This window comes from Carica papaya, chromosome 3 (genome assembly GCF_054855325.1).
Source record: "Carica papaya isolate Zhongbai chromosome 3, ASM5485532v1, whole genome shotgun sequence".
Classification (NCBI taxonomy): Eukaryota; Viridiplantae; Streptophyta; class Magnoliopsida; order Brassicales; family Caricaceae; genus Carica; species Carica papaya.
In genome coordinates, this window is record NC_142311.1 from 11,574,054 (window position 1) to 11,646,142 (window position 72,089).

Genomic DNA, 72,089 nt, shown 5'->3' on the forward strand with positions numbered 1-72,089 from the left:
ATCACACTTGCTGCTTTGAATCCCTCTTTACAACCCTTAAGCATGTTGAACCCCTCCATATTAATTTACCTAATGGTAGCTTCGTGATAGTCAATCAAGTCGGTAGTGTGGTCTTGACAGAATCCATAACCTTATCCGATGTCCTGTATATTCCTGAATTTACTTTCAATCTCATAAGTGTTAGTAGTTTGATCACAACTCATTCCTGCACTGTTAATTTTTTTCCTTAATTCATGTGTCATTCATGATCTCACTCGGGGATTGTCGATTGAGAAGGGTAACCGTGTTGAAAATCTCTACTACTTAATTACTGAGAATTTTGCTTGTAATTCAGTTAATTTTGATCATGTTAATGTTAAAAGACGCATTTGGCACTTTAGAATGGGTCATCCATCTCTTGTTAAACTTCAATATTTATGTAACGACCCTGGAAATCCAGAAGGAAGTATATAATAATTTAAGTGCGGAAACAAAATAAAATATTAAGGTTTACATCCCTTACACAATAACTTAAAAGTACTAAACAAGCATTATAGAATGAATTCTCTAAGAGAAACACGAGAAATAAGAAAAGTAATGAAAAATAGAAAGTATCTAGCATCTACTTGCAATCTTCCTGTGGATCGGGCTCTAGAACCAGGTTCTCTTGATCTAAAATGGTTAAATAAAGGATGAGCTACACTAACCCAGTAAGGATATCACATTATATCACTCGCACAGAAGTAAAGGTTGGTATAAAATCAAAACAACTAATGGAGCACTAAATTTAGCAAATTCATTCATCAATCATAAAATCATTTACCATTCACTTACCATAGTGAAATTTATGAAAACAACCTATAAAGACAATAATACCATACAAATCATAACTTTTTATGAACAATCAATAACATAGAACATATCATAGATTCATATCCATTAACAATAAACCAAATCATAACCGTTTCTCATTTCACCAGCCTACTAGTATCCATGGGGGTTCATAGGGATGTTCCCGATACACGTGAACTCTTTCCTTAACAATTTCAATTACAGGGTCGTCCCCATACCCCATTCGGTATGAACGCTAAGACATTAAATCTCAATACCCTGTCCAGTATAAGGGAGAAGTGGGCCGTCCCCATACCCTATCCAGTATGAGCGCCAAATTATCAAGTCTCCATACCCCATCCGGTATGAGACAACGTTCACGGTGGGGTTCTCTATGTACCCGATCTGTCCACCATCTCCCAGGATATCTAGTAAGGCTGCCATTCCATCTGTTTATTTGATCACACTCATTTCCTATTTTCTTTTAGTCTCCATTACCAAATCAAGCATAATCACATAAACAAATAAACATGCACTCGGTAATGCATTCATGTCTCAAATTTCAAGTCAAACAGAAATCAAGTAAATTAGTAATACATGCATTTAAACCATAAAATAGGTAAATCAGGTACTATCGTGCTTTTAGATTATAAAATAAATCAACAGAGAACAATGTCCAGTTCGGGCTCCATTAGTAATCCGTAATTAATTATACACATCTATTTAATTTGTACAAAATACCGTATTATTATTTATTTAAACTTCAATTCTATGATAGAAAATAGGGTGAGGGGTCCTTACTTGATTTGAAGTCGAAAAGCTAAACGGTTTACTGCACCTACGGGCGGTCCATGAGTTCCCTGAATTTTTCTCCGGGAACTGAAACGCGCTTATAGTACCTACAAATATTCCAAATAAATCCAAAATCATTCCCATTGCTCGCTCGGCCAATTTCAGAAATCCGGCACGGCGGCTCCGCCATGTTCCGGTGACGGGCAGCGGCGGTCTGCCTTAGGTCAACTATTTTCAGCCATTTTGGCCAAATTCAGCCGATTTTGCATCGATTCCTATGAGCACACATGCTAAAGGGCCTCGGTTGGCCAAAAAAATACAAAAAATTGAAACTCACCAGCGGCAGGGCTCTCCGGTGCGGCGGCTCCTCCAACTCACATTGCGGTTGGATGTTTCACTTCGATCTCCCTGTAAAGAACAAAACAATGATCACAACGGTGAAAAAATTACACGAAACAGGAATCGGGAAGGGCCTCATCAGAGACAGTTTGTGAAATTTCCTGTGGCGGCGTCGCCGAGCTTCGTCGGTGTTTTTCGGTCAATTGGCCAATTCTTTCACTCTTATTTAGCCATGGGTGGGTTTAATTTCATGTAAAAAAAATTTTTTTTAACCTTTTTTGGTGGTCAGAAAAGGTCCCGGTACGACGGTGGGTGGTGGTAGTCAGCTCCCCGACGGCTGGGTTGTCTTCTTTGGCAAAAGGTTCTGGCGGCTAGGGTTAGGGTTAGGGTGCGGATGAGGTTATTTATACCCATTCGTTTTTTATCTGGGTTGTCCATCGCGTTTGATCTGGACTGTCCGATCGCGATTAAATAGGAGTGAATCTGAGCCGTTTATCGCGATCCAATCTGAGCCTTCCATGTGCGATTCACTCTTGGCCATCCGTGTGCGTGGGAACGGACCTCAGCCGTTCGATCACGTGCATGCAGATCGCCCACGTGGCTCCCCCCGTGGCCTCTCGCGTCATTGCCTCTGCCACTTGGCGCATCCTGATTGGTTGGGGCTGTTGACCAAGCGTTTAACGTGGCAAATTTTTTTTAAATTACGTTTTGTCTCCCGATTTCTGATTTTTCTTTCCAAAATACCTCCCGAACCCAATTTTTCACCCCTTTTCCCCAAAATTATTTTCAATTTAATATTTAATAAATTTTACTCCCTTTTTTTCATTAAAATATAATAAAATATAATAAAATAAAATAAATAAATTAATTAATAATTTTTTTATTAATAAAAAATGAAAAAAAAAAGGTTTTGGTGGGTGTTAAAATTTAAATAAAAAATTACAAGTTTATGATGTTTCAAGGAATGTTCCTTATCATTGTAAAGTTTGTCATCTTGCAAAAGAAAAATGTTTACCTTTCATTTCCACAAATAAATTGTCTGATAATCCTTTCGATTTAATTCACATTGATATCTGGGGTCTTTTTTTCGTTTCCACTACGGAAGGACATAAGTATTTTCTCACCATTGTTGATGACTGCACTCGGGCTATATGGGTATACCTTCTTCGAAATAAATCTGATGTTCACACCACATTTTCTGATTTTTACACTTTTATCCTCACACAATATAAAATTCTAATTAAATCAGTGAGGTCTGACAATGCGCATGAACTAAGCTTCCAGTCTTTCCTCAAATCCAAGGGAATTCTTTCTTTCCATTCCTGTGTTGAAACTCCATAGCAGAACTCTGTTGTTGAGTGTAAACACCAGCATATCCTGAATGTTGCACATACTTTGCTCTTTCAATCTAATGTCCCACTAATTTATTGGGGGATTGTGTCTTAACTGCTGTATACATCATCAATCGCACTTCATCACCTTTACTCTCCAATAAAACACCTTTTGAGTTACTAAATAACAAGAAACCTTTATATGACCACTTATGCATTTTCAGTTGTTTATGCTACAGTCCCACACTTGAGAGCCACAGACATAAATTTTCACCCCGCTCTCGTGCTTGTGTCTTTCTTGGCTACCCTTTTGGCTATAAAGGATACACGCTCCTTGATCTTGAAAGCAATCAAATCCACATCTCACGGCACATCACATTTCATGAGGATATCTTCCCTTTTTCTTCCCTACCACACACTGACACCCACAACGACATCTTTCATGATAGAGTTATTCCTACTCCTTTTGACAGTGACATTTCACCGCCCATTGATACACCACTACCCCCACTCTTCCCATTACTACTTCTCGTCCTCAGTGTGTCACTAGACCACCGTCCCACTTGTTTGACTATCACTACTACCACACTGCGGCCACCAAAACCCATCATCCCTTGTCTTTCTTTGTAACAGCCCCGAAAATTTAAGTGAAGATATATGTATAAAAAATCTTAAATGCAGAAGCAAAATAAAAATTTTGATTAACATCCCTTACACAATAACCAAAAACGTATTCAACATATGAAAGAATAAGCTGATTAAAAGAAATACTCGAAATAAAACTATAAATAGAACTATAAAGTCTCTAGACGTCTAACTCACCGTCTTCCTGTGAAACGGGCTCGGGAACCGCGTCTTCCTGATATGAAATGGTTAAGTAAGGAATGAGCTACACCACCCCAGTAGAGACATCACACTATCTCACTGCCACAGAAGTAAAGGTTGGTAGAAAATAAAAACAACCAATTGAGCATAATTTATAACAAACTCATTTATTAATAATAAAAATTTTTACTGTCCACTTACCCTGGTGAGATTTGTGAAAATAACATGTGAAAGCAATAGTATTATAACCATAATAAAATCACATACACTTTGTAACGTAGCACATGTTATACCTTGCACCTCAATAATTATATAACAAATTTCTTCTTTTACCAACCTACTAGTATCCATGGGGATCCATAGGGGGTCCCCGCTACACGTGAACCATTAACATTAATAATCTGATTCCAGGGCCGTCCCCATATCCCGTCCGGTATGGGCGCCAAAACCATGAACTTCAATACCCTGTCTGGTATGAGGGTGAAACGGGTCGTCCCCATACCCTGTCCGGTATGGGTGCCAAAACCATAAACCTCAATACCCCGTCCGGTATGAGGGTGAAATGGGCCGTCCCCATACCCTGTCTGGTATGGGTGCTAAAACACATAGGGTCTCCATACCCCATCCTATATGAGAGACCACGTTCCCAGTAGGGTTCCCTACCAATCCGGTCCGTCTACCATCTCCCAGGATATCTAGTCAGGCTGTCCATATTATCCATTTATCAATTCACATAACCTTTTTCCCATTTTTCTTGGTCTCAATTTTCCAATCATACACAAACACGTAAACCAATAGTAACACAAAACAAAACAACACAATATCGGGTTCATCATGATTCAAACCATAATAAAAGAAACCATGATTCATGCATACGAAACCATAAAATAAATACATCAAATACCATACTGCATTTAATACTGAAAAATAGATCAAACAACAACTGACCGATAATATATCAGATTCGGGCTCCATTGACAACCTCAATCAATTATACATATCTATAAGTCATAAAATACCGTTTTATCATTTATTAGGCTTTAATGCCGTGATAGAAAATAGGGTGAGAGATCCTTACTTGCTTCGGGGTCTGAAATCGGCTCTATAGTGCGCCTACGGGCTGTCCCCAAATTTCTTAAATTTTTTCTAGGAAACCAAAACACATTACTGGTACCTGCACGTATCTCAAAAAACCCCAATCAGACCCAGGGCCCCTTTTCGACCAATATCAGAATTCCAGCACGGCGGCTCCGCCGTGCTCCGACAACGACACTGCCGCCCGCAACGGTGATCCACCTCAGGTTGGCCTTTTTCGGCCGAATTCGGCCAAACTTGCATTGGTTCCTGCGATAAAACAACTCTAGGGCTCTCGGTGGGCCAAAAAATCACGTATCCAGACTAGCACTGCCTCCAAAGCTCTCCAAAGTCTACAAATGTGTTCCACGTATCCATGCTACGTAAGTACAACCCGGACTCCTCTCATGTCTTGGCTCATGAACCGCTTCCACTCGAAGAGGACTTATCTTATGAAGAAGTACCAGTCGGTATCATGGACCGAAAGAGCAGGATACTCCGTAACCGGAAAATATCATTTGTAAAGGTCGTGTGGCAGAACCACACGCCCAGTGAGGCTACCTGCGAGCTAGAATCAGATTTTAGAGCCCAATATCCCCATTTGTTCGACCAAGAGTAAGAGTCAAATTTGGAGGGACCAAATTTCTTTTAGGGGGGGAGAGTTATAACACTCAATTTATTATTTTTTCTTATTTATTTTAATATATATTAGAATTTTAGTTTAATTTTTTTATATATTTAATTTATAAGGTTTTAATTTAATTTAATGAAAATAAAAATAAAAATAATGATAAAATAGGGTAAAATTATTTTTGGAATTTAATTAAAATTGATTTTGGGAAAAAGGGGTGAAATTTTGGATTTTGGGGGTGTTTTTGGAAAGAAAATCGGAAACCGGAGGTCAAAACGCAATTTAGGAAAGTTGTGCCACATCAGCAGCCCAGTCAGTAGCCCCGGCCAACCAGAACACGTCGCGTGATAAGGAAGCAGACGCGGGAGACCACGCGAACGGAGCCACGTGAGCGATCCGCGTGCACACGATCGAACGGTCCAGATCTCACGCGTGCAGACGGCCCAGATCTCACGCGCACGGACGGCTTAGATCTCACACGTGCGGAGGGCCCAGATCGCATCGCGATGGACGGTCCAGATTTATTCCCATTTTAATCGCTATCGGACGGTCCAGATTAAATCGTGATGGACAGCTGAGATTAAAAGGGGAAGGTTAGAAATAACCTCACCCAAACCCGACCCAAAACCCTAGCCGCCAGTGCCTCGCTGGAGAAGAAAAACCAATCGCCGGAGGAGCTGGCTGCCGCCGTCTGCCACAGCACTGGAGGATTTTCCGACCGCCAAACGAGGTAAATTTTCTCCCCTTAGCTTGTTTTTCGAAGCTGAATCCGCCTATGGTCAAATCAGAGCCAAACCACCGGCCAATCGGCTGAAAAATACCGTCGAAGTCCAGTGGCGCCGCCGCGGCTTCCCTCGGTTTTTGCCTCCGATGAGGCCTTTTTCGGTTCCCGTTTGATGCAATTTTTATACCACTGTGATCACCGTCCTTTTCTCTACAGGTTGACCGGAGCAAAATATCAAACCGCGACTCGCGCTGGAGAAGCCGCCGCACCCGAGAGCTCCACCGCCTCATTATTATTATTTTTATTTTCATTAAATTAAATTAAAACCTTATAAATTAAATATATATAAAAATTAAACTAAAATTCTAATATATATTAAAATAAATAAGAAAAAAATAAAAAATAAAAATAATAAATTGGGTGTTACATTCTTCCTCTTTCTTCCCACACTGAACCATAAACCTTTGCCAAGGCACTCCGGACACCAGTATAGAGAGATGCCATGAACATGGAGTTACGTGCTTTAAAGAACAATCATACCTGGACTGTCGTTTCTCTTCCGCCAGGCAAGAAATCAATTGACTGTAAATGGGTGTACAAGATCAAATATAAGGTCGATGGAGAAATTCTTGAAGATGTCACAAGTTACAGGAGATTAATTGGTAAATTACTGTATTTGACTATCACTCATCCTAATATTTGCTACTCTGTCAATAGGTTAAGTCAGTTTTAGGCTGCTCCTCGGAAAAATATCTTCAACCTGTGCTACGCATCTTACAGTATGTCAAGAAAACACCTGGACAAGGTCTTCACTTTCCTTCATCATCAGTCATTCAAGTTAAAGCCTTCTCAGATGCTGATTGGGGTATTTGTCCTGACACAAGGAGATCCTTGACTGGTTACTGCATTTTTCTTGGATCATCTCTCATTTCATGGAAATAAAAAAAACAACAGATTATGTCTAGATCATCCGCAGAGGCAGAATATAGGTCAATGGCCAATACTTCATGTGAAATAGTATGGATCTTAAATCTGTTACGGGATCTGAAAGTTAGACACCAAGGATCAGCACTGTTATATTGTGATAATCAAGTTGCACTGGACATAGCTACCAATCCAGTATATCACGAGCGAACAAAACATATTGAACTGGACTGTCACTTTGTCAGGGAGAAAATTCAAGATGGAACACTAAGGACCATGCACATTTCCTCACATAATCAGTTGGCGGATTTAATGACAAATGCCCTTCCTTCTACACAGTTTCATAATCTTCTGAGCAAGATATGTACAATCAATATGTACTCTCCATCTTGAGGGGGAATAATAAGATCAGAATTATAATTAGTGATGTCTTTGGTTGTACATTCTGTTATAACCGTTTTTGTCTTTTTGCTCTTTTGTACAATTATTTATATTTTTTATTACATCATTCATCAATGAGAAAATCAACAGATTATCTATTCTTCGAAATCATTCTCTGTTTCATTCTCTGTTTTCTAATAGGTACGAGGTATGATCCCAAATAAGATAATGGTATTTATCTTAAATAGTGTTCTATGTTATAAATATTTGGTTTAGCAATAATTAATAAAATAATATTTGATAATTAAAATTTTTTACCTTGAAATAGCTCATTGCAGCTACAAACGTGGATAACATTTTTCATTAAAGATGCTTAACTCAATCTGTTTGAACAACTTTTCTTTTTTGTAAAATATGGTTCCGAATTTGATTAGATTCGGTTGGTGAGAAATAATAAGATAGTCAAGATAGCTTTAAGTTTGGTGTTTCAAAGTTCATTTGAATTCAACTATATATATATATATATAAATATATATATTTAAATTTATTATTATTATGAGAATATTTATATTTATATTAATAAATATAATATATATATATATATTACTAGATATAATTATATTTATATTATATATAATTATATTTAAATTAATATAATAAAATAATTGAATGGTATTCAGATTTGATAATTTATAAATCCAACATAATAAAAAAATAAAAAAGAAATATCCAAACTCATCTCAGGTTCGAGCTCGATTGAACCCACATGAATTCAATTTGTTGTCATCTCTAACTATAAATTAATAATGAACAAAATTATCAATTCACCAAATCTGTTCCGAATGAAATGAATAAAAATCAGTAACTAATAAAGTACAAAATGAATGAGTATAAAAAATTATAAACTTAATGTAGTTGTAAAGTAGATAATCTTAAAATGCCTTGTTAGATCCAATTTCACAACTATATGTAAGATTATGGCCGAACCAAACTTGGAACATTTGGGAAAATGACTTAATCAATTTTTCTTTTGGTAAAATTCAAATAAAATTGAAGGCCCAGTTAAATATAAATCAATTATTTAGGTTAATTTAAATTAAATGGTTTTGGATTTGTAGTAAATAAGGTCCAAATCTCTAAAGAAGCTTAATCAAAAGGGTGTTAATAATTACTAAATCGTAATTAGGCTGAAAGAAATTAACTTTTGACATCAAACATTCTTCGTCAAATTGATTAAAAAAATAGTTATTAATCAACTAAAAAGTTAAACAAAAAAATAAATAAACTTAAAGGTTTAGTTAAAATAATCATAAGGCAATCATTAAATATATAATTGAATAATTGATATATTATTTTTTTAATAAAAATATTATGAATTTGAATCAAGTTATATTTTTATTTAAACTAATATTTATTGTGTTATAACTATTACAGTAAAATTACAGTGGTCAAATAATCTATTATATTTATGAGCCGAAGAAATAACTAATTTCTCATAATAAAAACAACTACAAGCATAACATATTTTATCCTTGAAGGGCAGAATTTCAAATCCTACCGGGCCTAATCAACTCAAAGCATAAACAATCTATTAGGTTTCTTTTAAATCTAAAAAGAAAGTAAGGAAAACTATATATGGCAGTCATTCCCTACTTTCTTTCTCTTCTCCTCAGTTCTCTCATTCCAAGCATAATGCTAACAAAGACAAGTTTTTAAGGAAGAACCTGCATTGTGTACTGTAGATCTTCTCTAAAGTTGGTAATAACATGAGATTATATCCTCAGCCTCTTTTAAAACCTGTGCCATCTCTAGAAAAGATCTGTACTTTTGAAAATGTTCTTGGTTACTGTAGACGAATTGAACTTCTCCACACGAAAATAGCAAAAAAAGTTTTTTTAAACGATAAAAATATAAAATTTTGAATCCATCCAAACTACTAATACTATAACAATGTACTGATATTCTCGATTAAAATAATGCCGTCTAATAAAAACAAAAGTTTTTACCATTGTAAAGGAACCAAAATGGATTGAGAATATTAGTTCAAAAGAACAGCGCACACCTTCACTCTCACCTTAAGTACTCATGAATTTTTCAACCTCCAATACATTAAGGAATTACAATAACAAAAAAATTATGCCATTTTTCTTGCAAAAGGTCACAGCATGACTTGATATATCTTGTGGTAGGACAACAAAGTGCATATTGTACCAAAGATTAATTGGCTCTCAGAAAATGTAGATAAAGTAAATTGCACTGAACATTAACCAATGCATTCAACACTAACCTCTCAAACCATACTTCAAAGAAGAAACCTGACTAAAGCCCACAACCAATCTTGTAACGCCCAAACAATTGGGTATTTTTGTTATTTTATTATTAATTTTATTTATTAAGTTTAATTTAAAAAAAAAAGAGAGCACCACGTCAGCAGCCACGTCAGCAGCCCTGGCCAACCAGGACCTGCCGCGTGGCAAGACCACGTCGACCGGGGACGGGCCACGTGGGCGATCCGCGTGCGCACGATCGGACGGCCCAAATGCATCCCGCGCGCACGGACGGCCCAGATCAAGCGTGCGCACGGACGGCCCAGATGCAATCGCACGGACGGCCCAAATGCACGCGCACGGATGACTCAGATTCAATCAAAAACGGACGGTCCAGATTTAATCAAAATGAACGGCTGAGATCAAAAGGTAAAAGGGTATAAATAGAACCCCCACACCTGACCACAAAAACCCTAGCCGCCTGCCCTCACCGGAGAAGACGAACCAGACGCCGGAGGAGCCGCCCGCCGCCACCCGCCGCCGCACCGGGGAGATTTACGACCACCGATCGAGGTAAATTTCATACTCCCGACTCATTTTTCCACACTGAGTTCCCCTGTGGCCAAATCGGAGCCAAAATCCTGGCCAAACGACCGAAACCCAGCGGCGCCGCCGCGCCCCTCCTCGGTTTTTGCCTCCGATGAGGCCCTTCCTGGCCTCCGTTTGATGCAATTTTTATATCACCGTGATCACCATTCTTTTCTCTACAGGTTGATCGGAGCCAAATCACCAAAACACGAACTTCGCCGGAGAGCCGTCGCACCCGAGAGCACCGCCGCCGGTAAGCTTCGATTTTTCGTAATTTTTTGGCCCCCCGAGGGCCCTAGGGTTGTTTTATCACAGGGACCGATGTAAGTGTGGCCGAATTCGGCTAGAAATGGCCGAAAATGGCCAACCCGAGGCGAATCGCCGCCGCTTGCGCGGAGCACGGCGGAGCAGCCGTGTCGGAATTGCGATATTGGCCGAAAGGGGCCCTGGATCTAATTTGGGATTTTTTGGAATACGTGCAGGTACCAGTAGTGCGTTTCAGTTCCCCAGAAAAAATTCAGGGAAAATTAGGGACAGCCTGTAGGCGCACTGTGAAGCCGTGTTCGGACCCCGAAACGAGTAAGGACCCCTCACCCTATTTTCTATCATGGTATTAAAGTTCAATAATGATAAAATGGTATTTCTTGAATCAACGAATGTGTGAAATTGCTTAAGGTCGCTAATGGAGCCCGAGTATAGTGTGTTTGTCGGTTAACTGTTATTTGGCCTATTTTACAGTTTTAAATGCAGTATGAGATCTGATGTTTTCATTTCATAGTTTCATGTGCATATTTTACTGTTTTATTGATTATGGGTTGAATGACTGAGTAACCGATACTGTATGTTGTCTTATTTGGCATAAATTACTGTTTTGCTTGTTTGTGTGTGAATTGATGATGCTGACTGAGGAAAAGGAGAATGAAAGATTATGTAAATTAATAATTGTATAATGTGATCAGCCTGACTAGATATCCTGAGAGATGGTGGACGGACCGGGTCCGTAGGGAACCCTACCGGGATTGTGGTCTCTCATACCGGACGGGGTATGGAGACCTTATGTGTTTTGGCGCCCATACCGGACGGGGTATGGGGACGGCCCTGGAATCAGGTTGTAAATGTTAAAGGTTCACGGGTAGCGGGACCCCTATGGATCCCCACGGATACTAGTAGGCTGGTAAAAGAGGAAAAATATGTTGTGTAATGATTGAATTACAAAAGGCGTGATAAGTACTATGTTATGCAGTTTATATGATTTCATGATGATGATAATGTTATTGCTTTCGTATATTGTTTTATGAATTTCACTGAGGTAAGTAGATGGTAAAGGTTTTATTATTGATAAAAGAATTTGTTGTAAATTATGCTCCATTGGTCTTTTTGTGTTTTCTACCCACCTTTACCTCCGTGACGGTGAGATATTGTGATGTCTTTACTGGGCTAGTGTAGCTCATTCCTTATTTAATCATTTCAGATCAGGAAGACATTGTTCCCGAGCCCGTTCCGCAGGAAGACGACGAAGGGGACGCCTAAAGACTCCATAGTCATATTCATAACTTTTACTTTCGAGTTTCTCTTTTAGTTAGTTTGATCTTTTATATTTTGAGCACGTTTTTGGTTTTAGTGTAAGGGATGTTAATCGAAATTTTGACTTTGCTTCCGCATTTGAGATTTTTAATACACATATTTTATTTTAAATTTCCGGGGCCGTTACAGTTGGTATCAGAGCCGCATTTCTTCGGATCCATCCCTTACACAATAGTGCCTTAGAGAAATACTCACCGATATATCATTACTCAACCATTCCTTGTAAATGCAGGTACACGGAAATGAGGAGAGGAAGGCCCCCACTAAACCAAGCGGCCCAAGATAATTCGCTTCGGGAGGATTTAGACAGACTATTTGAGATGGTGGAAGCTCTCGTAGCTGCCCAGCAAAGGCGAGAGGAGAGAAGGGAGTTACCCGGACCTCTTCCGCTATCGCAGGTTGAGCCCCCGCTACAGCAGGCTGATCCCGAGCCACCCCGGCAGGAGCCTGCTCCTCCACAGTACCACCTGGCACCACAGCCGCGGTACGACCCGGTACCACAACCACAGTACCACCAGGCACCGCCACAACACATTCCAGTACCCCCACCACATCAGCAGGTGCCACCACAGGGTCCCCCAGTTCACCCTCAGCCGGCCCCAGCCCCTCTACCTCGGGACCCCGCTCCTTCCTTGATCGACCCCGGCTTCATAGAGAGGTACAAAAGACTGAACCCTTCTACTTTTGCAGGGGGATCCTCTTTTGAAGAGGCCCAATACTGGCTGGCAGAGACTGAGAGAGCTTTCGAGACCTTGGGAGTAGTTCTTGAGCAGAGGGCTGTCATTGCCTCCTACATGCTGGTAGGGGAAGCAGTACGCTGGTGGGAGCTCAAGTGGACCACCCTACCTACACCAGCTACTTGGGAGCAGTTCTTAGCGGCCTTCCACGTGGAGTATCTCCATAAACACATCCAACACCTAAAGGAAATGGAGTTTGCTCAATTGGTCCAGGGAAACATGACAGTGTCGAAGTATGCCCGTAAGTTCCTGGAGCTGGGCCGACATGCCCCAGAGACATTGATGGATGAGGGCCGAAAGGCCAGGAAATTCCAGTGGGGTCTCCGCCCGGAGATCAGACAGCACTTACTGGTAATGGAGCTCGAGACATATTCAGCAGTCCTGGTAAAGGTGCAGATCATATAAAGGAGCTTCGACACCTACCCTCAGCTAGCGGGGAGTTCCCGACCCTCAGCCCCGCTCCGCAGGCCAGCACCTACCATGCCTATCCAACCCAGTAAGAGGCCCAGACCCGCCATCCAAGCCCCTCCTCAGGCTACGGGGGCAACACGTGGGAAGATCTGCTAGTACTGCGGCAGGGATCACGGGGACCGACCCTGCTACCACCTCAGCAACACCTGTCGCATATGCGGCATTGCCCAGCACTATGCAAGGGAATGCCCTAGGAACCAGAATCAAAGAAGGCCTCCAATCCAGGGCAGAGTTTACAACCTTACCCAGAAGGATGCCGACGCAGACCCGGACGTGGTACATGGTATGTATACTATCTCTGGCCACATTGCTCATGTTTTGTTTGACACTGGTGCATCACATTCTTTTGTTTCACATGTTCTTGCTTCCAAAATTTGTGTATCACCTGATAGACTTGATTCATTATTGCTTGTATCTACCGCTGGGGGGGAGACATTGCTAGGAGAGGTTATCTACAGGGTATGTGCTGTGGAGATAGCAGATAGGAAATTGAGGGTAGACCTGATAGGGTTAGACACGGGAGATTTTGATGTAATCCTAGGAATGGATTGGCTAGCGGCGTATCACGCCACCATAGACTGCTTTAACAAAAAGATTGTATTTAATCCTCCCAACGAGGAGCCATTTACAAGTTAATAAAATCATTCAGTACTGATTTCCCCTGATGGCAAGTTTTCTTAATTCCCAGTGCCTTAATCTTGTATTTTCTCTAACTAGGTAAACCCAAGAAAGAAGTTTGTATCCAAGAGATTCCAGTAGTCCGAGACTTTCCAGACGTATTTCCGGATGAACTGCCCGGTCTACCAGTGGACAGAGAGGTCGAGTTCACCATAGACTTATAGCTAGGTACCCAGCCCATCTCGGTTGCTCCTTACCGAATGAGCCGCATCGAGATGGAAGAACTAAGGAAACAGATCACTGAGCTACAAGACAGTGGTTTCATTAGACACAGCGTTTCCCCATGGGGTGCCGGGGTTACTTTTACAAGGAAGGGAGATGGAACATTGAGACTGTGCATTGATTACAGAAGGATAAACAAGGTAACAATTAAGAACAAATATCCTCTTCCCCGGATTGATGACCTTTTCGATCAGTTGCAGGGTGCACGGGTCTTTTCTAAAATAGATCTACGATCAGGTTACCATCAGGTAAAGGTAAGAGCAGAAGACATCCCCAAGACGACATTCCGAACCAGGTACGGACACTATGAGTTCCTGGTCATGCCGTTTGGGCTAACCAACGCCCCGGCCATCTTTATGGATCTAATGAACAGGATCTTCAAAGAGTTCTTGGATCAATTTGTCATCGTGTTCATCGATGATATCTTAGTCTACTCAAAAAGTAGAGAAGAACATGCTCATCATCTTGCCCAAGTCCTACAGGTACTCAGGGAAAAGAAGTTGTATGCAAAGTTGAACAAGTGTGGATTTTGGCTCCAGCAAACCGCCTTCCTAGGACATGTTATATCGAAGGAAGGGGTATCAGTGAACCCCGGAAAGGTTGAAGCGGTACTTGGTTGGGAAAGGCTGACAACAGTTAAGGAAATTCGCAGCTTCCTGGGGATGGCAGGTTATTACCGCCGGTTTGTCGAAGGGTTCTCTAGTCTAGCAGCTCCTCTAACCCGACTCACAAAGAAGAATGCAAAGTTTGAATGGAATGAGGACTGCGAAAAGAGTTTTTCAGAATTGAAGAAGCGACTGACTAGTGCACCCATGCTGGCTCTACTGAGTGGATCAGGAGGGTATACAGTTTATAGTGATGCCTCCTATCTGGGCCTGGGTTGTGTCCTGATCTAGCATGGAAAGGTTATAGCATATAGGTCTAGACAGCTAAAGAATCATGAGAAGAACTATCCTACCCATGACTTGGAGCTTGTCGCAATCATACACGCCTTGAAAACTTGGCACCATTATTTGTATGGAGAGACCTTTTAGATCTATACCGATCATAAGAGTTTGAAGCACATCTTCACTCAGAAGGATCTCAACATGCGTCAGAGAAGGTGGATGAAACTCCTCAATGACTATGATTGTGACATCCTATACCATCCAGGTAAGGGCAACGTGATAGCCGATGCCCTCAGCAGGAAAAGTGCAGGTACCTTAGCCCATTTGATGGTTTCAGAATGCGGGTCCATTGGGACCACGCAACAGGTTCGACTGCGAGATCTGAAGAGGGCCACATGTTTGGGCCACCTAGCAGTCCAACCCGAGTTAATCCAAAGAATAAAGGAAGCCCAGTCCGTCGACCCGGCCCTAGTAACCCGCAAGAAGGATGCAGAACAGGGAGTGAGTTCAGAATTTCAGATCTCTGCCGACGGATTGATTCGTTTCAAGGACAGAGTGTGTGTCCCAGACGACAGTGAGTTAAAAAGAGACATCATGACGGAGTCCCATAGTTCAAGATTTGCCATGCATCCAGGAAGTACAAAAATGTACCAAACTATGCGACCTCGGTTCTGGTGGAATGGGATGAAGAGAGATATAGCCGACTTTGTATCTAAGTGCTTGGTATGTCAGCAGGTCAAAGCAGAACATCAACGCCCAGGTGGGTTACTTCAGCCTTTACCGATTCCAGAGTGGAAGTGGGAACATATCACCATGGACTTCGTATCGGGACTACCCAAGGCACGATCAGGACATGATGCTATATGGGTAATTGTTGACCGACTCACTAAGTCTTCCCACTTCCTGGCCATCAGAATGACTTTGGACAAGTTGGCAAGAATGTATATCCGGGAGATAGTCAGACTGCATGGAGTCCCAGTGACAATGGTATCCGACAGGGACCCCAGATTCACTTCTCGGTTTTGGAATAGTTTCCAGCAAGCTATGGGAACAAAGCTGTCTCTTAGTACTGCCTTCCACCCCCAAACTGATGGACAATCGGAGAGGACAATTCGTACGCTTGAGGATATGCTCCGAGCTTGTGTCCTTGACTCCGGGGGCCATTGGGATGACCATCTACCCCTGATAGAGTTTGCCTACAACAACAGCTACCAAGCAAGCATCGGCATGACTCCATATGAGGCGCTATACGGGCACCCGTGCAGGTCACCGATTTATTGGAAGGAAGTGGGCAATAGAAGATTGTTCGGCCCGGAGTTGGTAGAGGAGACCACGTCCAAGATAGTTAAAATCAAAAAGAACATTCAGACAGCTCAGAGTAGGCAGAAGAGTTATGCAGATACCCGGAGGAGAGACCTAGCTTTTGAGAAAGGTGACCGGGTGTTTCTTAAGGTCACTCCTTTCAAGGGAATTAGTAGGTTCGGCAGGAAGGAAAAATTAAACCCCAGATATATTGGACCATTTGAAATCTTAGACAAGATTGGTACCGCTGCCTACAAACTTGCACTGCCTCCTGAGCTCTCCCGGGTTCGTAACGTGTTTCACGTATCTATGCTACGTAAGTACAACCCGGACCCTTCTCATGTCTTGGCTCATGAACCGTTTCCACTCCAAGAGGACTTGTCTTATGAAGAAGTACCGGTCGGTATCACGGACCGAGAGAGCAGAATACTCCGCAACCGAAAAATATCATTTGTAAAGGTCATGTGGCAGAACCACACACCCAAAGAGGCTACTTGGGAACTGGAATCAAAATTTAGAGCCCAGTATCCCCATCTGTTCGATCAAGAGTAATAGGCAAATTTGGGGGACCAAATTTCTTTAAGGGGGGGAGAGTTGTAACGCCCAAACAATTGGGCATTTTTGTTATTTTATTATTAATTTTATTTATTAAATTTAATTTAAAAAAAAAAGAGAGCACCACGTCAGCAGCCACGTCAGCGGCCCAGTAGCCCTGGCCAACCAGGACCTGCCGCGTGGCAAGACCACGTCAACCCGGGGACGGGCCACGTGGGCGATCTGTGTGCGCGTGATCGGACGGCCCAGATGCGTCCCCGCGCGCACGGACGACCCAGATCAAGCGTGCGCACAGACGGCCCAGATGCAATCGCACGGACGGCCCAGATTCAATCAAAAACGGACGGCCCAGATTTAATCAAAATGGATGGGTGAGATCAAAAGGCAAAAGGGTATAAATAGAACCCCCACACCTGACCACAAAAATCCTAGCCGCCTGCCCTCGCCGGAGAAGACGAACCAGACGCCGGAGGAGCCGGCCGCCGCCACCCGCCGCCGCACCGGGGAGATTTCCGACCGCCGATCGAGGTAAATTTCATACCCCCGACTCGTTTTTCCACGCTGAGTTCCCCTGTGGTCAAATCGGAGCCAAAATCCTGGCCAAACGGTCGAAAAATACGGCCGAAACCCAGCGGCGCCGCCGCGCCCCTCCTCGGTTTTTGCCACCGATGAGGCCCTTCCCGGCCTCTGTTTGATGCAATTTTTATATCACCATGATCACCATTCTTTTCTCTACAGGTTGATCGGAGCCGAATCACCAAAACACGAATCTCGCCGGAGAGCCGCCGCACCCGAGAGCACCGCCGCCGGTAAGCTTCAGTTTTTCGTAATTTTTTGGCCCTCCGAGGGCCCTAGGGTTATTTTATCACAAGGACCGATGTAAGTGTGGCCAAATTCGGCCGGAAACGGCCAACCCAAGGCGAATCGCCGCCGCTTGCGGCGGCGCCGTCGCTGGAGCACAGCGGAGCCGCCGTGCCGGAATTGTAATATTGGCCGAAAGGGGCCCTGGGTCTAATTTGGGATTTTTTGGAACACGTGCAGGTACCAGTAGTGCGTTTCAATTCCCTGGGAAAAATTCAGGGAAAATTAGGGACAGCCTGTAGGCGCACTGTGAAGCCGTGTTCGGACCTCGAAACGAGTAAGGACCCCTCACCCTATTTCCTATCACGGTATTAAAGTTCAATAATGATAAAACGGTATTTCTTAAATCAACGAATGTGTGAAATTGCTTAAGATCGCTAATGGAGCCCGAGTCTAGTGTGTTTGTCGGTTAACTGTTATTTGGCCTATTTTACAGTTTTAAATGCAGTGTGAGGTCTGATGTTTTCATTTCATAGTTTCATGTGCATATTTTACTGTTTTATTGATTATGGGTTGAATGACTGAGTAACCGATGCTGTATGTTGTCTTGTTTGGCATAAATTACTGTTTTGCTTGTTTGTGTGTGAATTGATGATGCTGACTGAGGAAAAGGAGAATGAAAGATTATGTAAATTAATAATTGTATAATGTGATCAGCCTGACTAGATATCCTGGGAGATGGTGGACGGACCGGGTCCGTAGGGAACCCTACCGGGATTGTGGTCTCTCATACCGGATGGGGTATGGAGACCTTATGTGTTTTGGCGCCCATACCGGACGAGATATGGGGACGGCCCGTTTCACCCTCATACCGGACGAGGTATTGAGGTTTATAGTTTTGGTGCCCATACCGGACGGGGTATGGGGACGGCCTTGGAATCAGGTTGTAAATGTTAAAGGTTCACGGGTAACGGGACCCCTATGGATCCCCACGGATACTAGTAGGCTGGTAAAAGAGGAAAAATATGTTGTGTAATGATTGAATTACAAAAGGCGTGATAAGTACTATGTTATGCAGTTTATATAATTTCATGATGATGATAATGTTATTGCTTTCGTATATTGTTTTATGAATTTCACCAAGGTAAGTAGATGGTAAAGGTTTTATTATTGATAAAAGGATTTGTTGTAAATTATGCTCCATTGGTCTTTTTGTGTTTTCTACCCACCTTTACCTCCGTGACAGTGAGATATCGTGATGTCTTTACTGGGCTAGTGTAGCTTATTCCTTATTTAATCATTTCAGATCAGGAAGACATTGTTCCCGAGCCCGTTCTGCAGGAAGATGACGAAGGGGACGCCTAAAGACTCCATAGTCATATTCATAGCTTTTACTTTCGAGTTTCTCTTTTAGTTAGTTTGATCTTTTATATTTTGAGCACGTTTTTGGTTTTAGTGTAAGGGATGTTAATCGAAATTTTGACTTCGCTTCCGCATTTGACATTTTTAATACACATATTTCATTTTAAATTTCGGGGGCCGTTACAAATCTTGTAGCTCAATCTCATGTTTGCAAATCTCAACTATTTGGGATTGCTACACAAATTCATTTTCCTGTTAGTTTATTAAGCTTAGGGTCAGAACAAAAAATTATTAGACTCGGATTTGATGTTCCTCCATAATGATCACATTCTTTTGGTTTTCCTTCTGCTTATTCTATGCAGTTTTTTCTTTAACCCCCCAAAAAAAAAACAAAAAACAAAGAAAGAAGGAAAGACAGTTGGCTGAAAAGTAGGTTAACATCAAAGATGGATCCCAAGAAAAAAAAAAAAAAAACACTGTGCAGAGAAGAGCATCAAAGCAATGTTTTAACTTCTTAGGTAAAAAATCTAGGCACGTCCCAAAAGAAAATTAAAGATATTCATTGATACAAGTGATTTAATAATTAATATCTTAAAATTTTACTTAAATTTTATGAATTTAAAATTTAAATTTTATCATTTAATAAATAGTAAAAAAAATTAATTAAAGTAGTAAAAAAATGTAAATTTTGTTTATTGTCAAGCAATTTTTTTTCTTTTATAATTGGGTTTATTTTAAAAAAAAAAAACATTTTCTTATATATTTTTTTTTTCAAAATAATGTCTTTTAATTCCATTCTAAATTTTATAATTGGATAGTTTTTATGTGAGTCATGAATTTCTAACTCATCTTTTTGAATAAAATGGTTGTCCTCTTATTTTATTCATTTTAATTATAAAAAAAACTTTATAAAGTGAATACAATACTAAAAATAGTACAAATTGTACATAGTATTTGTGTGTATTTTAATTATTTGTCCCAAAAAAAAATTGTAAATAGATTAATTGAATTTAATGAGTGCATTTTGATGACTTTATGGATGTCAAATTATTACACATGCACCCAATTTTGAGAAAGGAAAATATGTGGATGCAAAAATTTCAATTATAGAATTTTGATATTCAAACACAAATTCTATAATCATTGTATATTATATTGTATTCTAAAGAATGGATCCCTTCTAAAAATGAGTCTATTAATTTTTTTCCCAATTGATTAGACCGTATATGCAATAATTTATTTTGATTCGTGTTTATAATGATTAAGTTGGGCAAATAAAGGAACAGAAAAAATATACGATTCCTTCGTGCATGCTCTACATGGCTCCGTAGAATATCGTTCAATTGGTAGAATTATGTTTCTTATAATTAAATAGTAGCGATTGATGTTATTAATTTTAAAAATTATAAATATTAAATCCACCTAATTAATTAATTAATGATATTTCTGTTAAAAAGTATAGAGGTGAATTAAAAAAAAAAAAAACTTAAAGCTTTCTTTTTTTAGGTTGATGTGAGTGAATAAGGTGCTCATTTGGTGCTTTAGGTGAACTGGTTTTTTGAAAACTAGGGTTTGTGGGGGCTCATATACAACAACACCCATTTAATTATATTTTTTATTTTTTAAAAACTCTAATTATTGGTTCAATAGAAAACAAGAGGAACAAGCTAGTGTCTTGACAATTATCCTGATAATGATAGTACCACATCCATTATGATATTATTGATTCATTAAGCCTAAAATGAATTCTTTTATATGTAGTAAAAACATCATTTTAGACTATTAGATTTTATAATATAACCATCAGATACTTTCCACAGAGGTCTATCAACTTTATCTTTCATAGTACTCTCACAATCCTGTAAAGCAAACAAATATCGTACATACGAAGCATAAAAAGTGGCCAGGTATCCATTACATCTTTGTCGTCCTTGCTTTGTTTTGGCTCTCCCTGGGAAATATTACCAAGTAATAAGGAGTTAGGCTCATTCAGAAGCTTGACAATGTATGATAAATTATCAAGAGAATAATACCTCAGCAAGAATATGAGATGATACAATAGCATCCCATTCAAGATTCTTTATATCCAAAAGGACTAGGACTATATCAAATCTTCTCAATAAGGGACTAGAAAGTGAGATATTGGCAAAAAGAGCTAGAAGGTGTTAATAATAAGTACAACATAAAAAATGACAATTAATATCAGACAAACCCCACGAAGAAGAGAAAATTAACAGAGAAATTGTGAGAGACTTGTGACTAAAAATTTTATTCCATGCTATGCCAAATGATGCAGTGAGGATAATAGAATTTACAACTGAGCAACTAATTTTGAAAAACTCATATTGAATAAAGCTACAATCAAGTAACTAACTCATTAAAACAGTAATTAAATTTATGCTCCTTCTAAATGTAAGTGATACATTGATAAGGATCAAACTGCCTTTTAGGATTGGTTGCACCAATTACAATTATCCTCGTGCTAAGAGTTGTTACAAGGCTAGCCTGTAAAAAAAATATGAGTGAGCGGGGCATAAGATGGTTTAGCAGACATGGATGCACTTCAACAATCAAGTTGGTAAATTCCTAAGCATTCTCCCTGTTCTTTTCCCCCCTTTTTTTCATAATTGTTAGTTCTAAAGTTTCTGGCAATTAAGAAAAGGATGTAGTCAAGTTTTTCAAAATTTAAATAAATTCAAGCTTACTATTCGTATCAGTGGCCTCCAGTCTCAAATTTGTTTAAATTCAAGCTTGAATTTGAATTTAATCAAATTCAAGTTTTACGTAACTGTTGCCTCCAGTCTTAAATTCAGCCGTCAGAGAATCAGTAGCCGCAGCCCGCTCCCTCACCATTCATGTATGGATTCCTGATAATTGGATTTCTTGAGCATTCAGTTACTTACTCTGTCCCTGAATTAAGAGCTAAACATTTCAATAAAACTGTAATACTCGGACCCAAAATTTGGTCTGGGATTAATTTTAACATCAAAAAAATATATAAAAGCCTATTTTTGAAACTAATAAAATTTAATTTAATGAGAAATTATGAAAAAAATAGGTTGAGGATGAAATAAAAGATAATTTTGGAAAAAAATGAGTGAAAATTTGGGTTCGGAGAGTGTTTTTGAAAGAAAAATCAGAAATTGGAGGTCAGAACGTAATTAAAGAAAATTACACCACGTAGGACTGCTCAGTTAGCAACCTCGACGAACTAGAGTGCATTGTGTGGCAAGACACGTTGACTCAGTGCCATACAGGAGGCCACGTTGGCGATCCGCGTGACCCGAAATTGGATAGTCCGGAAGTGTTCCCGCGCAAATAGACGGTCTGGATCCGTTTCCTTAGGCGCAATCGGACGGTTACAATTAAACACGATGAATGGACCAGATTTGTTCCCTCTTTAAATATGATTAGATGGTCGAGATCAAATCGTAATGAACGGTCCAGATTCATTTTCTCTTTAAACGAGCTCGAACGGTCAAGATCAAATGTGATAAACGACTCATATTTACGCGAGACGGGTATAAATATTTTGTATCATACTGAACTCAAACCTTAGCCGCCAGCCTTTCGCTGGAGAGGAAGAACCAGTCACCGGAGAAGGGAGTCGACCGCCGCCCACTGCCGCGCCGGAGCCACCTTCGACCACCAAAAAAGGTAAAAATTATCATATCTACTTAGAATTTGATTTCGAGCACCCCCATGGTCAAATAAGAGCAAAAAAAATGATGGATGAGCCAAAAACTACAAGTAAAGCCCCGCGACATTGCTACAGGCAAAACCCACAACCGCCTCCGATGAGCCCATTCCTGTTTCCTATTTCGTATGATTTTTCTACCATTGTGTTCACTGTTCTATTTTCTACAAGTTGACCGAAGAAAAATACCAACCGTGAAGGTGAGCCGGCGAAGCCGCCGCACTGGAAAATTTCACTGGCTGTAAATTTCTAGTTTTTAACTTTTTTCGGCCAACCGAAGCCCTCTAATGTGTTTTCTCGCAAGGATGAATATAAAATCGGCTGAAATCGATCAAAATTGACCGTGCTAGAATTTTAAAATTTGTCGAAAAATATTTTTAACACCGATTTTGAATTTTTTGAGGTATTTTTAGGTATGTGAAGCGTGTTTTAATATTCGCAGGAAAATTCATAAAACCTGGAGATCATTAGTAGGCGCAATAGAAAGTTCAGTATTTCGCACACCGATTCGGATAAGAATTCATCACTTTATTCTCTATTATAGAATTGAAGCTTAATAATTGATAATATGGTATTTTGTGTAATTTAGAAAACTTTGAAAATAATTACAGGTTACTAATGGAGCCAAAACTGGTTAGTTCTTTATTTGTCATGTTTAACTAATTGTTGAATTTACAGTTTTAAATACATGATGATATACTAGAATGGCTAAATGATTCAGTTGTGCTTCCTTAACATATATATTGCTTGTCTGTCATGATTTTCAGTTGATTTGTGAAATTGAAAATTAATATACAAACAGAAAATTATTTGGTCATGTGAATTATTGAATGATAGCTTTAGTGGATATCTTGGGAGATGGTTGACGGATCGGATACATAAAGAATCCTGCCGTGAACGTTGCCTCATACCGGATGGAGTATTGAGGAATAATATTTTTGTTACTCATACCGGACGGGTATGGGGATGACCTGATTTACCCTCATACTAGATGAGGTATTGAGAGATGATATTTTTGGTGCTCATACCAGATTAGGTATAGAGACGACCAGTTAGTTAATAATGTTAGATATTGGTTCACGAATAGTGGGACATCCCTATGGCGCCCCCAAGGATACCGGTAGGCAAATAAAAAGAAAAAATTATTGTTCTTGCTCACTTGAATATGATATTAGAATGTTATTTTAGTTATTGTCTCTATAGGTCGATTTTGAAAATCTCACAACGGTAAATATATGCAATAAATGGTTTTCTTATGATAAATGAATTTACTTAAATCAAGAGCTCCATTGGTTATTTTTATGATTTTACCAATCTTCAGTTTTTGTATTGGTGAGTGGTGTGATATTCTTTCTGGGCTAGTGTAGCTCACCCTTAATTAACTATTTCAGATCAAGAAAACCAAGACCCACTACCCAGACTCCCTTTAAAAGCTAGTGAAGGTTGTCGTAAAATGCTCAGTATATTACCTTTTGTTTATTTTTTTATTTTCGTTTGTTTTTTTAGAATGGATATTTCTGTAACCTTATTGGGCATTCTAAATTATTGTGTAAGGAATATAAACTCTAAACTCTATTATTTTGCTTTCTCATTTAATTCATGACTTTATTTCGTTTTAAGTTTCGGACCTTTACAGTTGGTATTAGAGCTGCGTTCTTTGGAGCCATTCCTTACACAAAATCTTAGGAAACACCAAAAAAAAAAATTATCGTTCAACCATTCCTTGTGAAATGCATGTACAAATAGATGAGAAGATGAAAACACTCACTAAATCGAGCAGCCCAGGAGAGTTTACTTCTAGAGGATGTTGACCGACTCTTTGAAATGTTGGAGAGACTCATTGCTTCCCAGCAGGTCCGGGAGGAAATAAGGGAGATACCTGACCCTCCCCCGCTGCCACAGTTTGAGCTACTCCTGTAGCGGGAGAGCCATTTTCTTTTAATTTCGGGCTTTTACACTATTAATTATATATATAAATATAAATTGTTTGTATAATATATATATATAATGTTAGTGTAATAATATATATACATAAACTGTTAGTAATAATATATATAAATATAAACTGTTAGTAAAATTCTAAAATGTGTGAATTCAACCTTGCTCTAATACCAAATGTAAGAAATTTTTATGCAGAAGTCATTTTTTTATTAAATTCAACACATCTTAAGAAAAAAAGATAATAGAAAGTTAGAGCTACATATCGTTCTTAGATGATATAGTCATAGCGTGATTGAGAGATCCCTTGGAGATGACCTTAATTCTTTGACTCACTGCTACTCTCTATCTAACTATTATGTATAAAATTTTATAATTTTAGTTAATGGAAGATACCTTAAAAGGAGAATTTGTGCTCCTTTTATAGATGAGATGAGAGGTCAAAGTACATTCAAAGTAATTGAATGTGTTGATAACCGTTTCTATTATTGTAGATTAATACTCATAAAATTCAATAATTTTATAATTTATTTTAAGGTTACCAACTCTATCAAAGTATTTTTTCTTTTACAATAGTTATTTATTATTTTGGGTATCTTTTAAGTTGGTTTCAACCGTTATAAGTAGATAAAAAAATAAAATATTAGATTAGTAGGTCATCCACTTAATCGTTTAAATTAACAGTCTAGCAATCCAATTTTGCGCTTTATAAGATTATGATTTCCATATATTTTTCCTTATATTATAATCTTTCCTTATATTAAACATTTATATTTATTTTGAAAAGATTTTCATTTATTCTTACATTTTATAATGCATTAGAAGATATTTTACCAAATTAGTTATGAGTAATTAAGAACAAACTAAAGTTTAAGAGTATTTATCCCAAATAATATAATTTTTTATTATAAAAAATTAATCATTTAAGTTGAATTTTAACCTTTATTTGGCCTAAAAATTAGTATAACAAGTATACTAATAAAGTAATAATTTAAAATTTTTATCTTCTTTTTCTCATTTAATTGGTTAAGTATTCAATGCGAACTGTAAAATATAGATTGCCAAGCTTAAACACAATATAAAATAGTTTGCATTATAGAGCTAAAAATTTGAGTCTTATTTTTTATTCCACTATTTTAAAAAAAAAAACATACTAGTGAGTTAATTAACAATTTAAAAACCTGAAAAATCTATGTTTGATTTAATTAGCTAAATATTTAATGCAAATGAAAAAGCATAAATTGACAACTTATAAGTAATACAAAATAGTGAGCAAAACAGGGGAGAGAGAGAGAGAGAGAGAGAGAGAGAGAGAGAGAGAGAGAGAGAGAGAGAGAGAGAAAGAGAGGAAAAAGGAGACAGAGGGGGAGAGAGACGGAGAGAGAGGGAGATAGTGGGAGAGACGAAGAGAGGGGGGAGAGAGAGGGAGGGAGAGAGAGGGAAAGAGAGAGAGAGAGAGGGAGAGAGAGAGATAGTGAAAAAGAGAGAGGTGGAGAGAGGGAGAGAGGGAGAGAGAAAGGGAGAGACATGGAGAGAGAGAGGGACAGAAAGAGAGAGAGGGAAAGAGATGGAGAGAGAGGGAGGGAAAAAGAGTGGGAGAGAGAGAGAGATAGAGATGGTATCTTTTACCTTTCTAAAGTTTATATATTCCCATGGTAGGGTAATTACACTTGACAGTTATCTTTTTACCTTTTTACTATCCAAACATGTTTCCAAGGGTTTATCTTTCTTTGGGAGTTAACGTAATGGATAAAGATATCTGCTTCTATTTTTAAGGGTGCCACCTTATTCTACTCAATTCTCAATTGACATATATTTCCTTATGTTGGATCAGCGCCTGACTGGTTTGGTCATGTTCCTTAATATACTTATCTATTCTTATCTCGAAGGTTCAAAGGTATTATTTCACTTTGTTTGGGAAGCTATTTTAGGAATATACTTTGATTATAATCCTCAATGGATGATAACATACCTCCTCTTGGGTTCTTAACTTAATATGCCCACTTGAATGGGAAGACAATTCTTACAATCGTGCTGTACACTTTTATAGTTTGAACTAGTCCTTAGCAAAGTGCTAATATAGTTGTGACAACCTTATTTCCTTACAGAGCTTGTTCTCAAATCAACATAATAGTTTAGATCTTTCAAAACATATGCATGATTCCCATGATCTCAAAATTTTAACATTCACTCATCCAAGTCATAAAAATGTCGGATCTTAATACTATCAGTAGGATGTTTACTCGTAATTTTTTATCTCCCAACGTATCATGTTTTAATCCAACTCTCACCACAAAAGAATATAACACTTGTCTCAGTTAGTAACTTTTTTGGTGAGGGTAAATGATTAAACCTAAGGGTTTGATAGAACTCCTCTTTACTTTCACACACAACACTTTTCCTAGTTTTGTTATTCTTTAGATCAAACGTAAGAGTTTGATGGGGCTTCTCAGGGGATTTTCTCCTTCACTCGGGGAATTTCTCTCCTGATTCTCCACCTGATTATTTTCTCATGTTCCCGAAACAATTTCTTGCCTTTTATGATGTCATTCTAGTCTCGAAAAGCATTTTCGGAGTAAAGACTTGATTTTTTTTGTTGAAAAAAAAATATTTTAAGGGATTTTGATTACCTAAATCTCATTATTTTTGTTATGTTTGATTTAAAACTTAGTTTTTAACCTTAATACATCTCTATGCATACACATAAGTGCTTAACTACTCTTATGAAATACGAGAAATCCATCTGGGAAAAATCTGGGTCATTACATATTAGCTCTAAATAAGTAGACCTTAAAAAGATAGAAGTTATGCCAGCCTGGTCCCTTCCAACCTATATCAAGGGGGTTGGAAGTTTATCTGTAAATAGGGGGTTAAAGGAGACCTTAAAAGGATAGAAGTTATGCTAGCCTAGTCTCTTCCAACCTCCATTAAGGGTCTACATGGTTTTTAGGACTCACAGAGTATTATTGAAAGTTTATTCGCAATTATGACACTATCAACAAACTTTGACAAATATGTTGAAAAATGATATATTCAAATGGATAAAGGAAGCAAAAAGGGTTTGAGCTATTAAAAAGGTAAGGATTGAAGCACTAGTATTGAGGTTGCTAGATTTTTTTTAAATAATTCATTTTAGAAGCTAATGCTTTTGAAGTAGGAGTAGAGCTTGTACTTGTACAAGAAAAAAACCTATTGTTTATACTAGCAAGGGCTATCGATTTACAAAAAAGAGCTATTTGTCATCCTCTATGCAGTTAGTAAAATGGAGGCATTACTTGGAAGATACTCTCTTTATCATAAAAACATATCAAAAAAGTGTTAAACACCTAATGGAACAAATGATAACTTTCATGCTGCAACAAAAGGAAATTGTAAAATTGTTGGGACTGAACTACTCTATTCAGTACAAAAAAGAGGTGTAAAAAACAAGATGACTAATGAACTCTCTAGAAGGAAATATGAGAATTAGAAGAAAAAAAAGGAGGTGGTAAAGCTATCGGCAGTTACTACTAATTCACCCTCTGAGCTAGCAAAAATCACGACAAGTTACTACAGAGATCCTCTTACTAAAGAACTAATGAAAGAATTTCTAATTAAGAAAGATGCCCCACCATGCTATCAACTCAAAGCAGGAATATTGAGATACAAGGATAGGTTAGTCATTTAAACATTAGGAGAATTAAGAGAAACTAATCCAAAGGTGCCATGACATAGAGTTATGAGGTCATTCGAGAATCAAAGACACTTATGAACTCCTCAAATAACAATTTTTTTAGTCTGCTATGAAAGAAAATGTAGTGGAATGAGTGCAAAAATGTGAGACATACCAGAGGTGTAAAACAGAGTGTTTCACTGTCAGATTTCTATAACTACTCTCTTAATCCAACCTAGCCCCACATCTCAATGAATTTTATTGAGCAGCTCCCCAAATCAAGAGATAAGGGACCTAGCCCATGCAGGGATTTTTATATTTTTTTTAGTTTTTGTAGGCAATATATATTCTGTAGAATGTTTCATCACCACAGTAAGTCTTAATATAAAGAAAAGATTCTTCAAATTCAAATCTTTCTCGGGTCTTCTTAGCTTTTCTCCTCCCTTTTCTCATGTAGTCTTCTCATTTCTTTTACAATCTTTTCTCTCATATGTTTACGCTATAACATGTAGCAGGTATATATCAAAGGTACCTGACAATATGCTAACACAATCACTCGTAAATTTCTTGTATTGTTAATCTTTATCCAGCTAGCAATGTGTCTCAAAGGATATAAGCTTTTACTACTTAACTTTGTTAGTTCCTTGGCAGCTACTACACCATGTTAACAAAATATGACTAACAGAATGTGGCTTTTCATCATAAGAACACCCGGATATGATATATCTCTGATATAGATGTCAATCCTCAAGCTATGTGAAAATACTTGTAAGAAAGCAGCTTCATAAAACCTTCTGTGAAATGTGATCATCAAATCAGGACAACAATGTCATACTTATTTCTCTTTTCCAGGAATGAAACCAAATATCTCCAAAAGCTAAGGAGACAAATAATTACTCAACAGTTGCAGTATTTCAAACTTCATGAGAAAATATTGAAATCTGAAGAGGCATAACTCCTGCTTTGTTAAATTTCTTTCACTCTTTTACCTTTAAAAAGGGTACAAGTAACTCATTCACAAGCTCTAGGCAGTTCTTTGCCAGCGTAGCCACATTCATAACAGATGAGAGGTACCTGCAAGGAGAAAAAAAGTAAGAACCTATAACAAGGAAAAGAACATTTGAAAGTACCTTAACTTCGTGTATGAATCAGAAACTCCATAGTACTCTACAAATTCAGTCAACAACCATTTCTAAGGTCCATGCAACCTCAAGTTCCAGGAATGAAAATGTAGTGCACGCGTAGCAGCCTCCAAAAGCAAATCATATACTAGAGTTTCCAAAATAGATCCACTCTGTAATAAACAGAGGTACAAAAATTAACCCCTTAACATATATGTAGGTATGCTCCATCCAAAAGCAAATCATGTACTAAAAGTTTCCACAACAGGTCCACTCTGTAATAAGCAGAAGTACAAAAATTAAACCCTTAACATATATGTATATATACTCCATCCACAAATCACATAAGAGATTTGCACTCCTCCAATTGTGGTATTTTTTATACTGCAAAAGGCCAATTCAATAAACTCAAACACCGGGAATTAATGGCAAGTCATAAACAAAAGGTGCTAACTTTGCACTGTATTAAGCACGGAAGAAAAAAGAGCCAACTGTCACCTCTTTCTACCAGTGTCTTTTAAAGCTTGCATCTTGCTATCATCTGCTGAACATTCTTTCCTACCATCAAATTTTGATTCATTCTCCTTGAAAATTCTTACTTCATGTTGCTCAACTTCTGCATAGCTCTTCACTTCTCTTTCAGTCTCAATTATAGGTGGTGTACTTGGTGTACACATATGTTCTACTCTACATGAATGTTTTTAGAGTCAACAGGAGTAACCTGTACAACTCATCAATTTCCAGCACAATGAATTGTCTTAAAAATAAAGCTCTTAAAAGATTGATATATAGGGAACATCAATTTCAATTCAACACCAAGATCTTCTACTTTTAAGTAAGCCAAGAATTCAAGATCCCTATAAAATTACCACCAATGTCAACTTGTTATAAAAACCAACACTTTTAGCACGATCTTTTTCAAGGATTGATTGGATAACAAGATTAAGATAAGGAAAATTCCCATATTTACAATTCATACTATAAGATCAGGGTGTGCAAGATCTTATTTGTCAGGGAAGGAATGTGTTACAGACAAAACAATAAATTGGACACCAAATGATAATATAATATATATATACATATTATATATATGGCAACTCTATTATTTTATACTATTGATCACCAACAGCAGTAGTTCATTAGTCAAATTTTAACATCTATAAAAAAAATCATGTATCTTTTACCTTATAAAGTGTAGAAAGATAACAAAATTCTTACCTGGGCATTTGGTAATTGAACTCCTTCTCCAAGCCGAGCGCTACCACCTGGGAACAAATTCTTGATGGCAAATTTCCTCAGCCCCAACTCACCATCAATTGATCTTCTGTTACTGCCAGGGATCTCAATCCTCTTTTTAACTTTGAGCTATACTTGTTACCAAGAACCTCCTCTTCATCATAGCCCTGTCTAGGTCCCAAAACCTCGTCCTCCCCTTCTTTATCCATAGAGAAACTCCCACGGGCACCATCAAAAACTGAATCGACACTCTCTTGTCTTCATCATCGAGGCAAGAAGCTGCAAGGCTGTGATGAGTTAACCAGGCATAGTGGAATCTCAATGGTGGCAACCCATGAGGAGTGTAGTATTTTTATGTAGTAAATTGCTGTATGCAAAAACTATTTACGTAGCTTTTGTAGAGAGAGAAAGTAAGAGAGAGAGAGGGCACCGAAACAGAGTGCAACCCTACAAATGCCTCTGTTTCGGTGCTTATTTGATTTTTGAAGAAAGCAATAAAAGAAAAGGTCTACACTTTTCATTTATATTTGCATGACTTAAATAAGCCAGTTTACAACCATAAATCCCATTTTTTCGTGCAAGTGATAGACTTGCAATTGAATTCAAATTCTACCATATCCGATTACAATTAAATTCAAAACTGAAATTTAAAATTCAAATTCAAGCTGATAAGAATAAATTTTAACTGATTCTTAATAATTTAACACTCCTCCTTAAGAATTAGTCCATACAATTCCTAACTTCTCTCTCATATTTTCGAATTTTCCTTTTCCAAACGGCTTTGTTAGAATATCCGCAAGTTGCTCATCGGATGAGCAATGAGTAAGCTTGATTTCACCACTCTTTTCAGCATCTCTAATTACATGGAACTTTACATTAATGTGCTTGGTTAAACCATGCATCACTGGGTTCTTAGTGATGCTATGGCTGACTTATTATCCATTTGAATTTCGGTTGGCAAAGATGCATCAAGCTTTTAGATCCTTCATTACTTTCCTCAGCCATACTGTCTGATTTGCAGCACCTGCAACAGTAATATACTCAGCTTCAGCTGTAGATTGTGTAACCACTTCTTGCTTTTTAGATGCCCAGGAGAAAGCACCAGAGCTAAACAAAAATAGATAACCAGAAGTGCTGTGTGCATCATCGAGACTCCCTGCCCAGTTGCTATCAATATTCCCGAGCAGCCTTCCTTCTCCCTTTGCCTCATAAAAAATTTTATAATTTTGAGTATCCTTTAAATACCTCAATACATGCTTTGTTGCTGCCATGTGAGATTGTTTTGGAGATGACATAAACCGTGACAACAAACTCACAACAAATAACATATTCGACCTTGAAATTGTGAGATACAGCAAGCTCCCAATTAAGCTCCTGTACCTTCCCTCATCTATATTATCACCTGTTTCATCTTTGGTTAACTTCAGGTTTGGAATTAATGGAGTAGATACAACTTTACACTCCATCAAATTAAACCTTTTAAGGATTTCACGTGCATACTTTGCTTATGACAGAAAATTTCCGTTCTGAGCTTACTTTATTTCCATCCCCAGAAAGTATGTTACTTCACCTAGGTTGGACATCTCAAACATCTCCTCAAGCTGTCCTTTGAATTCTTCCATTTTGCATCAGTCGTTTCCTCTCACTAGTATATCATCTACATAAATGACAGTGATCAGCCTCCTGCTATTTTCATCGTGTTTTGCATATAGCGTTGCTTCTGCCTTACTCTTTTCAAATCCACAACACAGTAGGTATTCGTCCAGCTTTTGGTACCAAGCTCGTGGAGCTTGCTTAAGGCCATATAAAGCCTTATGTAGCAGATAAACATGGTCATCTTTTCCCTCAACTGTGAATCCTTCCGGTTGATCAACATATATCTCTTCTTGGAGAACACCGTTTAGGAAGGCAAACTTGACGTCCAGGTGCATAACCTGTACTGGGAATTCGCTGCTATTGCCAAGATGATTATGATGGTTTCGTGTCTTGCAACTGGAGCGAAGGTGTCTCCAAAGTCAATTCCCACAGTCTGGGCATATCTCTTCACCACCAGCCTAGCTTTGTGCTGATTTACAGAGCCATCGGGGTTCAACTTGAGTTTGTAAATCCACTTGACACTAAGTATCTTCTTGCCCTCAGGCTTAGGGACCAAAGTCTAGGTTTTGTTCTTTGTGATCATAGCAATTTCGTCCATCATAGTATCTTTCCAAGAGGAATATCTGGCTACCTTTTGATAGGTTATAGGTTCTTTGAAGGCAAAATTGCATGATTCGTATATCTCAGAGAGACTTCTCATCCTAACTCTATCAGCACTTCCATCATTTCCAACTTCCTCATCATTTTCCAACTCATAGGGGAATGGAGAAGGTACAGGTTCATCTCCTCCTGTCACCAATTTCCCTACCTCATCACATTCTATATTTCTTCTGCCCAATTCCAGTGTGAGCCTATATCTATCACAATATCTCTCCTAATCATAAGTTTTCTGGAGCTCAGCATATACACCCAGTATCCCTTTATCTCTGTACTATAGCTTAGAAAAATTCCAGGCTCTCCCTTGTCATCTAACTTTCTTCTTCTTTCATCAGGAACTAGGCTGTAGTAAATAGAGCCAAAGATCTTGATGAGAGTAGTCTTGGGCTTTTTGCCATGCCAAGCTTCAAATGGCGTGATCTTCTCCAGGGCTTAAGTGGGCAGCTGATAAAGCAAGTAAACATATGTGTTCACTACTTCAGCCCAGAACTGCTTGCGAAACTGTTTGTCATTCATCAGATATCTCCCCATTTCCACCACAGTTCTGTTCTTCCTTTTTGCAACATCGTTTTGCTGCGGTGAGTAGGGGGCAGCAAGTTGCCTTTTGATCCCTTGAGAGCTACAAAAATCTCTAAATTCCTATGAATTATACTCAATGGCATTATCAGTTCTTAGCATTTTAAGTGAACACCCACTTTCCTTTTCTACAATCGATTTGAACTCCTTAAACTTACCAAACATTTCAGCTTTGTTTTTGAGAAAGTAGACCCAGGCTATCTGGGTCTGATCATCAATAAAAAAGGAGAAATACTTGTTCCCATTCAAGGAATATTGGCTCATTGGCCCATAGATATCAGAGTGAACAAGTTGAAGCTTTTCTGTTGCCCATGTGTTAGCTTGCGGAGGGAATGTTGTTCTGTGCATCTTGCTCATTTGACATACACTGCAGACAGTATTGGTTTCATCAAGTGTAGGGGGGTTGAGACTCAGGTTCTCACTTTGTAACTTCTTCAAGCCGGACATATAATAATGTCCAAACCTTCTGTGCCAAATTTCTCCCTCATTTGGATTAGCATAACAGGCCATGTGTGCTGGCTTCTTCATGCACAACAGGTAATTATGATTAATCTTTGGTGCTGTTTCGATCTGCTTCCCATCAGGATCATAAATCCTGCAATATTTGCTCTCAAAAATAACCTTATACCCATTATTTGTCATCTGATTCACACTTAACAAATTTTGCTTTAATGTAGGTACAAAAAGCACATTTGTAATATACCGTGTACCTAGGTGAGTATTTATAAAGACATTGCCCTTACCTTCTGCATTCTCAAACAAGCCATTTCCCAACCTCACTTTAACTTTCAGAGCTTTGTTTAAGTAGGTAAACATGGACTCGTTCTCGCACATGTGGGATGTACACCCACTGTCAACGATCTATTTTGTGTCATCCTCATTTATGACTTCATTTGAAACCACATATAAATTTACTGAAGCTTCACCAGTTGCTTCTGTGATGTTTGTTTGCTGAGTTTCTCCTTTAGGTTGGCCTTGCTTCTGCTTCAACCTACAGTTTCTTTCCTTGCGGTCAAGCTTTTAACAAAAATGGCACTGAATCGCCTTCTTGTCCTTGTACCAACAATCCTTTTCTAGATGGTTGGTCAAGGTGCAAATTTTATAAGGAGGAAATTTTGATTGCTTACCACAATTTTGGTTTCCAGATTGCTCTCAATTGAGCTCTTCTCTCCAGTCTGTTTTCCTTTGTTCTCAATTCCTGCTTTGGCTTCTATGAACAAAGCTCATTCTGTGTAATTAGTTTTCCTTATGTTGGCTCATTGCTGCTGCGACTCCAGCTTATTCATAAGCTCAACTGCAGTGATGGTATCGGTATCATTCAGCTCCTCCAACACAGAGATTTTGGACTCAAACCGAGCTAGTAAACAGATTAGAATATGTTTTACCACTCGTGAGTCAGGAAAGTTCTCTCCTAGCAGCCTTATTTTGTTCACAACATCCATTAACTTAGACGCGTACTGTCTCAGTGCCTCATCTTCTCTCATTCGTAACATCACAAACTCTGCTTTTAGTTTCAGCAGTTTCGTTCTCCTACTTCTGGTACCACCTTCAAATTCTTCCCTAATTTTGTCCCAAGCCAGCTTGGGAGTTTTGTAGGGCATGATCCTACTAAAAACCATGTCTGAGATAGCTGAGTGAATACAAGCAAGTGCACGATGTTTCTTCATAAGTTCCTCTTCATGTCTTTTGATCTGAGTTAGGGACGTAATGTCCCGCAATGGAGGTGGCTCAGTGTCGTTGAGAACCACATCCCAGAGATTCAAGGATTGCAAATGAATCTCCATTTTCAGTGCCCAAACATGGTAATTTTCGCCATTGAAGTGTGGAGGTGCAGATGAACCAGAACAAGTTGCCAGTTTTGTAACGAGTTTTGAAATTTTTGGATTGGTGGGTAAGCTGTATTCTTTCCACATATCCCTCAAGACAAGAGGCTCTGATACCATGTAGTATTTTTACGTAGTAAATTGTTGTATGCAAAATTTATTTACGTAGCTTTTGTAGAGAGAGAAAGTAAGATTGAGAGAGGGCATCGAAACAGAGTGCAACCCTGCAAATGCCTCTGTTTCGGTGCTTAGTTGATTTTTGAAGAAGGCAATGAAGGAAAAGGTCTGCACTTTTCATTTATATTTGCATGGGTTAAATAAGCCAGTTTACAACCATAAATCCCATTTTCTCGTGCAAATGATATCAGTTCTTATCCGATTACAATTAAATTCAAAACTGAAATTTAAAATTCAAATTCAAGCTGATAAGAATAAATTTTAACTGATTCTTAATAATCTAACAAGGAGACATGAAAGCAATGGGAGTATTGTAGGAAAGAGGAGATTTCATAAATGTATCGAGAGGTAGATTCTTGTTAAAGGGAGATCTGATGCAGGGTTCTTGATCCATATCCGTCCCCTTCTTGATCAAGTTGATTGCATTTTCATCTAAATCCTCTGTGAACATCTTTACACCCTCTACACTATTTTTACAAATTACTCAAGCACAGCAAAGAAATCAAGAACTTGAATTAGTTAAATAAAAGAACAGCTGGAGGCGGTTGTCCAAACGCACCGCCACTATACGTCTATACGACCACGTGCGGAAAACAAAGTTTATTTCTTATGTAGATTTATGTATCTCTATATTTTCGTGTATAAGGAGCATGTCCATTACTTCAAATTTTAAATTCTATGAAATAAGAATTAAATACAATGTAGATATTATAAAATTCTAAATCAATTTAATGTGCAATTAATTTTGCTGTTTTTGTTAATTTTTTACTAAATATGTGAGAATAGAAAGTGAGTTTGTCCAATTGGTATATAAATAATACTAAATCTAGTTAAATAATATTACTAATTTTTATATATTAGTTAATCAATAATTAAGGTTTATCAATTAAACCAAAATAATTACTTCGTATGAAAATTTGTAATAATCATCAAAATTATCATTTTTAATTATCAATTTAAATTTAAAATATTTTTTATTTGGAACAATATTTCAACTAAATTTTTACATTAATTTTTTCAAGTGCAAAACTTTATAAAGATTGGAGTTGAAAAAAAAGTTATGTTAATTGCATGGTACCACAATGTGAAATAAAAGTTTAAACTATTTCATTTGAATAAATATTTATATTATCATAATTTTATTACAGTCACAAATTACAATCACATATTTATTTATCAAGTTTAAAGTTATAAATATTTGACTCATTTAAAATTTTTAATTTGTGTTAATATTTACTAAAATCACCTATCACAATTTTGATATTGTATTATCTTAGAATTTATTGAATTAGCATGTGCTCTTATGTCATTTATAACCAGTAATGATTATTTATTATAGGAATTCTGATACATTAAAATCAAATTCAATAATTTTGATACTAATAATTAATGACAATCAATAGCTATAAAAAAGATAGTCATTTATAATTTTTAAAATAGTTAAGATGTCAATTAATAGTAAAATTATGCGGTTGTCTATTTATTTATTTAATAACTAGTTTATTAGTATTAGAAAATTGATATTATAAAATATACAGATAAACTATTATAAAAATTATAAATATTATTGATATAAAAATTATTAAATATTATGTTAAATTTAATATTTATTTAATATCTTTATTTAACTGAGTCCATTGACTGTTTTGGTCACATAGTCAAATCCAGTGGGATCCATTGGTTCAATTTAATTTTAAGAATTTGGTCACATACTCGTATTATTATTTTTTTAATCTTCTTATTTGTTTGTGTAAGGTGCTATAGAGGAAAAGGCGGTGAAACAATAAAATAGAACGGAACAAAAAATCCTCTTGTGTGGGCTGGCTACAGGACAATTCAGAAATAAACCAGTCCATAGTATAATTATACCGCCTTCCCTTCTCTAAATTCATATTTAATTACCCCCCAATTATCAAATATTTACACAAATTTCCACAAATCCACCAATTATTTTTCATTATCGCACTGTAAATACATACTGATGAAGCAATAGTGTATATATGTAGAACAAGAACAATTCTGGGTGCATCTTAACCTTAGTCCTATTACCAGATACAAATCTCAGTGAAAGCGGAAGGTTAATCAATCCTTTGAGTCTATATCCAGAGTTGAGTTAGTCAGTCTCCAAGTAACCATAGCAGCAGCTTCACTGGCTTGTTTCGTCGGTTTCATTTCCGTTTTTGTCCTGATGCATGAGTATATCTCATTCTCCACCCTCTCAGATACATAAAAAAAATATCCGTTGAGTTTTTTCTTGGCTTCTTCTCTCTTCCTCCATGTTTTAGTCTCACTACTTGCCACGATATTTCTCGTGTGACCCTTCTTTCCTGCTTCCTAAGGATCTATATATATCAGGTCCCATTACAAAACAATTCTCTAGGTTGTTTCTTGGGTTCATGTCTAATAATAGGGTAGAAGAAAAAATGATGGGTACTAATCAAAATGTTGAAATGATTCGTGCAGAGATGAAGGACAAAGGGAAAGGGATTTTTGTTAAGGAGAGTCCTCGTGAGGTTAGCCATAGTTGTTACAGAAAGCTTCGTGATGGTCGTTGTGACCAGCTAGATCATGGTGATTCAAACACATTGCTTTTTCTGCAAGAAACCATGCCGCCTGCAACTCCAGTTATCAAATCCCGAAATGATGACCTTCATTTTGTTCTTATTGATGATATTGATGATGAGGATTTAGAAGAGGAGGAGGAGGAAGCTGGCGGTCCTCTAGTTGTCTCCATCATCATGAAACCTCAGCTGAAGTGGATTGGAGAGCTGCACAATCATTTTCTGGGTGCTGTGAAACAACCGGGTGGACCTTTTAGTCAGTAGCCCCAATCTTATCCTCCTACTGCCTGATTTTTGAATTTTAATTTTTTTGTCTATTTCTTTTATTTTAATCTTTTGAAAAACTTAAAATGCAGCTTTATTGTTGTTTGAGAAATACGTTTTGTCTTCCACTTCTTTCCTTTTTGTCTTCAGTTCCAGAGGCGGCTACACTAAACATCTCCATTATTAAACCGAACCCATGTTTTTTATCTTTCAATTACAATCGCCATTGGTTAATTTCATTTAATTCCTTTCCTTTTTTCTCCCCTCATAGATTCATTCTTACGAAGAAAATTAACATATATGTATATATGTGTGTGTATATCACATGCCCGTTGACTATATTGCCTTTGTTTCTCTTTTCAGATCCATCATCACAAGCTTTATTTATTTATTTATTTTTATTTTCTGAAATTTGTTCTCATTTTTTTTGCTTGACACATGAATTATTCTCTGGATGCACTTTCCTTATATCGATTGTATCTTTCGAAAGGCAATCTGGTTTACCAGCACTATTTTTTTGAGTCATAATCTTACTGATACGTAAACCAGAAAATGATGAAAACTTTAAGTTCTCAAGGAACTCTAATTAATAAATCATTCTTATTTTTTTACCTATGTTTTCTTCCTATGTTTTCTCTAGAAACAAACAGAAAAAGACAAAAGGTAACAAATTGGTCAAAACTGATGTAACTTGATTTTATCCAACTCAAACTGTGTTTCCCTTAATTCTTTCAGATGCTGATATGTTCCATCAGTTTTCTGATATCATGACAATTTGAGTTGGATAAAATCAAGTTACATTAGTTTTGACCAATTTGTTACCTTTTGTCTTTTTCTGTTTGTTTCTAGAGAAAACTCTTGATTGTGTTTCAGAAATTCATCGCACTTCCTTATTGATTTTGTGAATTTGTTAATTTGCATACTGCTATTACCTAATTTAGTATCGAGTGAGTTTAATAGAACATTGAGTTTCATATCATTAGTTCTCTTCTTTGATTATATGGTATTTGAAAAACACATTGCTCAATGGCCCAGATAACATTAGGCTTGGTTCTGAAGAATTCCTTAGATTTCGATATACAACTTTTTAGCAAATAAAAAATCAAGGAAATTTAATAGTTAATGCTGAATGAGAACTTGTTTGTTGGTAGTTGATTGGACTTTGATAACTACTCTTAATCCTAACGTAGATGGGCTTTCACATTATTGATTCTCTGCCAGGTTCACGGGGCAAGTTTGTCGCTTTGCAGTTGCTTTGTGTGTCCTTTTTAGGTTTTCTCTTTCTGATTTTTATTCTCTTGTAGTTAATTGTTTTAAGATAGAATTATCTTGGAAAAATTTTATCGTTGATCTTAATAATATTGAATCTTTTTTTACCTTTTGATGTGTGTTCTAAGTTAACACTTTTTTACTTAGTAACCAAGGGACCTTATTATTTTTCCATTTCTGCAAAAAAAAAAAATTGAGATCATCTAATAAGCTAGATTTTTCTCATCTTTTAATTCCCTAGATATAACTTTTCTAAAAATTATTAATTTTTTACTAGGTGCTAAGTCAAGTTTGTCACCTTTCGTTAGCTTCAAATGTTTTTTTTTTTGTTTCATTTTGTAATAATGATACTTGTTGTTTTCGATCTCTTAGATTCAGTTGGAATTAAAGGGCGTAAAGAAAACTATATTTAACATTTGTTCACTTATTATTTCTTATCGTGCACGTCTGAAAAATCTGTCGGTTACCATAGATTGTTTCTTATTTGTTTTGGAAACTCATTTATTCTATTAGTCAACTGTACTTGTTGTATTCTCTTATATTGAACTAGAATTCAACTATATAAAGTGTCGTTCAGCATTCATTGGCTCATAATCCTTCTTTAATTCAGTTGGCTTAAATTTCATATATAGACTAACTTAGGCAGTGTGTTCGTAATGGTATCTTCATGGTTTTGAAGCTTATGTCAAGTATTTTTAGTACTAATTGCTTTTCAGAATCTAGCTTTTGATTTTTGTTGTCTTTGTCAAGATTTATAAATTTTACCAGGTTATATTTCCTAGTCTTCTATTCTATTTATGTAAATGTTTCTTTGTTCTCTACCAATTATTTTTCTTCGTAAATAATCATATTATTAAGATCACTAATAGTAAGTGAGAATATATATTGTTGTCTTAACATTTCGCGTTTTGATCTATGTCATTACCAGAAAAATACTTGCTTCAGACATGAGCATAATGATCTACTCATGCATTGAAAGTGAGATTAAAACTAAAATAATTTAGTTATATCTTCATATGTAATAACTGGGTTTTTGGGTTGTAAAAAAAATGAATGATAATAATAATAATAATAAGGATATATATATATGTATGGAAGAGGGAGAGAGGTGAGAAGGAACGGTGCAGATTATGAGATGGGAATGGTCGGCTAGGATGAAGAAAAGAAAAAAAAAGAAAAAAAAAAGAACAGGAAGGGAAAAGAGGAGACTATCAATAGAAGATTCGAGAGAGAGAAAGAATCGGAGAAGGAAGAGATGAGAAGAGAGGAAAGGAGGAGTTGGTCGAGGACGGGAGAGGGAGCTGGAGAAAGAGGAGATAATTAAGGCAACTGAATGAGCAGTGGCGGTGTGGAGGACGATGGAGACCAGAGGTATTGTGAATTTGAATTCCAAATATAGAAATAGTAATTTTGTAATGTAAACTCAAACATTGCAAATATTGAAATGGCATTTGGCATTTAAGTCTCTACGGTGTAGTGGGGACGATAGAGGGAATCGGAGGAGGCCAGTTTTTTAAGGGATAGGAGAACAAATGAGGGATTATGGTTACTGGAAGCTTCAATTAGGACTGTGAGTGAAGAAGAGTGGGAAAATTCATGGGGTGTTACAACGGGAAGGGTGAGCCGAGGGAGAGGAAGAGCTCTTACATGAAATATGCACAAAAGAGTAAAATTTAGAGGATTACGAGAGGAAAAGAAGATAGGAGATGCGAGCATTAGGCGAAAAGAGAGAATAAGTAGGTGTGTAGGCTCTAACGAGTCCTAGGGAGAAAAAAGAGATAGAGAAACCGAAATTGGGATGCAGAAGGATAATTGAGACGCAGAGAGAGTCTAGAGAGGGTGTTGGCTTGAGGAGAGAGACAAGAGTGAGAAAGAGGCAAAACAGAATATAGTAAACGGGTTTTAATGGACGCGTAGGGGTTTACGTGGTGGTTGATGGTGATAGAGAGAAAAGTGTTGTGAGGTGAGAAAGGCAGAGGTGAGAGAAGAGAGAGACTGAGAGCAGTGGAGAGTTTGAAAGAGGTGCGGGTGTGCAGGTGGGAGGTGAATTGTTGAGTGAAAGAGAAAGGGATTGGGAAGGTAGGACAGAGAACAGTGAGTGTGTGTGTGTGTGTGTGCGCGCAATATAAGTGTGATTGTGTATTTGAAAACTGTATGGAGATGTTGATTGTTTATCAGTATTTTAAATTGAATTAACTTGCATGTGTGCTAAGTATGCATGTATATGTGGTACTTGAGTATGATTGTGGTGATAATATATTATTGGTTGTAATGTTGGTGTGGGATTAGGACGCCGATATTAGTTGCCATCACTCAAAAAGGTAAGTTGGTCGTCGATATTGGTGATGTCTGAGAGTTGCCAGACTGGTAACGAGTTGAGTCCCCAATATTGGTGACGAAAGGAAACGGTAACGATGTGAGTGGTGAGAAAAAGGGGTCGCCAATATTGGTGACGACTGGGGGGGTTTTATTTGGGAGTAACAGTGTGGGTGAGTGGTTGGATCAAGGTCGAGGGGACAGGTACATTGGAAATATTTGGGGGGTTTAATGTGGTGGCTCCACATGGGAGAGTTGATAATTTTTTCTCAAGGAGATGTGGTAATTACGGTAGGGGTAGATGATTAAGAGGAGGAGACTCTGGGCAGAAAAGATTGTGTGGCCAATGGAAGGGGGAAAACTAGGAGATTAGGCATTTAACTGGATTTTCATGCTATATTTTATTATTTAAATTTACTTTACTGAGTTTGTGTAAACTCATTACCTATCACTTACAGATGAAGTAGAACCGGAGACTGGACCAAAGCTGCGTGCTTTCGAACCTAGTGTGTAGAGGAGACAAAGCAGGGAGTATGATTAGTGAAACGAAATAATTACATGGTTAGTAACAAGTAACTCATTTTGAAATAAAAAATTATGAATTCGTAAGCTACTGTAATGATGGATATACAAGGGAGAAACTTTAGAAATTTGAATGATTTGATTTGAACATTTTCTATATGTATGACCGAATTTGTTTATGGGATGATACATGTTATGCCACGTATGGTAATAGGGTTGTTGTAACACCGCTGAAGCTAAAAAAAATCGGGGTGTTACAACTGGTATCACAGCAAACAAGAAGAAATACTAATGTGTGTTGCTATCCTGCAGGTAGACCAAGGGAAATAACAAAGAAGAGTCGAGGCCGACCCCGTCGGGAATCTGCCCCGGGTGCGCAGGACCCACCAGAAGCCCTACAATGAGCACCTGCATTCCACTAGGTGCCCCTCTCTGCATTTTAATGGCTGCCACCGTACTAAGCAGTGCTTCCCCCCTCACAACCAAGATCCTCTGTCGTTCTGCCGGCACCACATGCGGGATAAGCAGGGGCATATCAAGAGGACTTTAACCGGCTATGCAGAGTGCTTGACAGCCTAGCAACAATGATTCGAGATAGAGAACTACGGTTTGAGACAGTATTTGTTCCATAACAGGGGGTTCATTAAGGTGGAGTGGATACGAGCAACATTGAAAAATACCGAAGGCTTAATCCCCCCCGCCCCCCCTTCAATGGGGGCTCTGATCCATTGGTAGCAGAAGACTGGATAAAAAAAATAGAAAAATTATTGTAAGTGATAACAATGACGATTGAACAGAATGTACAACTGGCCACATTTATGTTAAGAAGATCAGCAGAGCATTGGTGGAAATTGAAAAAGGGAGCTCTGATTCCCCCAATCACTTGGGAGGTATTTCTGGAAGCTTTCAATGCAGAATACTTTCCAGATTTTCTCAGACAACGAAAAGAAATTGAATTCACTGAACTTAGGCAAGGGAGATTGTTAGTAGCCGAATATGCCGATAAGTACATAGACTTGGCTCGGTTTGCGCCCAAAGTTATGATGAATGAATCGAGGAAAGTTAGGAGGTTTGAGAAGGGATTGAGACCAGAGCTATATCATCAGGTAGTTATGTTTGCATTACCTACTTATAAGATGGTATTGGAGAAGGTGCAATTGGTAGAGATACTGTATAAAGAACATCCTAAGAATAATAGAGAATTTTTCAGTTATAGACGACCACCACCCCTATCTGGCCAAATAGAGAAGAGGTAGAGAACGGTACAAGATCTAACACCAAGTGACCAGATACCTCTGAATAATACATGCTGCCGCGGTACGGTAAGAACCATAGAGATCACCCGTATATGGGTGGCAATCGGGGCTGCTACCGGTGTGGCAGCACTCAGGACTTTGTACGTGATTGCCCCCTGCTCAGGGAGCTTAGTAGACTAATGGTTCATGGACAGGTATTTACCATAACTGCCCCGGACGTAGCTGCCACTCCAGAAGTAATACAAGGTACACTTTATATTTTAGATATTCCTACTAGAGTATTAGTTGACCCTGGGGCCACGCATTCATTTATATCACCTATGTTTGCATCTAAAATAGGAGCCAAACCAATGGTACTAGATCTAAAATAGGAGCCAAACCAATGGTACTAGATCGTGTACTTGTAGTATCCACACCCACTAGTGGCGCTTTACATACCGATATAATGTTTAATTCATGTGGAATAAAAATAGAAGGGAGGAGACAAAAGGTAGATTTAATTTTGCTGGACATTAAAGACTTTGATGTAATACTAGGAATGGATTGGTTTGCCACACAGTATGCTCATGTAGACTGCTTCCATAAGAGAGAGGTATTTAGAATCCCTAATGAAGAATATTTTGCTATATGGGGAAAATAAATAAATAAATTTTACTTTAAGGTATTGTACAGAGTAATCTTGAATTGATAAACGTATGAGTTAAAAATCTTATATGTGCCTTTGATAGTGAATGAGAATAAGAGACTCACACTCCAGTAGATACCGGTGGTGAGAGATTTTTCGGATGTATTTCCTGACGACCTTCCGGGATTACCACTAGATAGAGATGTCAAGTTCACCATAGAACTGTAGCCTAGCACGTAGCCAATTTTCAAAGTCCCATATCGGATGGCGAGATTAGAATTACTGAAGCTAAGTAGGCTATACTACTTGATAAGAAATTCATCCGACCGAGTGTATCACCATGGGGGGCCCCGGTGTTATTTGTTAAGAAAAAAGATGGAACTATGAGAATGTGTATTGATTACCGGGATCTGAACCAAGTAACGATAAAGAATAAATATCCTCTTTCGAGGATAGACGACTTGTTTGATCAATTGCAGGGAGCACATATATTTTCAAAAATAAATCTACTTTCTGGGTATCATCAGTTGAAGATTAGGGCAGAAGACATTGCAAAGACGGTGTTCCGTACGAGGTTTGGACATTATGAATTTTTTGTGATGCCCTTTGGACTAACGAATGCACCGACAGTGTTCATCGATCTGATGAATCGAGTGTTCAAACCTTTTTTAGACCGTTATGTGATTGTCTTCATAGATGATATATTGATATACTCGAGGGATTTTGTAAAACATGCTAAACATCTGCCAGTAGTCCTAGAGATACTTTGGAGAGCCAAGTTGTATGCAAAATTTAGTAAATATGAGTTCTGGCTAGATCAAATAGCATTCTTGAGCCACATTGTGTCAAAAGATGGGGTATCTATAGACCCAAAAAGATAGAGGCAGTGGTAAAGTAGGAAAGGCCGAATACTATATCAGAAATCAGAAGTTTTTTAGGGCTAATTGGGTATTATCGCAAATTTGTTCAAGGGTTTTCGAGTATTGCGGCACCCCTTACTAGATTGACTAAAAAGAATATGAAGTTCGAGTGGGATGATAAGTATAAAAGTAGTTCTCAAGAACTCAAACGCAGACTTACTACTACCCCGATATTGGCCATTCCATCAGGGAAAGGAGGTTATGCGGTGTATAGTGACGTATCTCGTTTCAAACTAGGTTGTGTTAATGTAGCGGGGGATAGTAATAGCCTATGAGTCCCGACAATTAAAGATACATGAAAAGAACTATCTGACACATGACTTAGAACTGGTTGCAGTAATCTATACCCTAAAACTGTGGCGACACTACTTATATTGGGAGACTTTTGAAATTTATACAGATCACTAGAGTTTGCAATATCTATGCACTCAGCAGGAGTTAAATATGCGATAGAGGAGATGGATGGACTTGTTGAAAGACTTTGATTGTAGGATCAAGTATCATCCTGAACGAGAAAATATGGTGGCGAATGCCCTCAGTTGGAAAGGTACTGGGGTATTGGCCCATTTGATGGTGTATGAGTGGAATTCACGTAACGTCATGCAATAGTTACAAATTCGAGAAGAAAGCAATGGAAAATATGTAGCTAGTTTAAGGGCTCAATCTACCTTGGTCCAGAAAATTAGAGAGGGACAGATGGTGGATACCGAGATACAGACAATCCAGAAGGGACAGCAAAAGAATTTAGTGTACAGAGTGATTGATTACTCAAATTTCGAACAAGAATGTGTGTTCCCAATGATAGTGCGATACGGAAAGAAGTACTTAGTAAGGCTCATAATACCAAAGTTGTCATACATCCGGGGAGATGTACAAGGACTTGCAGAAAAGTTTTTGGTGGTGGGGTATGAAAAGAGATGTGGCTGAATATATGTCGAGGTGCTTGACGTGTCAACAAGTAAAAGTGGAACATCAGAGGCCTGGGGGTTTGTTGCAACCTTTACCAATACCCGAGTGGAAGTAGGAGCATGTCTCCATAGATTTTGTGATCGAGTTGCCAAGGAATCGCAAGAAGCATGATAGTATCTGGGTGGTAATTGATCGTTTAACTAAATCTTCTCATTTTTTAGCAATGAGGGTGATAAATTCGGTGGATCAGTTGGTTAGGTTGTATATCAAGGAGGTGGTAAGATTACACGGCATTCTTGTATAATTATTTCATATCGGGATCCTCGATTCACCTCTAGATTTTAGAGAAGTTAACAATAGGCATTGGGTACCAAATTGAGTTTTAGTACAGCTTTTCATCCACAAACGGATGAGCAAATGGAGAAAACTATATAAGTATTGGAGAACATGTTACGGGCATGTGTTATTGACATAGGGGGAGATTGGGAGGAGATGCTATCTTTAATGGAGTTCGCTTATAATAACAGTCACCATACTAGTATCGGGATGGCTCCTTATGAGACTCTTTAAGATAGGCCCTGCAGGTCGCCAGTGTGTTGGGAGAAAGTTGGAGAGAGACAGTTGATCGGGCCAGAACTAGTGAAAGAAACTACGATTAAGGTGCTAGTAATACAGAGGAATTTACAAGCTACCCAAAGTAGACAAAAGGGATATGCATACAATCGCAGGAGGGATTTGAGCTTTGAAGTAAGGGATCATGTGTTTTTGAAGGTGTCCCCAATGAAGGGTTTGTTAAGGTTCGGGAAGAAATGAAAGTTAAGTCCACGCTTCATAGGGCCTTTTGAGATTCTCGAGAAGGTGGGTATGGTTGCATACCAGATAGCACTTCTTCTACAGTATAGGGGGTTCACGATGTATTTTACATTTCTATGCTACGAAAATATCACTCTGATTTGAAACATATTATACAGTATAAATCGTTGCCATTGAAGAAGGATTTGACCAACGAAGAGGAACCAATTCGGGTCCTCGAGCAACAAGAAAGAAAATTGAGAAGTAGGATAATACCTATGGTGAAGATACAATGGCAACATCACGCAAATGAGGAAGCAACGTGGGAACGGGAGGACAAGATGAGAAGTAACTATCTGCAACTCTTTGAGGTAATATAACAAAATTTGAAGGACCAAATTTCTTTTAAAGGGGGTACTGTAATAACTGGGTTTTTGGGTTGTAAAAAAAATGAAAAAAAAATGAATGATGATAATAATAATAATAAGGATATATATATATGTGTGTTTGGAAGAGGGAGAGAGGTGAGAAGGAACGATGCAGATTGTGAGATGGGAATGAACAGCTAGGATGATTAGCAGGTGGGGTATAAATAGGATGAAGAAAAGAAAAAAAAAGGGAGAACAGGAAGCGAAAAGAAGAGACTGTTGATAGAAGATGTGAGAGAGAGAGAGAGAGAGCCAGAGAAGGAAGAGATGAGATGAGAGGAAATGAGGAGTCGGTCGAGGAAGGGAGAGGGAGCTGGAGAATGAGGAAACGATTAAGGCGACTGAGTGAGCTGTGGCGGTGTGGAGGACGATGGAGAATGGAGGTATTATGAATTTAAATTTCAAATATATAAATTGTAAATTTATAATGTAAACTCAAACATTGTAAATATTGAAATGGCATTTGGCATTTAAGTCTCTACGGTGTAGTAGGAACGATAGAGGGAATCAAAGGAGGCCAGTTTCTGAAGGGATAGGAAAGCAAATGAGGGATTATGGTTACTGGAAGCTTCCATTAGGACTGTGAGTGAAAAAGAGTGGGGAAATTAGTGGGGTATTACAACAAGAAGGGTGAGTCGAGGGAGAGGAAGAGCTCTTACGAGAAATATGCATGAAAGAGTAAAATTTAGACGATTACTAGAGGAAAAGAAGATAGGAGATGTGAGTATTAGCCGGAAAGAGAGAATGAGTAGGTGTGTAGGCTCTAACGAGTCCTAGGGAGAAGGGAGAGATAGGGAAACCGAAATCGGGTTGCAGAAGGAGAATTGAGACGCAAAGAGAGTTTGGAGAGAGTGTTGGCATGAGGAGAGAGACAGGAGGGAGAGAGAGGCAGAATAGAATGTAGGGAACGTATTTTGATAGATGCGTAGGGGTTTACGTGGTGGTTGATGGTGATAGAGAGAAAAGTGTTGTGAGGTGAGAAAGGCAAAGGTGAGAGAAGGGAGAGACTAAGAGCAGGGGAGAGTTTGAAAGTGGTGCAGGTGTATAGGTGGGAGGTGAATTATTGAGTGAAAGAGAAAGGGATTGGGAAAGTAGGATAGAGAACAGTGAGTGTGTGTGTGTGTGTGTGTGCGCGCGCGCAATATAAGTGTGATTGTGTATTTGAAAACTGTATGGAGATGTTGATTGTTTATCAGTATTTTAAATTGAATTAACTTGCTTGTGTGTTAAGTATGCATGTATGTGTGGTATTTGAGTATGATTATGGTGATGATATATTATTGATTGTAATGTTGGTGTGAGATTGGGACGCCGATATTAGTTGTCGTCACTCAAAAAAGTAAGTCGATTGCCGATATTGACGATGCTTGGGAGTTGCCAGACTGGTAACGAGTTGAATCGCTGATATTGGTGATAGAAGGAAACGGTAACAGTGTGAGTGGGTGGCCAGTTGAGGGTCGACTGGTGAGAAAAAAGGGTCGACGATATTGGTGATAACTGGGGGGGTTTTATCTGGGAGTAACATTGTGGGTGAGTAGCTGGGTCAGGTTCGAGGGGATAGGTGCGTTGGAAATGTTGGGGGGTTTAATGTGGTGACTCCACATGGGAGAGTTGATAATTTTTCCTCGAGGAGATGTGGTAATTACGGTAGGAGTAGATGAGTAAGAGGAGGTGAGTGTGGGTAGAAAAGATGGCATGACCAATGGAAAGGGGGAAACTAGGAGATTAAGCATTTAACTAGATTTCAATGCTATGTTTATGATTTGAATTTACTTTACTGAGTTTGTGTATATTCATTACCTATCACTTAGATGAAGTAATACTGGAGACTGGACTAGAGCTGCGTGCTCCCAAACCTAGCGTGTAGAGGAGACAGAGCAGGAACTATGATTAGTGAAACGGAATAATTACATAATTAGTAGCGAGTAACTCATTTTGAAATGAGAAATTGTGAATTCGTAAGCTACTGTAATTATAGATATACAATGGAGAAACTTTAGAAATTTGAATGATTTGATTTGAACATTTTTTATGTATATGATCGAATTTATTTATGGGATGATACATGTTATGCCACACATGCTAACAGAGTTGTTGTAATGCCGCTAAAGGTAACAAAAAAAAAATCAGGGCGTTACATCATAACTCCAACACTATTATTATTTTCTATTGATGAAATAAAGTTTTTTGAGGAATGACAGAACCAAGTAGATCGAATGAGTTTAAATTTAATTTAGTAGTTCAGTACTCTCAATATTCCTTTACTTAATGTTTTTCCTCATGAATCTATATTTCTAGTTCAATACACCTTTCTTTTTAAGTTTCATATTTATAATTGCACCAATATTCTACCAATTTGCAAAAGCAACACCAATGGGTGTTATGGAGATGATAAATATTTCAGGTCTTGAACTTTGTCAAGTTAAGAGCCATTTACAGGTATATTTACATCATATTTTTCCACCAATTGAACTTTAATATCAATTCAAGTAACTGAGTTAATATTTGTTAATACCTATTACAGAAGTATAGAATGGAAAAATTTTTGGTGAAGGATCTGGACTCTAACCATCTCGCAATATATAAAAGTAATAGTTTTTGCTTCTCTTAATGTTTGTTCCTTTTGATTTACTATTAACACTATACTTTTTAGGCACTATGTTCAATATCTAAAATGTTGTTTGGTAATAGAAAATTTTTGAATAAAAATTTCTTAGAGAGTTAAGAAGAAATGCGTTTGTTAGCAAAAATTTTTAGGCTTTTAAGAGAGATTTTTTCCTTTTTTTCTCCTGCAAGGAAGATGCAGACAAAACTTTATATCTAAACTTTTATCCGAACTTTACTTTTTTTACCCTAAATATTATTTACTTATTTCCTACTCTACCATTGGTTTCTTACAATACCTGTCCTTTGAACATCAGCCTTGTCTTTAAAATTGAGATCCAGCTTCTATATATCTAATGGAAAGACCTATTTAACCTCTCATATGTATTTGGTTATGATAGTGTGACTTGACCTTAATCTATAATGGCATTGAATGATAGGTAAAGAAAGCACAAAAACTGGTACTTGTGCATGCACTAATGCTTTAGCAGCTGTTCTTTCTACGGCTCCTTATGTTCCTGCCATTCCTAGTGTTTTCTCGGTTCCTCATGCTTCCTGGAGCCTCAGGCTTGGTCCTTCCTTGGTCCAAAGCTTGGTGCTTCTCAAAGTCCTGCTGCTACTTTATCTCAGAAAAAATTATAAGATAAGGCACCATTCTCTCTTTAGAGATTTTCTTGTTCAACATAAATAATTGGAAACTCTAAGAATCTTTTTTTTTTAGTATCAATCTAATAATTGTTACTTCCGATATTATATGCTTATTATTGGGGGCATATTAGAAAACCAAGAGCCAAAAGATCTTACAAACCCCGAAAAAAGGCAAAGAGACAAGAAAAAGGGGTTTGGTAAGCTGAGGTAACTTTCCTTATCTATTATAGATTGTGTTATACTACATTTTCTGTGTAAAGAAACTTCTTCATTTTCTCATAATCGATACACTTCATTCTTGGCATATTTTGTGGAAAACTTAGTTGAAATATGATAATTGCAAGCCAATTACAAGTTTAGAACCTCATTACTTGACAACGTTTAATCTGACCACTTGATTCTGAAATTAATAAAAATAGCAATTTTTTTTCTTTATGGCATAAAATTATGATCTTTACAGGCTGAGAATTATGTGGTAAAGTGTCAAGAAGCAGAAAAGCAGCACCTAGACATGTCATTAAAGAGTACTCAACATTAGTAAAACCATGCTCTAGCAATAGTGAACTATGGAACTGAAGGTTTCTAGCTAGGATCTATGCCGGCAGTTAATGCTATAATTATACACCAAAACCAACAGAACATCTCATTCTCGACTTGTCCCCTATCTACTCACGGATATGGTTCATACCCTCCCTATAACACAATGATGTATGTCCAACCACAGCTTGACATTTCAAATAATTACCCTAATAATAATTTTGCGCTTGGAAATAATAGGACTCAAAGGGAAAAAGCAGCAAGTTGATGTCTAATATCGGTTGGCTCTGTAGTTAATCACCTTGGTAATCTTAGTTTTGTACCTCAGAACTCAATTTATGCTGCAACTGGAAACATAATGACTCCAATGAAAAATTCAGCAAGTGCACATCCAGTGTCAATTGGCTTTGCAGATAAGCACCCAGGTAATCGTAGTTTTGAACCTCATAACTCAGTTTATGTTGCAGTTGAAAACACAGTGACTCCAATGAAAACAGAAAGTGTATGTCCGGTGTCGGTTGGCTTTGTAGATAACCACCATAGTAATCGTAGTTTTGCACCACAGAATTCATTTTATGCTGCAGCTAAAAATATAGTGACTCCAATAGAAAATTCAACAAGTGACCCATTGCTGGAACCTAAACATCTCCCTACAGCAGCACCAGTAGCAGGTGAAGAGTAAGAAGTTGAAGCTGTGGAAGAGGACCCTTTAGATCTCTATCTGAATTGGGAGTACATAGAGATGATGAACCAAGGTACTTTCCTCGATGATCTGAACCCATCTGAATCTGGTGGGAACATATGAATTGAAGAGAAAATTTTAACGAGTCCATAAAATATGATTGTTATAGAAGTTTAAAGAGTTATAAGGTTACTCTAGTTATCTAAATAAGAGTCCTAGCCATATGTATTGGATTTCATTAGTTAAAGAGTTTTCTTATAATGTTTGCTTCTTATTAATTGTCTCAGGTTCCTATTAGATTTATTATGAACTGAAAAATTTAGTATTAGGAAAAGATAACCTGAAAGAATTAATGTTAATGAATGGAGGGTATAAATTTTTTCTAAATCAAACTAATTCGATTTAGGATAAAACTACCTCTTTCGGTTGAAATATTTTGCCCTATTGGTTTTTAAAAAATAAGAAAATAATAAAAATGTTGAAATCCTTTTATAAAAAATATATTAACTAACCTTTTAAAATGGTACTTCAAAATTTAAAAATAATAGTATGTACTCTTTTAATTTGAAAAAAAAAAAAATTAGTTTGTTGAAGATAATATAAAATATTATAATTTTACTGCACTTTTAAGTTGTTTATTATTATAGACATGTCTATTAAGTCCAAATTTTAAAAAAAAAAATAAACGCAAACATTAACCAATCTATAAGATGTTTGGATCCCATGGTCCAAAGACTATACTTTTTATTTATTTTTAATTTATTTGGTTAATATTTTGATTATTTTATATTAACTAGCCCAAATATTTTTTGCTGAAAATATTATTGATATTTTGTAGTATTTTTTCAATTAATTTTTAAAGAACAAAAAAATGATGAAAACATTTAAATTTTTTTAAATGAGTATTTATTAAATTTTCAAAATAATATTCTAAAATCTAAAAATAATAGCATGTACTTTTTTATTTGAAAAAATATATATAATTATTTTGCCAATGATAATATGAAATATCATAATTTTATAATATTTTTTAACATGGTCACTATTATAAATAAGTTTATCAAGTCCAAATTTAACAAAAAGTTCAAACATTAGCCCACTCCATGATGTGCTCGGTGTAGACTTGTCGGAAGTCAAAGCTCGAGGACTCTACCTCTTGTTTATTTTTAATTTATTCAATTAATATTTTGATTATTTTATATTTTTTGCTAAAAATATTACTGACCATTTGTAGCATTTTGTCCTATTAGCTTTAAATAATAAGAAAATGATAAAAATGTAACTTTTTTTTGAGATGATTATTTATTAAATTTTTAATCTAGTATTCCAAAATCTAAAAATAATAGCATGTATTATTTTAGTTTGAAAAAATATAGTTATTTTGCCAAAGATAATATGAAATGTCACAGTTTTACCATGTCTTTAACATATCTACTATTATACAAAGATATATCAAGTACAAATCTAAGAAAAAGTTCAAATATTAGACCACTCCATGATATTCTCGACTACAACTTATTGGGTCTCAAAGCTTGAGGACTATACCTCTTGTCACAAACCACACCTCGTCTTATAAAATAACTTAACTTTATTAATCATAAAAGAGTCGTTGAAGCATTTCATCCTTTAAATGTAAAATATAAAAATATGTACGAGCTCTAGATTTTTTTATTTACATTGCTAAACAAAAATACAAAATAGTAACCTTACTTTTAGGGTCTAACTTTAGAAATTTCTTCCATATCACTACTCACTCTGCAACAGTGTTTTCAATATCTAGAGGGTGATAGAGATAAAATAAAATATCTCAATAAGTGATATTATAAAATCACAGTATAGTACAAGCAATATATAGTTTCTTCACACATAATAAAATATATATTATACAGTCTTTCCAAAACATATACGAATCAAAAGACAAATGCACAAATCAAAAAGCATATTCATGTTGTATACTTCATCACTATTATGGAGGATCAATCAACTACCAGATATTATACGTAGGCACAGATACTTATCAATGGTTTTTCATATACCCAAACACGAAACAGCATACATGAGTACCTTGAAACACTACTATCACCCGAACATGAAACGGTTAGAGCACGTAGATCAGACTATTTCTCCATACATCCGAACACAGAATAGTTATATATAGGTACACATTTATCACTTCACTAATACACCCAAACATGAAACAGTTATGTACTGTAACGACCCCGAAAATCCAAAAAAATATATATAATAATTAAAGTGCGGAAGTGAAATAAAAGGTTAAAGTTTATGTCCCTTAAACAATAACTTAAAAGCACTAAACAAACATCACGGAATGAATTCTCTGAAAGAAACATGAGAAATGAGAAAAGTAAAGAAAAATATAAAGTATCTAGCATCTACTCGCAATCTTCTCGCAGATCGGACTCGGGAACCAGGTCCTCTTGATCTAAAATGATTAAAATATGGGTGAGCTACACTAGCCTAGTAAGAACATCACACTATATCACCGGCACAAAAGTAAAGATTAGTAGAAAATCAAAAACAACCAATGGCGCACTAAATTTAAACTAATACATTTATTAAAAGTAAAACCATTTACCCTTTTACTTATCATTAGGAAATTTATGAAAACAAATTATAGAATCAATAATATCATACAGATCATAACTTCACATTTATTAACAATAAACTAAATCATAACCATTTCTCGTTTCACCAGCCTACTAGTATCCATAGATATCCAAAGGGGTGTCTCCGCTACACATTTTCGGTTGAATTCGGTCGATTTTACATCGATTCCTATGAGCACACACACTAAAGGGCCTTGGTGGGCCGAAAAAATACGAAAAATCGAAACTCACCGGCGGCGGGGCTCTCTAGCGGCTCCTCCAGCTTACGTTACGGTTGGGTGTTTCGCTTCGGTCAACCTGTCAAGAGGAAAACGTTGATCACAACGGTGAAAAAATTATACAAAACAGGAATCAGGAAGGGCCTCATCGGAGGCGGTTTGTGAAATTTCCCGCGGCGGGCTTCGGCGGTATTTTCTGGCCAATCGGCCAGTTCTTTCACTCCAATTTGGCATGGGTGGGTTTAAAATTGAATTTCGTGTAAGAGGATAAATTGTTACCATTTTTGGCAGTCAAAAAAGGTTCCGGTGTGGCAGCGGGTGGCGGCGGTCGACTCCGCGGCGGCTAGGTTGTCTTCTCTGGCGAGGGGTTCTAACTGCTAGGGTTTGGGTTTGGGTTTGGGTGCGGATGGGGTTATTTATACCCATCCGCTTTTGATCTGGGCCGTCCATCGCTTTTGATCTGAACCGTCTGATTGCGATTTAATAGGGAGTGAATCTGCGCCGTTCATCGTGATTCAATCTAGGCCGTACGTGCGCGCAGGAATGGACCTCAGCAGTTCGATTGCGTGCACGCGAATCGCCCATGTGGCTTCCCCCCGCATGGCCTCCCGCATCAACGCCTCTGCCACTTGGCGCGTCTTGGTTAGTCAGGGCTGCTGACCGGGCGTCTAACGTGGTGCAATTTTTCTAAATTATATTTTGACCCCTAGTTTTCAATTTTTCTTTCAAAAATACCTCCATAACCCAAATTTTCACTCTTTTTTTTCAAAATTATTTTAAATTTAATCCTTAACAAATTTTTACCCCTTTTTTATTAAATTAAAATAAATTAAACTAAAATAAATTAAATAAATAAATAACTATATTAAAAAATAAAAATAAAAATAAATGTCGGGTGTTACAACTTTCCCCCTTTAAAAGAAATTTGGTCTCTCAAATTTTTCTCTCACTCTCAATCGAATAGTTGGGGACACTGGGCTCTAAAGTCTTATTCTAGCTCCCATGTAGCCTCCCTCGGTATGTGATTTTGCCATACGACCTTTACAAATGAAATTTTTCAGCTGCGGAGTAATCTACTCTTTCGATCCACAATATTGACCAGTACTTCCTAGTAGGATAGATCCTTCTAGAGTGAAAGAGGTTCATGGGCCAAGACATGAGAGGGGTTCGGGTTGTACTTGCGTAGCGTTGACACATGAAACACATTGTAGACCTTAGAAAGTTCTGGAGGCAGTGCAAGTCTGTAGGTGGCGGTACCAACCCTGTCTAAGACTTTAAATGGTCCAATAAATCGAGGGTTTAGTTTCCCCCTCCTGCCAAATCTACTGATTACCTTGAAAGAAGTGACCTTAAGGAACACTCGGTCGCCTTCCTCAAATTCTAAATCTCTCCTCTGGGTGTCCGCATAACTCTTCTGTCTGCTCTGAGTCGTCTGAATATTTTTTCTGATCTTAACTATTTTGGATTAAGTCTCCTCTACCAGCTCTGGGCTGAACAGTTTTTTATCACCCACTTCTTCCCAACAAGTCGGCGATCTACATGGCCGCCCATATAACGCCTTATATGGAGCCATGCCAATACTCATTTGGTAACTATTGTTGTAGGCGAACTCTATCAGAGATAGATGGTCGTCCCAATGGCCCCTGAAGTCAAGGACACAAGCATGGAGCATATCCTCAAGTGTACAAATTGTCCTTTCTGACTATCCATTAGTCTGATGGTAGAATGCAGTACTGAGGGACAGCTTCGTTCCCATGGCTTGCTGAAAGCCACTCCAAAACTAAAAAGTGAACCTAAGGTCCCTGTCGGACACCATTGACACTGGGACTCCATGCAATCTTACTATTTTTTGGATATACATTTTTACTAACTTGTTCAAGGGATTAGTCATCCTGATGGCCAAGAAGTGGAAAGACTTGGTAAGCCAGTCGGCAATTATCCAGATAGCATCATGTCCTGAGCGTGCCTTAGGTAATCCTGTCACGAAGTCCATGGTGATATATTCCCACTTCCATTCTGGGAGTGGTAATGGCTGAAGTAGCCCGCCTGGACGCTGATGCTCTGCATTGACCTGCTGACATACCAAACACTTAGAAACAAAGTCATCTATATCTCTTTTCATCCCGTTCTACCAAAATCAGGGTCGCATACTTTGGTACATTTTAGTGCTTTCGGGATGCATGGCAAACTTTGAGCTATGGGCCTCTATCATGATGTCTCTCTTTAACTCACTGCCACTTAGAACACACACTCTGTCCTGGAATCAGAGCAACCCATCGGTGGAGACTCATAATTCTGAGCTAACTCCCTGTTCTGTATCTTTCTTGAAGACTACTAAGGCAGAATCGGCTGACTTAGTTTCCCTTGTTCTCTGGATTAACTCAGGCTAAACAGTCAGATGACCCAAACATGTGACTCTCCTCAAGTCCTAAAGCCAAACCTGTTGTGTGGTCCCAATCTACCTGCATTCTGAAACTATCAATTGGGCTAATATACCTGCACTTTTTCTGTTGAGTGCATCGGCTACCATGTTGTCCTTACCCGGATGATACAAGATGTCATAATCATAGTTCTTAAGAAGTTTTATCCACCTTCTCTTACGCATGTTGAGATCCTTTTGAGCGAATATGTGTTTCAAACTCTTGTGATCGGTATAGATCTAAAATGTCTCTCCATATAAATAAAGGCACCAAGTCTTCAAGGTGTGTATGATTGCGGCAAGCTCTAAGTCATGGGTGGGATAGTTTTTCTTATGACTCTTTAACTATCTGGACCCATAAGCTATGACCTTCCTATGCTGCATTAAAACACAACTCAGGCCTAGATAGGAGGCATCATTGTAAACTGTATATCCCCCCGATCCACTCAGTAAGGCCAGCACAGGTGCAATAGTCAGCTGCTTCTTTAGTTTTGAAAAACTTCTTTCACAGTCCTCATTCTACTCAAACTTGACATTCTTCTTTGTGAGCCGGGTCAGGGGAGCAGTTAGACTAGAAAATCCTTCAACAAACCTACGGTAATAGCCTGTCATTCGCATAAGGCTATAGATCTCTTTAACTGATGTCAATTTCTCCCAGCCGAGTACCGCTTCAACATTTTTAGGGTTTACTGATACTTCATCCTTTGATATGATGTGTCACAAGAAGGTGGTCTGCTCAAGTCAAAATCCACACTTACTCAACTTTGCATACAACTTCTTTCTTCTGAAAACCTGCAAAACCTGAGCTAGATGGTGAGCATGTTCCTCTCTGCTTTTTGAATAAACCAGGATGTCATCAATGAACACGAATAATAAATTGATCTAAGAATTATCATATCCATGAAGATGGTTGGGGCGTTGGTTAGCCCAAATGGTATGACCAGGAACTCATAGTGTCCGTACCTGGTTCGAAAAGCTGTCTTGGGAATGTTTTCTGTCCTGATTTTCACCTAATGGTAACCTGAACGCATGTCTATTTTGGAGAAGACCTGCCACCCTGCAACTGATCGAAGAGGTCATCAATCCTGGGAAGGGGATACTTGTTCTTGATTGTGACTCTGTTCAATCCTCTGTAATCAGTACATAGCCTCAACATTCTATCTCTCTTTATGGTAAAAGTGACTCTGGCACCCTAAGAGGACACACTATGTATGATAAAACTACTGTTCTGCAATTCAGTGATTTGTTTCCTCAGTTCCTCCATCTCAATGTGGCTCATACGGTAAGGAGCAACCGAAATAGGCTGGGTGTCTGGCTATAGGTCTATAGTGAATTCGACTTTCCTGTCTACTGGCAGTCCAGGTAGTTCATCCAAAAATATATCTGGGAAGTCTCGAAATACCAAAATCTCTTGAACATCATTCTCTTTCTTGGGTTTGCCTAGTTAGAAAAAATAGTAGGGTTAAAGTACTCGAGAAATAAGAAAACTTACCATCAAAGAATAAGTACTAAATGATTTTATTAATTGGTAAATGGCTCCTCATTAGGAGAATTGAATACAACCTTCTTACTAAAATAATCTATAGTGGCGTGATACGCTGCTAACCAATTCATTCATAAGATTACATCAAAATTCCCTGTGTCTAATTCTGTTAGGTCCACACTCAATTTTCTATCTACTATCTCTACGACACAAGCCCTATAAATAACTTTTCTCAAAAGTGTTATACTACCAGCAGTAGACACAAACAACATAGAATCAAGTTTATCAGGTAATACATTAAATTTTAATGCAAAAACATGTGAAACAAATGAATGTGATGCACTAGTGTCAATCAAAACATGAGCAAGATAGTTACAGATAATGTACATACCTTGTACTACATCCGAGTTGGCTTCAGCATCCTGCTGGGTGATGTTGTAAGTCTTGCCCTGGATAGGAGGTCTGCCCTAATTCTGGTTCCTTGGGCACTCTCTCGTATAATGTTGGGCACTACCACATATGCGACAGGTGTTGTTGAGACAGTAACAGAGCCGGTCCCCATTATCCCTACCACAATGCTGACAGATCTTACCACGTCCTGCCGTTGGAGCCTGAGAGGGAGCCTGGATCATCGGCCTGGGCCTCTTGTTCTGTTGGACAGACGCAGTAGGTGCTGGTCTGCGGGGTAGGGCTGAGGGTCTGAGGTTCCATGCTGCCTGAGGAGGGTGTGGAAGCTCCTCTCCACCAGCTGTGCCTTGGCCAGAACGGCCGAAAAAGTCCTGAGCTCCAACACGAACAAATGCTGCCTAATATCTGGGCAGAGGCCCCATTGGAACCTCCTAGCCTTCCTGCCCTCATCCAATAATGTCTCAGGGGAGTATTCACCCAACTCTAGGAATTTACGAGTATATTCTGATACAGTCATGTTCCCATGGACCAACTGAACAAACTCCATCTCCTTCAGATGTCGGAGATGCTTTGAGAGGTACTCTGCATGAAAGGCTACTAGGAACTGTTCCCAAGTAACTGAAACAGGTAGGGTGGTCTGTTTGAGTTCCCACCAACAGTCTACTTCTCCCACTAGCATGTAGGTAGCAAGGATGACCTTCTGCTCAGAAGTCACCCTTAGGGTCTTGAAGGCCTTCTCTGTCTTTGCCAACCAGTACTCGGCATCTTCAAAAGAGGATCTCCTTGCAAAAGTAGATGGGTTTAGTCTCTTGTACCTCTCTATGTAGCCCAGGTCAATCGTGGGAGGAACTGGGTCCCGTGGAAAAGGGATTGGGCCAGGCTGAGGATAGACTGGGGGGCCCTGTGGTGGTACTTGCTGATATGGTGGGGGCACCGGATTGTACTATGGCGGTGCTGGACGGTACTGTGGCTGGGGCACTAGATCATACTGCAGTGGTGCCGGGTAGTACTATGGAGGAGCAGGGTCATACCGAGGTGGCTCGGGATCCTCTCGCTGTAGTGATGGCTTAACCTATGGCAGCGAGGGAGGGTCAGGTAGCTCCCTCCTCTCCTCTTGGCCCTGCTAAGCAGCAATGCGTCTCTCCAGCATCTCAAATATCCTATCAACATCTTCCCTAAGCGAACCATCCTGGGCTGCTCGGTTTAGTGGGGGTCTTCCTCTCCTTATCTCTCTATACCTGCATTTTAAGAGGAAGGGTTGAGTGATAATTCATTGGTTTGGTGTTTCCCTAAGTATTATTGTGTAAGGGACGAGTTCGAGGAATGCGGCTCTGATACCAACTATAACAACCCCAAAAATCCAAAAGAAAATATATAGTAATTTAAATGTGAAAGCGAAATAAAAAGTTAAGGTTTACATCCCTTACATAATAACTTAAAAGTACTAAACAAACATCACGGAATGAATTCTCTAAAAAAAATACGAGAAATGAGAAAAGTAAAAGGAAAATATAAAGTATCTAGCATCTACTCGTAATCTTCTTACGAATCAGGCTCAGGAACCAGGTTCTCTTGATCTGAAATTGTTAAAATAGGGGTGAGCTACACTAGCCCAGTAAAGATATCACACTATATCACCGGCATAGAAGCAAAAGTTAGTAAAAAATCAAAAACAACCAATGGAACACTAAATTTAAACCAATACATTTATTAAAAATAGAACCATTTACCCTTTTACTTACCATTGGAGAATTTATGAAAATAAATTATAGAAACAATAATATCATACAGATCATAACTTCATGTATGATCAGTAACATAGAATATATCATAAATTAACATTTATTAACAATAAACTAAATCATAACTGTTTCTTGTTTCACCAGCCTACTAATGTCCATGGGGATCCATAGGGGTGTCCCCGCTACACGTGAACCCTTTTCCTTAACAATCTTAATTACATAGCCGACCCCATACCCCGTTCGGTATGAGTGTCAAGATATTAAACGACAATACCCGTCGGTTTGAGGGTGAAGTGGGTCGTCCCCATACCCCATCTAGTATGAGCACCAAATTACCAAGTCTCCATACCCCGTCCGGTATGAGAAAACGTTCATGGTAGGGTTTTCTATGAACCCGATCCGTTCACCATCTCCCAGAATATCTAGTGAGGTTGTCATTTTATCTGTTTATTTGATCACACCCCTTTCCTGTTTTCTCTTAGTTTCCGTTACCAAATCAAATATAATCACATAAACAAATAAGCATGCATCAGGTAATGTAATCATGTCTCAAATCTCAAAATCAAACAATGGTCAAGTAAAACAGTAATACATATGTTTAAACCTTAAAATAGATAAACCAGATACTATCATACTTTTAGACTGTGAAATAAATCATCAAAGAACAATGTCCGATTCGGGCTCCATTAGCAATCCGTAATTAATTATATACATCGATTTAATTTGTATAAAATACTGTATTATTATTTATTCAAACTTCAATTTCATGATAGGAAATAGGGTAAGGGGTCCTTACTTGATTTGATGCCGAAAAGCTAAATGGTTTATTGCACCTACGAGCGGTCCCTGAGTTCCCTGAATTTTTTTTCAGAAACTAAAACGCGCTTACAATATCTACAAATAACCCAAAAATCAGTCACAGGGCCTACTCGACCAATTTCAGAAATTCAGCACGGCAGCTTCGCTGTGTTTCGGCGACGGTGCCCCCGCCCACGGTGGCGGTCTACCTCGGATCAACCATTTTCGGCCCTTTTTAGCTAAATTCGATCGATTTTACATCAATTCCTATGAGTACAAACGCTAAAGGCCCTCAGTGGGCTGAAAAAATATGAAAAATCGAAACTCACCGGCGGTGGGGCTCTCCAGTGCGGCAGCTCTTCTGGCTCACGTTGCGGTTGAGTTTTCACTTCAGTCAACTTGTAGAGAGGAAAACGGTGATCACAACGGTGAAAAAATTACATGAAACGGGAATTAGGAAGGGTCTCATCGGAGGCAGTTTGTGAAATTTTCCGTGGTGACGCCGCTGGGCTTCAGTGGTGTTTTCTAGCCAATTGACCAGCTATTTCACTCCGATTTTGCCATGTGTGGGTTTAAAATTGAATTTCGTGCAAGAGGAAAAATTTTACTTTTTTTGGTGGTCCAAAAAGGTTCCGGTGCGGCAGCGGGTGGAGGTGATCGGCTCCCCGACAGCTGGGCTGTCTTCTCCAGGGAAGGGTTCTAGTGGGTAGGGTTAGGGTTTGGGTGCAGATGGGGTTATTTATACCCATCCGCTTTTGATCTGAGCCGTCCATCACTTTTGATCTGAACCGTCCGATCGCGATTAAATACAGAATGAATCTGGATCGTTCATCGCGATTCAATCTGGGTCGTCCGTGCTCGCGGGAACGAACCTCAGCCGTTCGATTGCGTGCACACGGATCGCCCACGTGGCTCCCCCCTGCATGGCCTCCTGTGTCAGCGCCTCTGCCACTTGGCGCGTCCTGATTGGTCGGGGCTGCTGACCGGGCATCTGACGTTGCATAATTTTTTAAATTATATTTTGACCCCTGGTTTCTAATTTTTCTTTCAAAAATACCTCCATAACCTAAATTTTCACCCCTTTTTTCCAAAATTATTTTTAATTTAATCCTTAACAAATTTTTACCTCTTTTTTTCATTAAATTAAAATAAAATATATTAAATTAAATTAAATAAATAAATAACTATATTTAAAAAAATAAAAATAAAAAAAATGTTGGGTGTTACATGTACGACCATATTGAAGTCTAGCATAATGCTGGTGCTTTCGGAATAACTTCTTTCCATAATGAGTGATGCACATATATCAAAATCACATTTTAAAAACATAAAGCAAAATAACATATATATCGAAGTAAATATTTAACAAATATTTACTTAGAAAATACGGATGACAAATTAAGCATGTGCATATTTTTATACTGAAAATACGTAAAATATTTCAAAACTATGTAAGCTATGAATCGTTAATATCCATTAACCTTAAGTCTTTAGCAGTCGTAGTCTTAATTCTGACAGAGTTTTGGCTTTATTTATGACTTTTTCCTTTAAAAAATCTGGTAGAGTTTCGGGATAATTTTTTATCACATTCTCTACACAAAAACATCCAATACAGTACTCAAAAACTAATCCCAAAAATCAAAGAGAAATCGAACTTCAAAACTTAAGAAAAAACTTTCTTTTCTAACAGTTTATAACTCCTTTTGATCGTGAGCCTTATTCCTCTTTTGTTCCTCCTTATCTACTCTCATAAATTTAGCAGAGTTTTTCTAAGATTTTTATCTAAAACCTCAAAATACTCTCAATTATTACACACTTCGTACTCCCTCTTCTTCTTTCACCTCTATGGTTCTCACTATTTTTCTCCCATTCGGAATGTCTTTTCCTCCCTTCTCCTATGTCCTATCTCCTATCTCCTATTTATAGGAGTGGGTGCCACGAGATAAAAGTTGTCACCATTTCGTCATACTATTTCATCTAAAAGTTATCATCTTTCATCATGTCACTTCACCTAAAGGTTACCACTTTTCACATGTTATTTTATCTAAAAGGCTTTTTCACATTTAAAAGATTACGACTTTTCACATGTCATTTTATCTAAAAGTTATCACTTTCTGTGATGTTACTTCATCTAAAAGTTATCACTTTTCATGTGTCACTTCATCTAAAAATTATCACTTTTTGTTATGTCATTTTATCTAATAGTTACAACTTTTCATTATACCATTTCATTTAAAAGGTTTTCATGTCTTTCCATGCCTCATCATGTTTATTCTAGCTCATTTATCCTTATCCATCCTTTTTATGTTTGACTATAAACTACGTCCTTAATCTATATATTTTCAAATATATATAAAGGCTAAATTAAATATATCAAACATAAAAAATTAACTCAGGATTATTTTCAAGCTATCACATCCTCCCTCCCTTAAAAAGAAACTTGTTCCTCCAAATTTGACTTATCATTAATCATAAACAGATGTGGGTATTTGGCCTGCATTTCCTCTTGTAGCTCCTATGTGGCTTCTTCAGTTGAATTATGTTGTCATAGAACCTTTACTAAGGAGATTACCTTACACCATAATACCTTTTCTTTACGATTCACTATCTGCACATGAAGCTTATTGTAGGATAGGTAATCTTGAAGTGCAAAGGGTTCATATAGAAGTACATGCGATAGACCTAGATGATATTTCTTTAATATCGATATATGAAAGATATTGTGTATGTTGGCTAACTCAGGTGGCAATGCTAAGCGGTAATCGACAACTCCCACTCTAACCAATATCTTAAAAGGTCCAATAAATCAAGGATTGACTTTTTCTATCTTCCCAAATCTCATGATCCCTTTAATTGGCGAGATTTTTAGAAATACACAGTCGCCTACTTCGAATTCTAAATCTCTTCTTCGATTGTCAGTATAACTTTTTTATCTACTTTGAGCTGTTAGAAGATGTTTTCTGATCAATTTTGCCTTCTTTGTAGTTTCTTCCACTAATTCAGGTCCAACCAGTTTTCGTTCCCTAACTTCTTCCTAACAAATAAATGATCTGCAGGGTCTTCCGTACAATGCCTCATAGGATGCCATTTGAATGCTGGACTAATAGCTATTATTATATGCAAACTCAATAAGAGGTAAATGATCATCCCAATTACCTCGCAACTCAATGATGCATGCTCGTAGCATATCTTCTAGAATTTGGATTTTTCATTCTGATTGACCATCCATTTGAGGATGGAAAGCTTTACTAAAGCATAGCTTAATCCTCATAGCATTCTGTAGACTGGTTCAAAATCTTGAAGTAAATCAAAGATCTTGATCGGAGACGATTGTGACAGGAATTCCATGATATCTCACAATCTCTTTAATATAGAGTCTGACTAACTTGTCTAATGGATCATTTACTCTAATAGCTATAAAATGAATAGACTTCGTTAATCTACCAAAGGTAACCCAAATAGCATCATGTTGAGATCTTGTTTTAGGTAGACCCACCACGAAATCCATGGTAATATGTTCCAATTTCCACTCTATTACTGGCAATGGCAGAAGTAGTCCTACTGGTATTTGACGTTTACCCTTCACTTGTGGGCAGGTGAGATATTTGGAAATGAACTCTGCTATATCCTTCTTAATCCCACTCCACCAGTATTTGGTCCTTAAGTTCTTATACATCTTAGTGTTATCATGGTGTATAACAAATCTAGAGCAATATGTTTCTTCTAATATTTCATTTTTCATACTATTATTATTTGGCACACTTACCTTATTTTTAAACCTCAATACACCATCTTCTAATAGTCTAAATTCTAGGCTAAGTCCCTTATTGACATCTTCTATGATCGACTTTAAGGCAGGATCAGACTGTTGGGCTTTTCTAAGTTTCTGCATCATAATGGGTTCTACTTTCATATTGGCTAGTTATCCTCTTGATATCTTATATCAGACATTTAGGTTCAACCTTTGGAACTCCTTTACGAATCTCCACTCTAAGGCCATCATGTAGGCAAGAGTTCAAGTGTTCTTCCTACTAAATGCATCTGTAATCATATTGTCTTTTTCCATATGGTATATAATCTTATAATCATAATCCTTAAGTAAATCCATCTATCTTTTTTGGCACATATTAAGTTCTTTCTGCGAGAACAAATACTTCAAACTCTTATGGTCCGTGTGAATCTCGAAACTTTCATCATATAGATCATGGCACCAAATTTCTAAGATAAAAACTATGACACCTAGTTCTAAGTCATGGGTAGGATGGTTCTACTCATGATTTTTTAACTGTTTGGAATCATAAGCTATCACTTTTCTGTGTTGAAATTAGCACACATCCCAACCCTTGCTTTGAAGCATCACTGTAGATAGAGAATCCACTAGTATCATTAGGAATAATCAATATTGGGGTTGTTGTCAATCGTTTCTTCAATTCTTGAAAACTTTGTTCACACGTGTCATTCCACTAAAACTTTGTATCCTTTCTAGTGAGCTGAGTTAGTAGAATAGCAATCTTTGAAAAAATTTCAATAACTTCCTGTAGTATCTAGATAGACCAAGAAAACTTCGGACTTCAACTACTGTTATAGGCCTTTTTTAATTTACCACTGTTTTTACTTTAACTGGATCTACTGATATTCTATCCTTTGAAACTATATGTCCGAGGAAGGCAACCTCCTTTAACTAAAACTCAAACTTCTTAAACTTGGCATACAACCTTTTTCTAACTATCCCAAGCACTATTGCTAAATACTTCGCATGTTCAACCTTTCTATATGAATAAATCATTATATCATCAATGAAGATGATAACAAACTTATCCAAGAATGGTTGGAAGACTCTGTTCATCAAATCCATAAATGTTGCATGAGCATTTGTTAGAGTAAAAAACATGACTAAAAATTCGTAATGGTCATACCTGGTCTTGAAGGCAGTCTTGGAAACATCCTCTTTCTTAATCTTTAGTTGATGATATCCAGAATGTAGATTAATCTTTAAGAATACTTAGGCTCCTTGAAGTTGGTTGAACAAATCATCGATATAAGGCAACAGATACTTATTCTTTATGGTAACTTGGTTTAGTTGCCTATAGTCAATACAGAGCTGCATGGTACCATCCTTTTTCTTTACAAATAGTACTGGAGCTCCCCATGGTGATACACTTGTTCTGATGAAAACTTTATCCAATAATTCTTGTTGTTATTTCTTAAGTTCCTCTAGTTTGGCTTTTGCCATTCGATATGGAGCCTTAGAGATAGGGTTCATACTAGAAATTAAGTCAATAAAGAACTCAATCTCTCGATCTAAAGGTAGACCTAGAAGATCTTCTGAAAAAAAAAATCAAAAAAATCCTTCACCACGAAAATTTGTTGTAGATTGACTTCTTTACTTTTATTCTCTACTACATAAGCCAAATACCTTGCACATCCTTTCTCAAGTAATCATTGAGCTTAAATGTAAGATATGAGACATGGATGTTGGGGCTCCATAATCATTTTGAATTTGAAAGCCTTATCATTGGGAATATTAAAGTTCACCATTTTTCCATAACAATCTATATTGGCATGGTGTGCTGTCAACCAATCCATTCCTAATATGACATCAAAATCATGCATGTCTAAGAGTATAAAATCTACTGGTAATCTCCATAATACATGTTTGGCTGACTGTACTAGTGGTTAAGTCCTTATTGGCTGGAGTAGAGACAACTAATATATAATCTAAAAGTAACTGTTTAATGTTCAGATGCTCAGCAAACTCATGTGATGCAAACGAGAGTGTAGATCCTGGGTCTGTTAAACTTTCACCAAGGTACCAGATATAGTAAACATACCTTGGATTATATCCTAAAAGGCTTGAGCATCTTGTTTTGTAATGGCATATATTCTTCATTGAGTTCTTGGCCTAGTCTACTATTTATTGATAGGACACTCTTTGATTCGATGTTGAGTATTACCACATCTGAAGTATCCATTTATCAACTTGTAGTAGGGTCTGCTACCATGGTTATTTCCACAATGTGAGCATATTTGTTCTGGCTCTCGTGTTGGGACTAGGAGACCAGTTTTCTACCTCTTATCAAGTTGTTGCACCTCCTCAGCCTTCCTCTTATTATTTGGTATGAATGATCGAACCCATTAGATTTGTTGTGGGACTAGACTTGTAGCCTCTTCTATAATCTGGACTCATTCCAGTGTTTCTTGGTAGTCATTAATCTTCAGAACTAAAATTTTATCTCAGATCTCCTTACGCAAGCCTCTCTGAAACTTCTTGGCTCGTAGACTTCCATCTGCTACTAGGTTGGGTGTAAATCGAGCCAACTCTATAAAATTTTCTGTATATTCTGCCAAACTCATGTTCCCTTACTTTAATTCTAAGAACTCTATTTACTTCTGTTCTCAAACAAAGTTAGGGAAATAATTCTCGTAGAATGCCACTCCAAATGTCTCCCAAAAGATTGGTGTCCTCAAGGATCCCTTCTTCAGGCGCCATCAATGTTCTGCAGCTTCCTTGAACATGAATGCTGCTAATTGTACCTTTTGCTCTGAAGTGAGGCTGAGAACATCAAATATCTTCTCTAGCTCTATAATCCACTCTTCGGATAATATCATATCAATTGCTCTATCAAATAATGTGGGTTCATCATCTTAAATCTTTTAATGAGTTTTCTATTATTTTCCTCCATCAGTTGGGTGTTACTAGTATTAACATTATTACCATTAGTAGCACTTTGACTATAGACTATGTGTTGACTTACCACCATAGCCAAACCTTCGACTATACACATGAGTCTATCTAGATTCCGCTCGATTCGGTCTTTTGGAACCCGATGTGCCTGCTCTCTCTGTCTTCTGGAACCCAATGTGTCTGCTCTCTCGATATCTTTGTAATTTTCTACATTCGTGAAATTCAAATTTAGAGGCATTTTCCTATGTTTCATAACTCTATCTAACTCTAATGTAACCCTAAGCATCGTATTCAAGGGATGTCCTAGAACGGAGTTCTGATACCACTTGTCACAGACTACATCCCATCTTATAGGATAATGACTGAAGCATACTTAATTAAATCACATATACTCGAGTTAAGTAAAATACTACATCTCGTCTTATAAGATAATGACTGAAGCATACTTACTTAAATCACATATACTCGAGTTAAGTAAAATAACTTAACTTTATTAATCATAAAAGAGTCGCAAAAGCGTTACATCCCTTAAATGTAAAACATAAATATATGTACGAGATTTTAAATTTTCTTACTTATATTACTAAACAAAAATATAAAATAGTAACTTTAATATCATAGTCTAATTTCACTATGCAGCAGTACCTTTAGTATTTGGAAGGTGATAAAAATGAGATAAAATATTCCAATAAGTGATGTTATGAAATCACAGCATAGTACATGCAATATATAGTTTCTTTACACATAATAAAATATATATTATATAGTATTTTTAAAACATATATGAATCAGAAGATGAATGACCAAATTAGAAAATATATGCATATTGTATACTTCATCACTATTATAGATGATCAATCAGCTACCATACATTATGCGTAGGCACAATACTTATCACTAGTTCCCCATGTACCCGAATAGGGAACAGCATACATGAGTACCTTGAAACACTGCTACCCCTCGAACAAGAAACAGTTAGGGCACGCAGATCAGAGTATTTCTTCATACACTCAAATACAGAACGATTATGTATGGATACACACTTATCACTTCGCCAATACATCTGAACACAAAATGATTATATATGGCCAGATTGAATTCTAGCATAATATAGGTGCTTTTGAAATAACTTCTTTTTATAATGAGTGATACACACATATCAAAATCACATTTTAAAAACACAAAGCAAAATAACATGTATATCAAAGTAAAACTTTAACAAATATTTACTTAGCAAATACGGAAGATAAATTAAATATGTGCATATTTTTATACTGAAAATACGTAAAATACTTCAAAACTACGTAAGCTATGAATCCATAATATCCACTTACCTTAGATCTTTAGCAGTCGTAATTTTAATTTCTGCAGAGTTTTGGCTTTATTTATGTTTTTTCTTTTAAAAAATCTAACAGAGTTTCGGGATATTTTTTATCACTTTCTTGACTCAAAAATATCCAACACAATACTCAAAAATTAATCCCAAAAATCAAAGAGAAATCAAACTTCAAAACTTAAGAAAAAACTTACATTTTTAACGGTTTATAACTTCCTTTTGATTGTGAGTCTTATTCTTCTTCTCTTCCTCTTTCTCTACTCTCACAAATTTAGTAGAGTTTTTCTAAAATTTTTATTTAAAATCTCAAAATACTCTCAAATATCACACACTTCATACTCTCTCTTCTTCCTTCACCTCTATGCTTCTCACTATTTTTTTCTCATTCGAAATGTCTTTTCCTCCCTTTTTCTATCTCTTATTTATAGTAATGGAGAGCTATGAGAGAAAGGTTGCCACCATTCTATCATACCATTTCATCTAAAAATTATCACCTTTTATCATGTCACTTCACCTAAAAGATTACAACTTTTTACATGTCATTTTATCTAAAAGATCTTTTCACATTCCACTTCATCTAAAAGTTATCACTTTCTATGATGTCATTTCATCTCAAAGTTACCACTTTTCACATGTCATTTTATCTAAAATGTTACTATTTTTTCATTCCACTTCATCTAAAAGTTTTTACTTTTTATGATTTCACTTCATCTAAAAGTTACCACTTTCTGTTATATCATTTTATCTATTAGTTATCATTTTTCATTACATTATTTCATTTAAAAAGTTCCCACCTTTTCTCATGTCTCTTCATGCTTATTCTACCTAATTCATCTTTATCCGTTCTTTTTTCGTTTGATTATAAACTATATCCTTAATTTATATATTTTCAAACACATATAAAAGTTAAATTAAATATATCAAACATAAAAAATTAATTCAAGGGTATTTTCAAGCTATCACACCTCTTTTTCACTTTTAATTCATTTGATTAATACTTTGATTATTTTATATTACCCCGTTCAAATATTTTTTGCTAAAAATAACACTAGTTTTTTTGTAGCATTTTGCTTATTAGTTTTTAAAGAATAAGAAAACAATAAAAATGTTTATTTTTTTAAAAGGTATTAACTTTTTAAATATTATTCTAAAATTTAGAAATAGTAGCATGTACATTTTTTATTTAAAAAAATGTAATTATTTTTTCAAAAATAATACGAAATATCATAATTTTATTGTACTTTTAGTTTGTTCACTATTATAGGCAATTATATCAAGTCTAAATTTAATAAAAAAATTCAAACATTAGCCACTCATGATATATTGGACTCGAACTTATTGGGCCTCATGATCCGAGAACTATACCTCTTATTCATTTTTAATTTATTTAATTAAAATTTTGATATTTTATATAGTTCATTCATATACTTTTTGCTAAAAACATCACTAGTCTTTTGTAACATTTTGCACTATTGGTTTTTAAAGAATAAGAAAATAATAAAATTTAATAAAAATAATTTAATTTTTTTCAAAAAGATTATCAATTAAATTTTTAAAATGGTACTCCAAAATCTAAAAGTAATAGCATACACTTTCTAATTTGAAAAAAAAAAAATATTTTGCTAAAGATAATATGGAAATATCACAATTTTAATGTATCTTAATCTGTTTACTATTATAGACATTATATCAAATCTAAATTTAAGAAAAAGTTCCAATATTAGTTTGCTCCATGATGTGCTGATCTCGAACATGTGGGGTCTCAGGACCTGAGAACTATACTCTTTGTTCATTATTTATTTATTTGATTAATATTTTAATTATTTTATATTACCCAATTTAAGTATGTTTGCTGAAAATATTATTAGTTTTTTAGCATTTTGCCTATTAGATTTTAAAGAATAAGAAAACAATAAAATATTTAAAAAAATTTAAAGGAGTATTTATTAAAATTTTAAAATAGAAATTTAAAATCTAGAAATAATAGTATGTTCTTTTTTTATTTGAAAAAATAAGTATTTTGCTAAAAAGAATATAAAATATCACAAATTTAATGTACTTTCAGTATATTCACTATTATAGATCTGTATATTAAGTTTAAATTTTAAAAAAAAAAATCAAATATTAATATGCTTTATAATGTGTTGGGCTCGGACTTATTGGGTTTCAAAGCCCAAGAAACATACTTTTTGTTGATTTTAAATTTAATTCATTAATATTTTGATTTTTGTATATTAACCCGTTCAAATTTATTTTATTTTTGCTAAACTATCATTAATCTT

The 72,089-nt window shown here is 37.1% G+C and overlaps 1 protein-coding gene and 1 pseudogene across 1 annotated transcript; both read right to left on the bottom strand.

The window, feature by feature from the left end:
• Positions 1–31,897: 31,897 nt before the first annotated feature.
• Positions 31,898–32,551, bottom strand: LOC148266697 (secreted RxLR effector protein 161 pseudogene; annotated as a pseudogene).
• A 2,463-nt stretch (positions 32,552–35,014) lies between these two features.
• On the bottom strand, positions 35,015–35,701 carry LOC110821645 (uncharacterized). Its single transcript, XM_022051564.1, has one exon. It carries the CDS (start codon positions 35,699–35,701, stop codon positions 35,015–35,017), a length of 687 nt encoding a protein of 228 aa, XP_021907256.1.
• Between the last annotated feature and the right edge of the window lie 36,388 nt (positions 35,702–72,089).

Excerpts from the sequence above, each read along its gene's own strand:
- LOC110821645 (XM_022051564.1), bottom strand. The coding sequence starts at position 35,701 with ATGGTATCAGAGCCTCTTGTCTTGAGGGATATGTGGAAAGAATACAGC.